The sequence below is a fragment of the Larimichthys crocea genome, chromosome XI (assembly GCF_000972845.2).
Source record: "Larimichthys crocea isolate SSNF chromosome XI, L_crocea_2.0, whole genome shotgun sequence".
Classification (NCBI taxonomy): Eukaryota; Metazoa; Chordata; class Actinopteri; family Sciaenidae; genus Larimichthys; species Larimichthys crocea.
In genome coordinates, this window is record NC_040021.1 from 12,866,395 (window position 1) to 12,927,342 (window position 60,948).

Sequence of the window (60,948 nt, forward strand, 5' to 3'; positions counted from 1 at the left end):
AATGCTGATTAGGGTATTAGAGGGAGGAGAGCTCATCTGTAAAAATAAATCAAATGAGCTGTTAGTTAATGTGGGTGCCCCCCCCTTTATACAAAGTGGTGATGTCTGGAACTGGGAACCAATGGCCAAAGAAAGTGTTAAATAATCACCTTGTTTTGGTAGGATTATTATATAGCAGTGTTGCTTTTAAAGTTGCTGTCTTGCACAAAGATTTGGCCCAAATTTGTGGCGTCCGTAAGAAATTAGAGGATGACTTAGAAACTCTCTATTCACTGAAGTGTGGTTTTGTTCAGATTAACAGCATATTTCTCCCTAAAGAAATGTTGCTATATCAAAAAGTTAATTAAAAAACAATGTTATCTCTAATGGACTTTTGAACTTTTGCTCCTAGAGTCTGTAAATTTTGTCAGAAGGCTGAAGTCAGATAAAAATGGGAATATGAGTTGAATGTACACCTGTTATATTTTAACCTTCATCTGTCACCATTCAACATTCTCCTTATCTGGACATCATTTTGTACATATGGCACAATTTGTTGTAACAAAGTCTCTCTTGACAAACTTTGGAATTCAAATTTAGATTTTTCTAATAGATCAATAGAACACTGTGAATTTTGTTTACTACTTGATGTTATTTATGAGGAAAAAGGGGGAAATAACTCATTTATTTATTATAGTTTGTGTTTTTTTCATAATAAACAACAATGACATCAAGTGATCAAACTGGCATTTAAAGTGTTAAAATCCTCAAAATGTTTGTTAGTTTTGAGCATGGCTGAAGTTGATTTATGCAAATAAATATATATATTCATTTGTAGTTTTTAATAGCAGTGTTTTAGATGTGGACATTCTTGTGCTTAATGATTTAAGAGGGTAGTAAATAAAACGCCTGAGGGTTAAGAAGGATTTCATAATAATTATTTAAAACTCTTTTATCAACATGTTTTAAGACTTAATACATTTTTTAAATCATTTGTCTGATATTGTCCCCCCCCCAAAAAAAAAAAAAATTCTATTAATTTGTTAAACATTTGTAAAGTCAAAAATATTGGTTTTCTCTTACTGACTGAAATGTTTCCAAGATATTTTTTTATGTCTTTCTTATTGAACCACAATTGGCTTGAGGACTACTCATAGTATCACAAATCCTGCGTGTACGAGCACTCAGATTTAAGGTGAGCAGAGAGAGACGTGACAAATGTGAAAACAGTCTTCTAGTGTCAAACACTGCACATCCATCACTCTGCATGGTGGAGGTCGAACATCCAGGTGAAGTCACAAAGAAAAAACAACTCATTTCTGAGTGAAGGCGTTCTTTAATATTAAGCGGGTACATACATCATCTTTAAATATTATTGTCTACGTGGCCCCATTGCCTGGAGCACTGTGCAGAATCATGTTTAATTTAGAAATTCTGAGACGAAGAAGGAGAAAACAAGACCACAAACAGTAAAATACAACCTGGTCCTGATCCAACTTCCTCAAATCATCCCAGGATGCCGTTAACATTTAAAAGTTTTATGCCTTCCTGCGGCACAACCATGAACACCCTGTCAAACTGTTACTAAATCTGCTGTCGTACCTCTTGCCTGTCATCCTCAATCATTCCCTCCACAGGAGATGAACAACATGTACATGTACAGATAGAGGTCACTTGAGAATGACACACAGAAATGTGACTTTCTTTTGAAGCTCATTGTCCTGATCGAGAAGGTTTAGTTGATGTATTTTTGAGTGTGCATGCACCTGTGGACGTGTGCAACTGTTGTCAGTCTTCGCATGACAGTATAGAGCAATAATAGCTGGGACTGAGGATAAGGGCCACTGCAGCTGCACTTGCATATTGAGTTTCTCCTCTGCTGTTGACTCATTATACTGGATGCTGCCTCGCAACAACGCAACCAGCAGCTGCTGCTTAGCGCCATCGTGTGGTCATACAGCACATTGCAAAGAACACTGTATGTTGTATGCATTTTAAGTTAGAGAGAGGGCTTTTAAAAGCAGCACTGATGCTAAAACTCTCATTTGTTGCTCACATTTTTTTCTTTCAAATAAAAGGTCAAATCTCTCATAACTTTTAAACATCCTTTGATGAAACATAAATTACATAAAAACATGATTATACTGCAGTAATATTAGAGGTTTATCTTCAGCCTAAGACACTTAGTTGTTCGCAGCATACATGAAAAGCATAAAAGAGAGAGAAAAGAGAGATTCCCTCCCTTAAATTTACAGTCTCGTTATAAGATGACTGATTTTGCTAATGGGGTAATTAAGATAATTAATGCAATAATAAGATAGTATTTGCAGCCTACTGTCACATAATATAATAAGGGTTCTGATAGATTTAGTCACAGGGACAAATACACTGTAATTCTGCTCGTGGCCTCATTAAATCACATCGTTTTCTCTTTTATGTGCAGACAAAAAGATGTATTATTATTATTATGATATGCTATGAAGACTTAACTTGGAGATCTTTTGGTATCGTAGTTTGTAACAAGGTGATCAAATCGGATCTAGTCACAGGTGTGAAGTTTGCACTGGATGCTGTTCCATTATTGTGCTCGTTAAAGTGTCAACACATAGACAACAAGATGATAAGCTCATCTGTCATGATGACAGGATATAAAAAATAAAAAAAACTCAAATGACATGTCAGGATAAAATATAGCTATGACGTGTGACACATTAAAGTAGAGGACATGTTCACCCGTGCCTTGCTCAAGGACACTTCGACATGCAAAGAGTGAAGTGAAATTGTGAGGTGAAAGATGGCATCACCTCTCTTTGTAACACCATAAAAAAAAAAAGTTTTGTATGCTTTCTGGTGTCTTTTTATGCTGCAACATGCTGTCAGGAAATGTAATATCTGCAGTGTTGCATCAGCTCAGTCAAAGACTGTGAGAAATATCAGAGCGGTTCAAACATAAAGGATGAACATATTTTCACATATTTGAAATATAACATGTGGCTGCATGGAAACAAATAGTGCACCTGAGGATCAGAGGGGTGATATGGCTGCTACCATGCCTCTTCAGGTAAACTGCAACCTGACACCTGGCTGTTACCATGGCACTGCTGAAGAAAAGCAAAGGTTGATGGGAGTTTTGGAGCGTCAGAGGAACACACATAGTTTGTCCGAGGCTCTTTTTTTAGCTCTGATACTAGATACTATGTTTCTTCCAGGGTGCTCTCTAGGAAACATTAGTCTTGGGGCAGGAAAGAAGAAGAAGATATGGAGGATCTAACATTTTCTTTAAGTGTCTCCTTGTACGTGTGCTGTTGAAGAGAGCAAGTAAAAGTATCAGGTGTAAAATATTGATGGGGCAACAGGTGTGATCCTAAACGCCCCAGCAGGTCTTCGCCCTTCTGATCGATGTATAACACAGCGAGGGGCTGCCAGCACCCCTGCCACAGGCCGAACCACGGACCCTAGCACTGGTGAGTCTTACACTTATTTACACAACATCTTGGACACAAATAAGTGGAACATCCTGGAAAGTAGCATGAAATTGTGGCATTATTATAGTCAGTGAACAGCAGGGTCTATCAATATACTGTGTAGTCTACCAATATATAACCAGAGACTTGACATCTTTAAGACTGCAGACGTCTATGGAAATATAAATAAATAAAAAGATAAAAGTGGCATGTTATCGTGCTATCTGCAGGATAGAAACTAGGCCATGAGCTCTAGTGTGTCTCCAGTTACAGTGTTATCTCTTCTACAGTACATGTGTGATCATCTTTCTTTCTCTGAGTGTTAACTCATGGCGTACTATCAAATGTAAACCTGAAGAAATAAAGAAAACCTAAAGATATTCCTACATAAGTTGTCTGACAGAACATCTGTGTGTAAAAAAATAGCAACTGCTATTAAACCTCAGATCAGATCAGTAATAAACTTTGCATGTGTTTAAAATCCTCCAGATTCACCGAGCCCCACTCCTCCCGGAGGAGGTGGAAGGGGTGGTAGTGAGCGGGCAGAGGGAGGTCAGGGAGGCCAGGCGGTCGTCCGGGAGCTGTGGTTCATCGTGGTGATGACAGGCATCGCCCTGCTGCTGCTGGCTATCATCTTATGTGTCATGCTTCATAGGGTAAGAGTGTGTTACAAGGGTGACAGCGAAGGGAAGGAAGTGATCCCAACATCACAGGTCCTCCTTTGAAATTCCCTTTGTTTCATCAGAATGTAGTGTGGTGCAGTGTGACATCACTTTTGGGGCCAACTTTTCATGTAAAGAAACTCTTTTCCTTTCATGATCCTGCATTAGGCCCTGAACAAACCTCCCTTCACCAGAGAGAGACCCCCGCTGGTGGCCATGCCCATGCAGAAGAGGAGTCCTAGGGCTGTTTATCCACCCAGCAACTCTATGTTGGTGAGGAGACACTCACTTACTGATCAGTAATAACATTAACAATGGCTTTGTTCATTAAAGTATGCCAGACTACACAGCACTGAATGGAATGCAGCCATTGTTAATGTTATTTTAAGATTTATTCAGCTGCGGTATAAATATATTTTTATTAAGATGGATTGTGTCATCCATATTTAATGTTTCTTTTTAACTAATTGTGCTAAATGTGGTGTAATACGGTGGCCAGTTTGCCATTAAGTAGATTTTTAATCTCAAGGAACGGCCCAATAAAAAAAAAAAGGAAAAATAAAATATGTAATGCGTGGTAGTTGGCACTTGTTCATGCAGCATCTTGTGGTGAATCGTTTCACACACTGTTCATGTTTTTCTGTTTTTCTGCCAGTGACACAGAGTGTAAATGATCATACATTGCATTTCTTCCGCTCTCCTTTTTCAGTTTGACACTGTGCCTGACACAACAGCCTTCTCCAACAGTGTAACACTCAAGGGCTTCACAATGAAGATAGAGGTAAAAAACACAGCGTCCAAAAAAAGAAAAAACACAAAAATGTAGCCGTACACGTGCACGCCATACTCATCTCTCCTCCCTCCCAACAGGAAGTGCTGGAGGCTAAATGTGAGCCTATCGGCGAAGTTCCACCTCAGGGCGAGCTGGGGATCCTCAGTGTGAACTCCCTGAGGCGCAGCGTCAGCCAGGTGATGGATGGGAAGTCCCTCACAGGAGATGATGAAGCGTGGGACCCAAACATTTCAGGCCATGACAGTGGGATGGTGAGAGACCCCAAAAACGTATGCTGAACCTGCTGACCACTCTGTTACTGCTGTTGAAGTATTTTCTAATTCTTCTGGTCTCAGACAAAAGAATCCTGTAGATTTATTTTTGTGTTTTACTAACATCTAAAACAAGCATTGCACACTTTTTCACAGCTGTGCACCAACATATAGATACATAAGTGTAACAACTAGATGTTAAGCAGAAAGAAGACCTATTTAAATAAGCCAAAACACTTCAAATCAGGAGCCCTGTATTTACCAAGCCCTTCTCCCTTACAGTTCATGGACGATGAAGAATTTGTTGACACCGTCAAAGGTTTCAGCACAGTGAGGAAGGAGCACACCATGTTCACTGACACCAACCTGTGAGTTGACCCTGAATCTGCAAGTTGGATAACGTGCAGCAGCCACTCGCTCACATAAAAATCCACCACGTTTGGTCTGAAGTCCTGACCAGTTAAAAAGTCACTGTGGTTTGGAAAGAGGTCAGACGTAGCCGAGGGGGAAGTTTCTTCTCTCTTATGATGAAAAACGAAGGAAGAGAAGCCAAAACGTGACACATGACAAGATCGCTGGAATTACTGTGGCAAGTCGGAGAAGAAGGGAAGTGGGAATGTTACAGCCGTGACATTAAAACACAACTGGATGAAGAATCTTTTGAGCGGGATGGACAAAGTCGGACAGACATGCTCAACATCACTGAATACAGACATTGAGAAAAGACACTAAAGAAACCAAAGATACTGAATGAACGGTGATGCAGCAGAACATCTATTTGAGCCTTTTTCTACATTTCTCACTCTAGGGTCATTTTATCTGGTAATTTTGTAAGAGGCATACTTTTTTTTTATTTTACATTCATTTTCGATCAGGTCTCCATGACTGGAAACTTTTGGTGGATGCAGCTTGCAAGTGCCATTAAGTTAGTCAGTAGTAACTGAGATACTGAATGCACAAAGCATTTTTCTTGCTTTGCCTCAACATTCACTGTGTTTTAAGACATTTTGCCAGAAACTGAATGGGTTTTACAAATTATAGCTAGCAACAGATAAAAGTGTCCAGCTGGGTAAGATTGAAAGATTTAGTTAGCAAGAACTGTTTGATTGAGTGTTGAATGAAAACATTTTAAAAAATGGGGACTGGATTTGGTTGGTTGCTACTTGCTCAGTTTGAGTAGCAAATGATTCGAACAAGCAGCTTCAGACATCATCGTCCTCAGTCCACAAAGTTTGACGTCAACATTCAAGCAAACAGTCTTGTGAATTATTCAGACGTATTCAAGTTATAAACATGGAGTGAAATTTGACTTTTCGGGCTCTTCTCGACCGGTTTTATTTTATACGTTAACTAATTTTTAATGCACGGTGTCAATGTGACTGTTCAGTGTTTCTTTTAGACAAACTGTGTATTCTTTGACAGATTGAGAGAAGATCATTAAAACATAATAAACATAAAAATGTTAATTTGTTATTCATCTGTCAGTTTATAAAAAACTTTATGTATGGAAGATATGTGAATTTTCTAGCCTGTGGGTACAGAATGGATCTAATAAAACTGTGATAAAACAATGTCACACACCTTACAATGAGCCAAAACCACCATCAGAGTCTTCACATATTAATTTATTTGAAATGAGTTGCAATGCAATGTGGGCACAAAACACTTGTACCATTACAGTCAATAATATGGTTACAAAACGAACATTTACATAATAAATTAATATACTGCAGTACCACGTGAGACAGTACACATAAAACCCCAAAAAGGGGAATTATATTGCATTAAAAACAAAAAAGGAGTTGGTTTAATGTACAAAAGATTTTCAGGCATTTACAAAGGCAGCCTCTTTTACTTGTTTTGTTTTACATATATAAATATAAATCTCTAAATTGTGCTGATATGTCTGCTAACAAGAGACCAGATGAGGGGCTCCGGCCTGAGACGAGATCCTCCAGTAACTTCCATCTGCCGAATGACTGACTGCCATTTGATTATAAAACAAAACATTTACACAGTCGGTGTCATTTTGTAAGATCATGATCTATTGAGGGATGTTTTCATCTCATGTTTCACTTTTTGAGAACATTTCAAATGATTTGCTTTGAGTTTTTCTGCATCTCGCTGCGACATGCACGTGTCCCTTTAGTGTGATATTAATATGTTCGTAAACAAGACAAACGAATCATTAGAAATGTATCTGCAGCAGTAAAGTGCACGTAGCACATGCTAGGTTGTGAATGTTTTCTAAAGCTCATACAGTCACATTTACAAAAGAATAAATGGACCCCTCGAATTTAAGCAACGCTTTGTGCAATCTTCCCCAACGTCCATGAACTTTATCACACCCCTTTTCATCTTCCTATTCTGTTTTCTTCTGGCTACATGCATGAGAGACACGCTTAAAAATGTAACCATTAAAAGTTCATTCTTTATTTAAGAGAGTCTCACTTTCTCATATTAACCATTTTATTTCTAACTAATCAAAATTGCTGCTCGATGTTAAAACTGTATCTACACTATCGTCACTAGACCGCTACGCCAAGCTACTGCAGCCTGTGCCATTTAACTGCTGGCTACACCTACTACTGTTACAAGTAAGCAGCGTCTAGGACATGAAGCATTAAACTGTGTTCAAACAAATCATGACATAATCAATCATCTGTAATGCTAACCTGATTTAGTCGGGAGGCTCCCGTGATTACCTCCACCTCCTCGTCCAGGTATTTAGAGAAATTTGTAAAGAGCTAAAAGTGCAGCAAAGACTCAGGAATGTCAGTACCTTTCAGAACAAGATTTTAAAACTACTAACACTGATAATCGTACCTGAGAGCTAGACTAGACCTGATCTGACAGTGTGTGGCGCACCTGTAGTAGCTGGTGATCTGAATGTTCGTGTACCGACATGCATCGCTAGATCGGTGGTACACATTTTTTTTTAAAGAGGTGCCCCAGAGTGTCGCACTACGATAAAGTTGGGAGACTTGCAAGTTAAAAAAAGAACGGTCAAAATCGACGGGGCACAGGCTGAGAACTTTAGTCCAAAAAACACATGATCCTACAATTCCCATGATGCAACTTGACCCTAAACCCTGCCTGGTAAACACCCACATCTTTCAAACTTCTTTAAAAGTACCTTGAGTTTGTAACAACCCTAGATTTGTAGTCTCAAGTCCGAGCCAAGATGACACTAATATGACATCACCATGACATCATCGGGGTTAATGGACTGTGGAGTGCCCCTTTAAGGTTGTTTTTCATTACGACCAATAAGGTGAATCGATGGAACAGGATGCATGACAACGATTCGTTGTGTTGATGTGCTTTTGGCACCGCTAGCTTAAGCTCCTAAGCTTCATCTAATGCTACTCTAGTGAGACGTACTCGAGTATCTCCACTACGACATGAGCAGATCACTGACAGACTAAACTGCTACCACAAAATGTACACAACATATTAAAGGGTTAACAGAGAGAGAAAACCCACAACGTGTAACGGAATCTTAACTACACATTTATCAAACCTAAGATAATTTTAACTACGCTATTTATCTAATGACGGTTCAGTCATGTTCTACTAATGCAAAACTGTAATAAGAGGTATTTGCAGACTCAAGTAATGACGACTCCTGGGGAAGTGATAAAGTTGTTGGGGATGGCGGTCACTACTCGAGGGCTCAGAGGTCAATGGACAGCATTTACAAAATGATGTTGGCTACTGAAGTCCCTAATCTCACTAAAAACAAATCCCATCTTTAAAAATATGCTTTATATGTTTTGTTCATTCAGCTGTTAATCTATCAAGACTTTTTATTCCCTTTTTCAAAAAGTAAAAAGTTCCCAAAAACTGTGCAACTTCTCCTAAATCGTATACAAAATATTTCATTTTCACATTCAGCTAGGAGCTAATATAGAGCGAAAACCCCAAATCAACATGCAAAGACAAGTGGACCTACGATTTGTGGTTTTAAAATTAAAGGGTTTGCTCTTTGATCATTAGCAAGAGAGGAGTTTTCAACCCCAAGACATTATAATGCAACCAAACAACAATTTATGCCATTATGGCAAAGGAAAAAAACAGGATTTATGTTTGATATCACAACCAGCTGGGCACTTTAAGTCTCTGCCAGAATGTGTATTCACCCCCCTGTCAGGCATGAATGACACGGATGCAAATGCATTCATTTACAAAGCAGGCAGACTGGACTGCTTCTCCCTCACACCAGCCTGATGATGAAACCCATGGACTTAAAAACACACCCGACCCATTTTCTCCTACCAAAGAGCCGCTGGCTAATCAGGGAGTGAGGTGTCCAGACTAATACTGATTTACTGGCATCCATAGACAAGTCATCATGCAGTCAGAATATACAGGGCTGTTGCTCTCAGGCTTAAAAAAAGTTAAAACATAGAAATGAACTATACAGACTGAAGAGTTAAATCTAGGTTAAAATCTTCGGAGTTAAAAAAAAGAAAAAAAGGAAAGAGAGTCTATGTTTTGAAGAAAAAAAAAGAAAAAAAGGAAAGAGAGTCTATGTTTTGAAGAAAAGAAAAATAAAAGTAGGAAAGATTTGGATTTTTAATCCAGTATCTGGATTCTTCCGGATAACCTGAACCGTCTTCTGATGGTCCAATGGGTTCTGGAAACGTGAGGCTTGCCTTTGGCTTTTACGTGGGACAAAGAACTGTGGAGACAAGAGCAGATCGGCTGATGATCAGCGCTGTTTTCATACCCACTGTGGCAGATGAAGGAGAGCTGTAAATTATGGAAGAGCAACTACCACAGGGGAAAAAAATGTGGGGTGAGAAACAAGAATAATAATAAAACAATAAAAACAGGTGAGAAGCAGACACGTGAACAGCTGCTGCTACAAGCTCGCCGTAAAGAGGGAATCATGTGCATGGGTGTGTTTGCGTGTTACAGAGTAGGTAGTGTGGTGCGGCCACAAGCGGCGCACGGCACGATGGGAACTACAGCGAAGAGCGAGCGAGGGGGGAGGCTGCTGCTTTTTTTGAGGGAGGAAGATACAGTGATACTATTGAGAGAGAGAAAGAGGTGTTTGACAGGGCTCAGAAGAGAAGGCTGAAGGTGAAGAAGGATCTGTGTTAATGTGTCAGTGCCTCACAAACCTCAGTTTCCTCTTGCTCTCATACCAGAGCTACCCAAAGGACAATGCAGCACAGACGAAAGACAAGGAAGGTACAGGTCAACAGTCAAGCATTAATTCATGTTTGTGTTGAGTGTTACTGTTTACTTTCCTACCGTCAGCTTCTCTGAAAAAGAAGACACGAACTTTGCACTTCCTCTTTCAAGTAACGGGGAGCGGGTGGGGGCCGGAGCTCTGAGTGTCAGGTGGAACTGACACGAACAAAAGTCACCTGGCTGTGACGCACACCTCTAAATATAGATCGCTTTTGGGACGCTTTGAGGTTTTTCTTTCAACATTACTGCATAAAACCTGATGTGACTAAAGCGGCTCAGCTTTTCATCCTCCTCACTGACATATGAACATGTTTGATGGCTGTGTGTGTGTTTACCTTTGAGAATGTAGTCTGTTAGCAGGGCCGGGACCTTCTCGCTGTCATCCCTCATGGCGTGGAGGACTAGCGGGAAGAGAGAAGCATGTTACATTTTGAAAAAAAAAAAACAGAACAAGTACTGAAAAACACGAAAAACAAACAAGCGTGCGGCGACACACTCACTCTTTGTGAGGATCTGGAGGTCTTCAACTGACGGGGAGCTGGCTTTCTTCTCATAAGGGATTACTGTGGTCAGGTACTGAAAGAGAGACGATCATGTAAGAAACAATGAAAGAAGAGTGTTACAGACTTTAATCTTAAAACAAAAAATGCTTCAGCGTTGTAAAAGGATGATAAAATATGATGGTATGAACATGTGGTAAGCAAGAGCAGGTTCATATGTAACTGGTAGTTGGTTTCAACCTTTCAGAGACTTTAATGCAAGCTAAAGAAAGCCATGATTATCTCTTCTTGTTTATTATAAAGGAATAATAAGATGACAATGATGTAAAGGCTGTGATAACATAAAATAAATAAAAAGACAAGTGAAGAACAGAAATCGGGTTATTAAAAAAATAAGTAAAAGCACAAATCAAAGAGAACAGATGAAATAAATGAACAAAATTTTAGTTTTACAGCAAACGCCAGCGCTCGCTGTTGAGAAAGAAACAAACAAGGCCGGTGATAAAAAGGAAAAAAATAAAAGAGGACAGATACAAATCTGTAAAGAAAAGCTGAAAGTGAGTTGAAAGAAAGAGCGGGGGCACCTGTTTGTCCCCTCCTGTGTTGCCAAAAGTTTGACGAAGGCCATTTTGAATGACATTGGAGAGTCCCTCCAGAGTGAGGAGCTACAAGGAGTGAGAGGAAAGGAGGAAAGAAAAGAGAGCAAAGAGAGATGAGGAAGCTTCTATGTTAAGAGAAAAGAGGGGGAAAAAAAGGTTTGGCACAATCCCTCGGTGCTGGTATAAAGGCTGCTCGTCCATGCAAACTATCTGTCAGGTCATGCATTTCTGCTAATACTTTGAACAAGTGTGTGTGTGTGTGTATAGGTGTGTCTATTCCACTGATCGTCATTGTAATCATGCACACAGAGCAAATGTGTTTGTCTTTGTTTATGCCTCTCACACCGTGTCAGCACATGACTCACCGTGCCCGGTATGTGCGTGCTGGCTGTTCTCTGGCCGTTGGGCCCGGTTGTCGTCGTGCTTCTGATTTTCTTCTTCTTCCGCAGCAGCTCGCGGTGCTCCTTCTGTCTGTTCTGCACGTCGATCAGCAGCGAGATGAAGCTGTTCTTCACCTGGTTTTGCAAATGGAAAACTCCTTGATGTGTATTGTTTTTTTACGATCAAACTGCACTTATTATTACTACTTTTAATTATACGTATAATTACAGAAATCCATTCTTATCTGCTGAGTCATGCCATTGAAGCAAATCACATTACATTGCAGTAAAGCTGCGAGTGATTCACTGATCCTGATCCTGTGTCCAGAATCCTGAACTCTGTGGTCTGTTCTCACTACACAGCAGATGTTCAAAAAGCTGTCTTCGAATCAAGTTTATAATATTTAAACACTTATTTACATCCAAGCGTCACTGTGTGTCTGACTTTAAAATCATCTCATCGCTGTAGCACACACACGAGTGCAGTTTATGATGTCGCCTTGTTGCCGCAAAGCTAAATCAAAGTACCTCCTTTTCGTAGTCCAGTTCGTCTCGCAGGGCCAGAGCCTGGATCAACTCTTCGCTATAACGCCGAATGGCCGTCTCTACTTCCTCCAGAGTCTCGGTGAGCTCAGACACAGACAGCTGACGCAGCCCTGATGGTGAAGATGGTGTGCATGTATATTAGGAAGAAGTCAGGTGATATAGGTCGTATATTTATGCATGTTGTGTATGAAAACAGGGTAGATTCGATGAGTATCTTACATGACAGGATGGTGGTTTGACTCTGGGAGCCAAATTACTCCTGAATTGAACACGCAACATTATAATAATGAATATTCATGCTCACTCTTAGATAGAAACACTTAAAATACATTTGAAGATTATCCATTCACAGCTAAATGTCAGCGCTCCTTCAAACCTTTCAATGTTCATAAATCTGTAAAGCACATTTAAAATGCAAGGTACATAAGATTAAAGTGGTGAAGGCTTTACAGTGAAGTGTATCCTAAGGTCTATCCTGAGGTCGTAAAGGCAAAGATCCAAGGTAGAAGTGTTGTAAATACTGAGACTCATTACATGCTGTCAAATATGTAAAACACGTGACATAATGTAGTTAATATATCCAGATATCTGAAACTAAATCTATAGCCTGGAGGCAAACTGGGTGCAAATGCTCTGTCTTCTGGCATTCGAAACTGTGTGTTCAAGCCAAAAATATACTGTTGATTATATAACGACGTAACTGCTGCCTGTTTGCATTTGTCACGCGTTACGTAAGAAAGTTTCTCCACGCGTGTAGCAGTTTCTTCATGTGTCACAGTGAGCGACCTATTACACTTCACTAAGTCGTTTAGATAACTGTCAAGGCAGAGTGTGAAAAGACACTGCTGTCTTACAACAGCGGTGAGCACAGTAACGTTAAAAGCGCAGCGTGGTGTACTCACGGTCCTCGTAGCTGGTGTTGGAGCCAGAGCGTTTTAGTGCGTGGAGGTCCTGAGAGAGCATGGACAGGTCGGACTGCGAGGGACTCTCATCGTCCTCTGGGTCCGGAGACTCCTGCATCATTTCCTCTATCTCCTCTATCACCTAAACAACAACAGACACAAACATGATCACACTTAAATGGTACTTCATTTTTGGCACTGTGTTTTCTGTATTAGTTTTGTGGATACAGAGGAGTGGGAGGGTTGTCATCCAGCAGCTTGAAACAATGTTTTACTGTAAAATGTTATTTGGCGGCTGCTAAGGTACTGAATCTCCTCGTTGTCTTATCTGACAGTAAATTCATTCTTCCTCGTTGCTATTTTTGTTTTTAGTTCAGTCTGTTTGTAGCTCACCCCTCTGAAAACTATTTTAAATCATCACGAGATTCATGAAAGCTTCCCAGGATATGTGTACCATTTATGCATGAAGCCAAAAATACTGACCCTATCTTGCTCTCGACATTATGTTAAGATGCTAAATGCTAAACTGTGTTACATCCAGAAAACATTACTTGTCTTAGCGTAGGCGAGTAGAAAATATGGCATATGCAGCGCAGATATTTGATTTAGAACTTCCGCCCCTCCTAGCTGTCAAACATCCTCAAACTGTGAGAAATACTGATGTTGACAGAGCTGCATTAACATTATCACTGGGAGCGTGAAAAGCTACCTGTTCGGCCGTGAAGAGCGGCTCATCGTTGATGCAGGAGACGATAATCGAGTGCATATCCATCTGCTCCCTTAGCTCCTCGTCATCCGACAGATCCAGAGATTGGTTGTCTAACTTCTGTCCGTCGGGGAAGGAGGAGAGGGATTTGAGATGGAGAGAAAAAGAGAGAGAGAGAACTTGGATGAGACAACAAACAGGTGGTTAAGCAGATTGAGGACAGTGTTTGTTTGTTTACATTTGGCTCGTCTCCTGCAAGGCGACGTTTAAAAAAAAATAAACAGTGTAGAAATATGGAAATGTAGCCTTCAAATATGACATGAGACAAGTGTGTGTGTTACCTCGTGCTCAGTGAGGTTGAGGGTGGGCAGGTGTAGGGTGCGAGTGTGCGATGTCTTCCAGTCCACCGCCATCACGTTGCCATAATTATCTGTCAGAGCGTTCCAGACCCTGGGGGAAAGCAAGAGGCGTTCATGATTTAATTAGAATATTATAAGAACTAGAATAAAAGTTGTGTTTTCAGCTCGGAGGAGATAAGACAAACCCTGTTTCCTTCTCTTTATAATATGACACAGCATTACTTGGCGGTGTTACAGTATGTTCTGCTGACTGACCACCCCCTCACCACTTCACTGTGTTCCTGCTACTGCATCTCACAGCGGCCGCCTGAAGCCACTGACGAACGCAACAGCACACGTCATTCATCCAGCAAAACGTTCCAACAGAGTGGGAAACATTCAACCTTAGGGCACAGCTCTGACAACACTTCACATGAACTGAAAGACAGCGTCTTTAGATCGTTGGAGGCCCTTTTTTTTTTTTTAAGTTTGCTGATTTAGAAACAGTGTCATCATTATACCAACAGACTGTCGAGTGTTTACAATGCTCGGCAGCGAGCAAGCTGGCAGAGGACATATCAGAGCCGAACAGATGGTGGCACAGAGTCTGTTGGACAAACAAGTTTACAGTGAAATGAGTCGTCTCTTTTTAATAACTTCCAAATGACCAGATTTGAGGGATTGTTGCAAAATATGTGCAAGTGTGTATTCTTCTTTTGGTATCGACTCAGCAACATATGTAAAGCTCTCGTCACTCTTAGCCAAGATTTGCTGAAATCCAGCGCTGTAGTGAAAATGCAAGTTTTTTCCATTAATTTGAGTGGGGATACACTATTTTGGAGGGGTGTCTGCCAAAAAAATCCAGTGACCTGTGGCGGAGAAGTTGAGCTGGATCCGACTTTTGGAAAAACGGCAATCAGACGCTCCGGTCAAACCTCCACGAAAAGTCTCTGAGGCAGAGACTATCCAGGTGGATTCATGGACTAAACTCTATCTGTTGGGCTTTGTTTATTTCACTTACCAACTTCTAAATCTGTTTCTGGCTCATAATTTATGCTGCAAAATAAAGACACCAAGAAGTTAAATTTGATTTGCAACTGAGAGAAAGTGGTCGAGTGACACAGACAGTGAATGAGAGTGAGCGAGCGCCGGCCTTGATTAAGCCGGTTAATCACCGGTTAATTCCTGATTGTTCCACTCAGCACAAACAGACACACACCCAGCCTAACAAACACTGTGGCGATTCGCTGCGCCTGATCCTGTTTGTATGCACCTTAAGGCTGTTTTATAAATACTGAATAAACCTGCCTGTTTATGTGGCCCTCACTGGAAAAAAAAACAGCCCTAACATTTGGAAGCATTATGCATTTTTTCACTGTGACAGAAAATCAAGTCTGTGCCGAATATAAAATTCAAGTGCACGTGCGAAGTCACTGTGTGTTTTTTTTTATCCCTGGTCCCGACTGCTGCAAGCAGAGCGAGGGTGGATGCTGTGAACCCATGTGTCACAGAGACTCTGCATCGTCATACCCTTGCAGTCAAATGTTTATGTAACTTGCATGTTTCTCCCCGAAGTGCTCATGCACAGCTTGGAGGGCTGCTCTAAATAGGGCAAAGGCTGGCAGGAAAGATTTTTTGTGCCTCGAGCAAAGACACTGTCTCTCAGACACGTGAGTGTGTGCCAAAACACGCCATTGGCTTCACTTTCAAAGAGAGCATTTACATAAAAAAAAAACACAAGACTAGTCTAGATTTCAAGGGACAAGCCGTCTTGTTTCTACGCCACACTGTGCCAATTTGTCTGAATTACTTGCTTGAATATATTTATACACATATATAATCCAAAAGCCTGACTATAACACAACACACTTTTCTTTCTCTGTTCTCACTCTCACCAAAAACCTGCACTCATACACACATTTCATCTTTGTCATCCCCGTTGTTCGTCTCGGCCACGGTTTTGCTGGAGAACTTGTTAAGCGCCTGGTCACGTCCTGCAAAGTGCAGTCATCCAGAAAAGACTCTCACTGAGCCTTGGCGCTGCTCTTTGGGCTTCGGCAGGCTGCTGTCCAATTATTCTGTTCCCTCCTCGCTCTGTTTCTTCACTCACATCAAACATAGACGCTTCTCTTCCTGTCTGACCAGCTCTCCTACATTTCCTTTTACACTTTTAGGAGCACCATGAACAGCACGTATTGTTACATTGCTGTTATGTTATGATATACATATATACGTATATATGGTTCACACCATCGCACAGCTGAAACAATCTGTCAATTGATAGAAAATTAAACAATCAGTTGCTAAAAAGCAGAATTACAGATTCACGCACTACTTCCAGATGTGAACATCTGCTGCTTTATTTATCAAACGTCCTAATAAATTAAATATCTTTAGGTTCTGGGGTGGTGGTTGATTAAATTTAAAGAGGTCACCTTGGACATGAAGAACTTTTTTAATTGTCTCAAATCTTGTTTAATCGATTGATCTCGATGACTTCAAGTGTCAAGTTCTGCCCAACAAATCAACCAAAAGCGCCAAATGATTAAATCATATTGATATAAAGCAAGAAAGGGCTATATAAACTGAGAAATCACAGACACGGAGACATCAGAAAATATTTGGCTTTGTGGCTCGATATCTGACATTTTCACCGTCTAGATCCACATACAGTATAGGTCTATGTGGTGATTTAGGGTATGGCTGTCTAAAGTGATCAAGTCCTAAACCCAATGATCAAGTCCTGGTTCAGTCATCGCGTCCAAGATTCAAGTGAAGCAACACTTCTGTGTGGACATGTGCATGACTAATATCCCTTTGGGCAACATTTAATGATCAGATCTAACAATGTCAGTCACTGTGTCGCAATGCTTTATACAGAAGTAGAAGATAGGAAGCAAGCGGAGGGTGATTTATGCGGCTCACACGGCTCTGTAGTCCACGCTCAGTGTGTGGGGATTGCTGTGACTGGCTGCTGGGAAGTAAATAGCATGTTGTCATGTCAGTGTGCAGTTGTGACATTTGAGCGTCCATGAGACACAACAACTGCTGAGGACCTCCGACTGCGATAACAAGGGCTGATGAGGTGGTGGGAACAGATGCTGACAGTGTAACCTTTGAGAAAGTAAGGAGTGCATGTGTGTGAGGTGACATTTTGTGTCTGTTTGCACTAAGAGGAAACAGCAGCAAGTCAAAAATGCTCCCATGTGATCATGTGAGCTTAAATTCAGGATACTACTACAGTTTATAAACCAGCAATAGATTCATCATGAAATAAAGTATTGGTAACGTGGCATGACCCCTCCCCTCACACACAACACAAGCAACTTCACTGATTCATCTCTTCAAGGACCAAACACTCAAAACACATTAACATATCATGAGTAACACTGCGATGCATAGATGCCAACTTAAACTCAAGAGTCTTATTTAGCCAAATGATGACACAGGTGTGACATATGTCGTTATAACACGACACAAAGTGTGCTCTAGTTTCGCTAAACTTTGGACGACACTGATTGCTGCTAAGCTACATCAACGTTAGATTAGCCCGGCGAGGCTAACGTGGCTAGCCGGGCTAGCCACCGAGCTAAAGAGATTAAAAAGTTAATAAAAACGGATAAAATCCACACTCACTCGTCGTCTTTCAAGTAGTTCTCCTCCGTGATGGGTTTGACGGGGGCTATGTTTTCCGTCGTCGTGTTGTAGTTTCGGAAACACACTGTCAGCTTCTCGTCGAAGTCGTGGACGAGGTCCTCCATCGATTTGAAGCTGCAGATCTCGCCGGAGAAACTGTTGTCCAGGTCTGAGAAATCGTCTAGGCCCGACGATGAATCGCCCACATTTGAGTTCAGCTGGTCCAGCTGGTCGGCCGACGCCGAGGAGGACGGCTTGAACTCGTTAAAATCCTGCCAGTCCTCATCGAAGTGGGCTAACGGCGCCGCCATGACTGCCGTGGGAGCTCTGTTGACAGCCACTTAAAGCCCGCAGTGGTGCTCTGTTTTCGGCTTCTGGACACTGGACTAGACGGCGAGACGGAGAGAGAGAGAGTGTGGGAGAGAGGGAGGACGGGGGTGGTACAGTGTGACGTAGATGTGTACGCCCCTCCCCTTTCAGTGGGAGCAAAACAAACCCCTGTCAGCTGAGTTTTACAGCAGATAGGACTGTTGTGTTGCTCATGTTAGTGTTATCACTGTCAGCCAGAAGAAACCGCCACTCTGACTCTATCTTTACAGTCATTTTACAGAGGGGAACAGCTCATATGTCTCTGCAGTAAAGGCAAACCCACTGCCTCCCTTGCACAAGAGTCCATATGTATATTTTTCTTATGTATATTTTTAGAGGTAGAACCATATGTTCTTCCTCCTTAGAGTTTATTCTATTTATACCACATTTTAACCTCATGCCTGTATACAGTGTGTGCCTGTCCTTTGTTGTTTCTTGTAATGCTGCTGCAACAAAAGAATTTCCCATCAGGTATCAGTAAAGTATTTTATCTACCTATCTATCTATGTTTCTATGTATATATGACATATATCACTGAATTTAAATTAAACCTGTGCAAGAATTAAACATGAAAAGAAATTAAACCTGTGCTATTTTTATATATTTTATCTATCTATCTATCTATCTATCTATCTATCTATCTATCTATCTATCTATCTATCTATCTATCTATCTAGACATACATACATACAACATACATAACATACATACACCACACCACAACACACACACACCACACATATATATATATATATATATATTATTATATATATATATATATATATATATAGTATATATATATTATAAACAAACATTGTATAGAAATAAGAAACAGAACTACAAATAGAGATAAAAAGAAAATAAAACTCTACAATTATATAAAAAAACTACAATTAAATTAGAAAATGTATGAAAGTCACAGCATTGAGCAGAGGAAAGCACAGGAGAGTGTCATTGTGGGGGGTTTCCTAAATTCAAAACCGCCTACAGCTCTTAAAATACATTTTAATGTCTTTTTGCTCCACTCAGACGAAATAAACTGCAGAAGGATGTGAAGTTGGATCGCCTGATTATTGTGGCTGATTATATAGTTTTTTAAGTTGATCTCTAAGGTTAGGTCTCATATTGTTGTGATCAAATTGTATTTACTGAATCTTTTCCCTGTTCTCCTCTCTTATTTTTATTTGCACAAGTTTAATATTTGTCCAAATATTTTGTTTTTGTTTTTACTTAGATTTACACATACTGTATAGGCTACCACCAGGTGGTGCAATGAGCTTGATGTTGGAGACTAATGGAGACCCACAGTGGTCTATAAACCATTATTAAATAAAACATATGAAGTAATGTATATAAAATGTTTATTGTAACCATAAAATAGTCAATTAATGAATTTAATTATCTCATTGTTATGAAATATTATTTTGTGTTTCATGAGTTTATTGCAGCTAATTATTATTTCAGTCCAGCAGTTTATAATTCAAAAATGCCAATTTTATAGCATTTTCCCCAATAGCCCTTTTATTTTATTTCATAATACCACTTTTCTTTTTATTTTAGTACAAATCCATTACCTGTTAGTCAAGCCAACCAGGCCAGAGCCAAGTTGAATGTAATAGATTATTTCACAGTTTCATGATTTTATTATGTATCAGTTCATATACCTCACAATCTGTGATTTACATTTTCAAGTATTGTATAGAAATGTATGGCCAACAACAAGACTTACTCAAAATAACATCACTTTATTGGCAATTGTTCTTATTATTCCTAATGGCATTGAAGAGTCTCTTACCAGATGGCCTGGCTCCAGACATTGCTTTCAAGAATGAATACAAAGTAGAATTTTGACACAAGTTCAACCCCGTGTTGTCCACTACAGACCCCTTGACACGTGCTTTGCCAAAAGCAGTGATTCGGGGCCAACCTGGATCCCCTTTCTCTGTTTAAAACGTGACTTTTCTGGGTATCTGAAACTTTGTTCTTGGGGCCTTCACAGTCTTTTGCCCCATCAAACTTCCATGGGCCTTTTTTTTTTTTTTTCAAAACCCTGAATGCTTTATTGAAAATATGCATACATAACACTTTTCCTACACAACAATACAAAACAGTACAATCACTTTTGTAAATAACACATTGAACGCAAAGCCACACATCACCCCTTCCCGCCCTAGCCCAAGGAACTTAGAGATGCTACAGTAAGCCCTTAGTATTCCCCACCCAACCCCTACCCACCACCACCACCACCACAATCATCTCTGAGAGAGAAATAAGACATAGTTAAATCAGAAACAACTCCCTTGGTAAACTCAAGACAAAAGAAGAGTAGACACCAGGATGCATACACACATAGCATTTGCCACCAGCAGGTAAATGATGGGCTTTACTAAAAACTCTTTTTTGGGTTCTTAGTGTGTACGATTTGCCTCAAGTCTTCTGAAATAATGTCGGCTGTGGGAGAGAAGTCCATTCTGCAGTCCGGGAGTTGTGATTTCCAGAGTGTTCATATCAGACCGTGACACACGTAACCTACGCCAGCGTGCCTCAAGCGATTTGGCTTTGATAAGGGTCAGATCAATCAACAATGGCACACCAAGAGAGATTTCGGTCAATTATACAGACATGCGATAAAGAAGGAAACTCTTTAAAGGCGAGGGGTGGATAGTTCAGAACCTGATTTGATTGTAGGTAACACACTTCCTAAAAACTCTTCCCACTCCAATTGGCATGGGTGTTACTGTGCATATTCATTTGTAATAGTAAGTGGTAGATAAAATGCAACTGAAAACAAAGAAAACCAAAAAATATATATATATATAAAAGAAAGATAACAGGGGTTATTAAAGATTTAAAAAAAAAAAAAGAGGACTCCAAATGTCTGGTTATATTTTAATATGATCATACAGGGATAGAGGTCAACCAAAAATGATATAATGTGAACAAAAAATTTAAGTAACAAAAAAGTTCAATAAAAACAGACAGAAAAGCACTGATTTTAAACATGTTTTACTGTATATCAGTCTGTAGCAAATAGTCATTACATACCCTGAAAAAGGGAGGAAGAAAGCTTTGAATGGTGCACTGACCACTGAATAACTTGGCTGGAGAGCAAAGGGGGGGGTTGTTTAATGCTGAACTCTCTCTAAGCTCCAAGAGTGGTACCCTCGAAGTGAGGCTGCTGTGCCTCATATGCGCAAGGTTCAGTTTTTAATAACGTCTACAAGATAATCAGTCACTGCTTTTGGGTGCATAGAGGCATAGTGAGGGAGAATCAATTCCTTTAGCAATCGTCCGGTTCGGGTTTCGAGTCTTTGCCAATGCAAACTTTTTGAGCCATCGGGGCGGCGAGTGTGGTGACCGTAAGCCTGTGAGATCCTTGTGGATTTTATTACAGTAAAGACCACTCAAAGTGCAGTGAGGAGGGAGGGGTGTGTGTGCGTGTGTGTCATACATACTGAAGGAGTTGTGTGCAACTGTATGAACAGGAAGGCAGTTTGTGTGCGCGTGTTTTTAGGACTGCAACAACACTCCCCAACACTGTGGGCTCAGAGGGTGGTTCTGGTTATTGGTGCCTCTTCTCTCTAACTACTCGTCCAATAATTACAATTATTAACCTCTCATATGAAATGACCCTTTGCTAATAACACAACACTTTTACAGCTTTTTGAAACATGCCTCTTAACTTTTCTTTTCCCCGCAAAGATGATACGTTGCCAATAACTCAGTGCCGTTTGAATGCCACGTGGTAAGGAGAAACAAATTCAAATGTAAAAATTAAAGCCCCAGATTAAAGAAAAGTTTTTCTTTTACAAAATGGCTCTCAAGTATTCTTTGTTCCACAGATAGAGGTCCCTATGGGGCTTTGTATAACTTAGAATTGGTTTAAAATCTTTTTTACAATTTTACTAGGAGCATAAAGGAGGGAGGGAGGGTGAATCTTCTGCTGGTGTGAATTGAGCACACATACAAACAAAACAAAAACAACAACACGCCAATTAAACCTGCACCCACAAATGTCAACTCTCACTAATGCGTGCATGCATAATCGCTCTCACTCACACACACTCACACACACTCACACACTCTCTCTCTCACTCTCACTCACACTCTCACACACACAGAGGAGGGGACAGCAGTCACCGGTGTGCAATTCCAAGTTGCACTTGAACTCTTTCCCGTCATCTTTTTGAGAAACGTCCCGACAGAGGGGAAACCCCGCCTCACCGACAACGTCTGATCCCCCCCTCCCCCCACCGCTGACATGTGACCTGCGAATCCCTACTCCTCTTTAGGCAGATGTAACGGAGTTGTGCGGTAGCTAGCTCGACAGAGGGGGGGTTTGGGGGCTGTCAGTTGGAAATTACAGCGACTGTCCTTGTTAGAAGTTAAATTAAGGAATAAAAAGTTTGTTTTCCTAATGTTGAGAAACAGAAAGTGGAATCTTCACGCTAAAGCTTTCCACGGGCACTACTTGAGCTAAGATTCACCTCTTAAATGAGAATTACGCTATGACTATCATAAAAAAATTCCAACATTTAGCATAGCCTTTTTTGAGTTCTTTGTCAGCTGGTCGGTCAGTGTTTTTCGTGATGGATTTTTCAGCCTTTGTCCAACAGATCGAATGCGAAGAATATAGCAAGAGAGTGGGGAAGAGGAAAACATACATACAGAAGAGTTGCTATATCCCTCTATGCACCATCCTCCCCAACAACACCCCACCCATGTCCATGGAGACATTATACAGGTAATGTGAGAGACAAACAGGCAGACAGATGTAGTCCAATGAGTAGGTGGCTGGTCTGCACGGTGTCTGTCCCGAGGCATCACTGGGATGCTCCGAGCTCAAAGGTGGAGGTGGGTTTCCTGGGAAACTCTGGGAGGACCTGGCATGGCTGGTGACCATGTAGCAAGATTGGGGGAAGAAGGGTCAGTTGGAGGAGGAGAACAGCTGTTACAGCTCACCAGTGGATGGCCGTCGTATCCCGCTGGGCATTGACTGGTTTTCCTCTGGGTCAGGATCAGGATTTGGATGAGGGCCTGAATTTTCAGTGTCCGTCATCAACTCCACCAATTTGTCTAGGCCAGCCAGGAGACAAATTATTTCTCACTTTTGTTTTCTCTTTTGTCTTGGTGGTTGTCTTGTGTTTTATTCTTGACTTGTTTTAGGTCGGTGTTAAGATTTTATTCGCCTGTTTGGATTTTGTTTTACTGTAAGATTCTTGGATTGTTGTTAAAGAGAGATGTCATCCGGTCCATGAGTGACCATCAACTGTCCATGTTACTGCAATTCTCTGAAGAGAGAGAAAGAGGGAGAACCTTGTAACACCTTGTAATTCAAGAACATTCAACAGATAGTAAAGTTTCACTATAAAGCTCGCAAGTATATACAATCCATGACCACTTCTGAGCTAACTATGCTTACTTGTACTATGATTAAAACAGATCTGGCTATTACCGTTGAGTCCGTCTGCCTCTTGCGAGTCAAGAAAGGGTGCAGGACCCCAGACACGCACTGTGCCATCATCTGAGGCGGAAGCCATGAGTCCTGGGATGGCCGGGTTCCAGCTCACACAGTTAACGGTGCGTGTGTGGCCTGTTAGCTCAGCAATGGGAAGTTCACCACGGCGGTGCCAGATGTACACTTTGTGGTCTGTGTAGAAGGGACGATGAAGACAACAAAACAGGGGGAAAGATAAAGATATTCAGTACACAGTAGGAAGTACAATGGCGTTATTCCTGTTCATATTTGGCTCTCTGAATGTACCTTCACTGCCACTAGCAATAAAGTCTTCGTTGTGTCCTCCAAAGCAGGAGTGGATGGTGTAGAAGCCTTGGGTCACACCTTGGTACTTCCTCACCAGCACCCGGTCTTGAAGGTCCCACAGGTGCACTCCCTAGAGAAGGTGGTAAAGGAGCAGCCTGTAACTACTGAAATGTACTGCACAGAGTTTCTCGAAACAGACCTTGTTAATGCTGGAGTTTGTCAAAAAGCTTACCTGAGTTGCTACATTTAACAAAGCTAATCTTCCGTTCTTTGAAACAGTAAAAGACATGATAGGGTGGTCCTCCTGTACTCTGTAAAGGACATGTAAACAAAGCACCGGCAGTCAGGTAGAATCATGATAATCATATTTACAATTCAACAGTATGCAAATGTTTGGACAGACCTTGGCTTGCTGGACATTTTTTTGTTGCTGCAGTATCTATTTAAGTATCTAGGAAATTGTAGTTTCCTGGAACTTATTAGTAAACATGACTGAAGTCTGCCTTGTTTTTAGCAGAGAATATGATCAAATTTAAGACGAGAGTGTCCCCAAATCTGTGTAGCACTGTATGTTTTGAAGGCCATGTCAGGTGTCACCTGAGTAGGCATCTGTTTAGGTTGATGTTGGGCAGAGTTATGAGGAAATTACATAAAGTCAACTCTAATTATTAAGCTACAAGTTGTTTCATGTGAACAGATGCAACAACACTATGAGAAGAGTCGGGGAGGTGTCAATCAAGCAGTCTATTCATGTCCTCATCCAAAAAAAATTAATATTTTTCATCTCACCAACTTTTCCACCTCAGCCAATCATAACTTTATGGAGATATTTTGGGTTTCTTTATGTGCATAAAACAGGTGGCATTCATAAGCAAAATGTGCTGTAATTACATACATGTTTCTGTCCGTAAGGTCCTCGAAGTTGTACCCCCGGATACGTTGGTGGGTGTCCGAGGCCAGTACTGCTCTGCCATCACTCAGGCACCACAGGCACTGCACTCTTACGCCCTCCCAGGAGTCCAACAAGTTGCCATCCAGGTCCTGACAACACAGACAGAGCCCTCATCTCTCATTCTTGACAGGCAACATCTTTTTTTAGGAGGATTTATTAGACGCTCTCTCTTTTTTCCTGCTGGGACACTATCACAGTTGCAACAATAAGACAAATAAAAGATAGTAAGGTCAAACTGCACACACTTTATCAAATAAAATAATGAAATAAATAATGACATTTGAAATTAAAATGTTCCTTTCCAGAACATCAACTTTTCCAACAAAATGTGATTATAAAAACACATCCTCACGGGTTTATCGGGTTCATAGCTAGAAAAATCAATATGGGCAAAGTTCCAATTATCTTGAAGCTGCCAGTTTAAGGTCAGCACAACAAATAACAGCTGCTATATATAATATCTATATTATATATATATATATTATATATATATATATATATACACACTGTATATATACTACTCATATAACGGTCTTTCCTTTATTTTAAACCACCTCCGCTGCAAGCACCTCGCTTCACAACAAACCAGGCATTTAGCATGGGTTGACTTTGGATACAGAGCTGATAACAATAGTATAATAATAATAATAATAATAATAATAAGAATAATAATAATAATAATTTCTGAAGATTCTAAAGATGGACATTAAATATTTGAGGAATTTAGTGATACCTGAAAACAATTGAAAATAAAAGAAATAATCTGTCCACTTACACATTGATAAAACTGTCCCCTCTGTCCTCCAGTGACAAAGCGTTTGCCATCGGGATTCCAGGCCACACTGGTCAGACTGTCTTCATGGGACTGCGACATTTTGGTCCGCAGCTCCCCCGTCTGGTCATAAAGCGGATTGGCAGAGAGTGGAAAAAACAGAGGAGGAGAGAAAAATAAGGGGGAAGGGAGACAGCAAGAAGAAACATTAAGTAAGAGAGGGGGAGGGGAGCAAATAAAAAGGCAAAGAAAGAAGAGGGGGAGGGATGGGAGAAGAGGAGGTCATTGAGTACACTCAGCCTACACGGTATCTATGGGAGGCTTAAAGCATGTTTGCCTTTTCCACACGTTCCACTCGTCATCTTAAAGCTTTGATATCACGGATCTATGCTCTCATACACATTTTTTCCCTATCATGCTCACATGGCAAACAGGGCTGGCAGGTGGTTAAGAGGTATCACAAGTATGGGATTATAATTTAAATGTTACCTGAACATTCCAGAGCCACAGCTCAGAGCAGTCGTCAGGTCCACAGGCGATCAGGTAGGTGTCATCGGGACTCCAGGCTAAGTAGGAGACACCGTATGCATGACCCTCCAGGGTTCGCAGCAGCTTTAACTGGTGGCTCTCCTACAAAGAAGATGAAGATGTTTGTGATAAAATAAATTCAGACATATAAAGTCTATGTTGGCAATGGTACTAGGATTACAAGTTTTCAAACTGAAGTCAAACAAAGTGGTTGGAAAAAAGTTCAATAACATTCAAGACAGTGCCACAGGTGTAAGTCCAGTCTGTGTGACATGTGATTTTTTTCCCTATTTCATGTCAACACTAAATCAAAACAACTCTTCATACAAATATTTTCACGAAAGACCCTCAAGGCCAAGCCATCTCTGTGAACAGATGCTATTTGTTCCAGGGTTGTTTTTCAATAGATGTGAGGTGAACGACCACTAGTGCTGATAATAAATCTGAGACATAATCTAAGGCAGACAATGAAAGTATTTCAAAGAGCAGCACATGCTTATATGCATAAAATATGCCCATAAGGGTTTAGAGCACGACCAATAAAAAATAAAAAAGCCAAAACAAATCTGCCTGTAAAAGCCTCGACCACTGCATTCCTGCCGGATAATTTTAGCTGTGGGCTAAAATCATAAAAAAAAAAGAAAGAAAAAAAAGAAAGAGGTAGCCTGGGTTTATTCAGGCATTTTTCACACTCACCGGGTCCACTTGCCAAATTATGACAGTAGTGTCTTTGGAGCCAGTGGCTAGTTTGGTGCCGTCATTTGAGAATTTGCAGAACCACACTTCGTTACAGTGCTCTGTTAGAATCTGTTGGGTGTAACAGGGGAACTGCTTCCTGTAACACGGAGAAAGACCAAAGGTTAAAATCTTCATTGTAACAGTCATCTCCTACTGTATATCATCTATGTCAACATGCAATCACAGTCAAATCAAAAAACAATATAGAAGGGAGGAAACTCGACATGAAACAGAGGGTAATGGGTTGAATTCTGAACATTTAGAAACACGAAGCAAGACTTTGACTCTGCATGTGCAGTCCTGATATTTTTACAGATGCTGCAGTATAATCTACCACAGAGGTCTTGTTGGGCCTGAGCAGCATGCTGGCTGTGCAGCACTAACCTGCTGCAGACATGATCGAGGAGAAGAGACACCGAGTCCAGGTTACTGTCCAGCTTGGTGTTGTGATAGAGGCAGCGGTCCCTCTGCAGCTCCACTGCTTGCCGCAGCAGGGTCTGCAGCCGTCGAGGGGGCAGCATCACAGAAGGGGGCAGATACGCTACAAGGACAGATAAAAGCAGACGAATTAAATTACACTATATGGGTTAATGCATGTTGTAGCGGTGTGGTCATGAAATATGTGTGGCCGTATGGACACGCCTGCTCACTCTGTAATTTGTCCAGCAGTCTGCAGCGTGAGGTGGTGCCCTTGCCCTCCCACTCTGCTTTTGCCCTCAGATCCTCAGCATGGCTACACATCAAGTACCTGCAGGAAGACACAAGCACACAGTTCAAGTAATACAACACACAGTAAATGATATCACAGGGTGAAATTATCACAATAAAAAAAAAAGAAGCAATAATCAACAACATCCGGAACAGATTTAATGTAAAAGAAAACAAACATTGAATAAAACTTGCAGGTATTGTTTCAGGAGTGAGCCAACAGAAACACAATGACAGAGCCAAGGATACATTTGGATACAACCAGCTGATTGACCCGAGACAAGCGGGCAGATCGATAAATGATTTTGTCAATTGAGTGACAGACTGTTAAGACAAACAGACTTGCAAGCAGTGCTGAGTGATCAATGCACACTAATTGATTAGATAATGGATCAGACGAACATGTTTGTTGAGAGCACGGGCACTGTGCATCGATCTGATCATGGATTAGATGATCCTACGGCTACTGATGCTCTCATACTGTGTCAGAAGGACACATATAGTGCAGTACAGTCTGTATATATCAGAAAACTGAATGATTGACAGACTAGAGATCACTGAGAAATAGTGATCCAAACCATTGATTTTTAACATGCTGTGAAAACAATATACACCAGCTCAGTTTAAGATTAAAAACAAACTCATCTTCCCTAAAGATAATGCGTCTCTACTACAAACAAGGAATCCTGTCTTACAATTTACTGTGAAACTTGATAAACAGTGGCTCTGAGACAACATTGAACAATAAAAATACTTGAATTATTTAGCATATTATTTTGGAGTTGACCTGACAGTTAAAAACTGTTCTGCTACTTGAGAGATATGGGCCGTTCCAAAGACTAATCAGCCTTCATTAACAAGTCTGTCTCTACTGTATATAGTTGGCTCACCACCAGCTGTGGTGGGAGCTGTATGATTAGTGATTACAGAGCTATCTAAGAGCTACATGGGTGAGTATCAGTTTGTTGGTGTGTATTTGTGTAGACAGGGTGACCCCGTCTGATGACTGCTGTGAGACAGATGAAATATTAAACTTGTAACAGTACCCGCTAAGTACGTGGATGCGATCTGTGTTGTACTTGAGTGGCGTCAGCTCGCCCCGGAGCACCTGCAGAGCCTCCAGGACTTTGCCGTCCTCCAGATACTCTAGGTACTTCTGCTGCAGTAGCAGGAACTTCATACGCTGCGAAGAAGAAGAAGAGACACACAGAGATGCCAAATAAGTTTAACCTAATACTTAAAAGCTTTTCTATTTCCAGGGGTCATGTCAAAAACTATATAAAAACGCTGTTATCTGCCATCAAAATTTGAAATGGTGTGAGCGTAGTTGTCATTAACATATTTATAGATGTGCCAAAGACATATGGTCGACATCAATAGCCTACCTCCTTTAAAACAGGAGACCACTGGCCAAGTGTTTTTTAGTCTCTGCATTAAGTGATCAACATTTGTGTTACTAAGAGTCTCTGTCTTATCTCAGGTATGCAGTAGGAGCCACAGCCCTGAGTATAGCTGCACATAAATTCAAGAGAACATCCACCCACAACAGTCTAGAAATAAAAAGACTAAAAAAAAGAAAACACACACACACACACTGGCATTTCCTAACTCCCCAACTAGGCCTGTGATATAAGTAAACTGCCTACAAGAGCTGCAACAGAAGTCATGTTGATAGTGACAACGCTACCCTGTTACAACTCAAGACTTAAAATGGCTACCCTCATTGTACATACAGCTGTAAAAATCAACAGCCACTATCTCAATAACCCAACTGGTGATGGCGGTTAGACAGACTTCTGACACAGAGCAGCAGGCACTTGAGTGAGACACATGGGACCATTTTTGAAGCTCATCCTGTCTGCTAATTAGTACACTAGCTGGGGCTAATTAGCCAGAACTGACTCCCATTTCCAAACTAATACTGGAAAGTATGTACTATCGTACAAATTGTCCCTATATACCATTTGGGGGGTGAGCATACAACATTATATACTTTTTTTCATTATGTATTAACAAGAAATAATACAATAAGATCAAGGTGCAAATTTAAAAGTGTTCCTGAAGGTATCTTTCCACCATCTGATTATTTTTTCCCCACTAAATTTACTTACATTGTGCAACGCATGCTAAAATAATGCAGATCAACACCACAGTCCAAAATCAAGCAAATGGCATGCACACCAAAATCTCGAGTAGTCAGTACACTTTTTCGGTTTGGATGCAGCACATACCTAACACCATGACAGAAATACTATTCAGTGTGGAAGGGTTAAAGGTGAGGTCAATATTTAAGCTTTCAGAAATTCTGCTGATATACTGTATTGGTCCTTTGTTTTTTTGTTTGTTACATTTTCAATAAGTATCTCTTCATTTGTTATTCAAATTAAATGTGACAATGATATGTGTTAAACAAAATATTTTAAATGTGAAACTCTCCAGTGGACAATAAAAATAAAAACTGGTTCTAAATATTCCGAACATTTCTTTGACATGTCCGTACTGTAATTTCTTCTTATGTATCTGCTGATATTACACACCAATATGATATATCTGTAACAGCCAGCCAATCAGTAGAGCTCTATTTGCATGAAATACATCAATCAAATCTACAAATCAAAATCTATTTGGAGCTTAATGTTTTAATGAAATGTGAAACTAAAAATACTCAACAACGTGCTTGAACCACTGTTTGCTTAAAAACAACAGAATCATGCACTCATACCCTAAAAACATAATGTGTTGTCCGAGATGCCATCCAGAACATTTTAGCTTTCAGTGTTCCACAACAAGAACCTGTGGCCCTGCATTATAATGGTACCCATTCTAGAAACTCCAGTTGAGCCTCCTAAATGACCAGCTGTCAATTCAGCCCAGTTCAGGTTTGGGCAAGGGGAGCTTACCACAATAGCATTGGGAGAATGCATCAGTGCTCTCAGCTCATTGAGATCATTCTCAGCCTGGACCAAAACAAAAAAGGGGAGGGTGGCAGAGGGGAGAGACAGAGAGAGAAATGGTTAGCTCAGCAGTTTTCATGCATGCACAGAAAAACAAAAACTGATCACATTCGCATTAGTAATATAGATCTTATGGTCACGATCTTGTTTAAGATGAGGATTTAACAATGGAGCTGATGCCCAGTGGCTGTGATCATAATTGGAAAAGACACTACAACGCCTCCATGTCTCATATAAAACTGCCGTCTTTTACTTAAAAAGATTTCTGGAATCAAAACATATGAGCACCTTGTTTACAGTTGGTTTATAGACAACACAAAACTACCCAACGCTTCCAGAAATGTACCACTTTTTGGCTCAAGGCCAGTGTTCATTTTCCCACCCTGCAGTTCTGACACAGGTTAATTATTCCAGAATATTCACAAGGCTGTTTTTAATAGGATGTGTGCTTTTATAAGCTTGGAAATGTTGCAATGAGAGTTATTGCGCAGCGAGAACGGGGTAATACTGCTGAGAGTGTTGATTAAAAAGCCAATTACATAAAAACTCCTTAAAATGTGCTAATATAAACCTAATGTTTTCAAATGCCACATTATTGGGCCTGATGGAGCCCTCAGCACTCTGCAATAATGCTCTGCTGTGCTTTGGGTGTTCTGACAAACATTAATTTTCATCTTTTAATATAATAATGGGCCTTGTTATTTTACAAAAATGACAGACCTTGGTATTCCAGACTTTTGCGTTGACATAATTTTAATGAGTCGTTTTATTTAAACCATTAAAAATGCAAGGCCAGTTGACCAACCAAACATTCTTCTCAAACCACCAGAAGTCAGATTTTCCCCCCGGAGCTCTCAATATTAATAATTATAAGCAGATGAAATATTGCTCTGACAAAGACAATCCATGACATCAAATACATGAATCCTGTGCTTCACCATTAAAGAATCACAGTAAAGCTATGTGCCCAAAAACAAACAGTCTGAGGGCCAAATAGTACTTCAAAAGTAAGAACTGATGGTCAAGAAAACCGTTCTGTTGGTACTGAGTGGTAATTGGTTGAGCTTGTGCAGCTGTGGTCATATGTAGAGCACTTTAAGAACATTGTTTATGCCTCCTTCAGCAAATCCTAACAGGAATCATATTTGCTTTTGTCAGGATATGAGATGATCGTCTGCTGGTTTTCTTTACCACACAGGATTTTTCATTGTACCAATTCCCTGGTATCAAAGTGCTTGCTATTATGTAACCATGGAAACTCAAGACCAACCTTGTCCCACTCCCCCTCCATGACATGGTTGCGGAACTTGGTGGCTGAGGGGTGTTCCAGTCTGCAGCCTGATTCCTGCATCAGCAGGTCCACTGTCTGACTACGGAGACACAAAGAGGGGAAGAAAGAAGTTAGTCTGACATATAGACACAAGACAGCTGGAATAAAAGAAAGGTGAGGGTAACTTTTCAAACGACAAATTAAAACTTGAGTATCAAACATAGATCATATTTACACCCCAGTCAGCACTAAGAAATGTGATCCCATCAGTATGGTGTTGAAAATTTAGGATATGATTATAAGAAGTAGCACCTTTTCTTGATTATCTAATCGCTTGTGGCTCGTCAATAATGTGACTGCCCTGCATTTACAAAAGGGGGGAGATCTGCAGCAATAATTTTAGCACAGGGACAATATTAACGTCATTGGCTGACAATAGGATGAGGGCAATTTCATGGCCAACAATGTCTGGGGGAAGCAGTTGTGTCACGAGAGCATTATTTGTGGAGAGTGGGAGGTTTGCTAACGTGAACAGAGCTCCCACTGCAGTTGACATCATCCTCACAGCCTGTCAACCATGAACCATGACCATCTGTCCAAACACCACCTCTCTACTGAAAACACTCCTCCACCAGCACAAACAGGTCTGCTGCGATGCGTTAGTGTATGTGATAATGAAAGTGGGTTGGGGATGGGGGTGGCTGACACCTTCAGCATGATGACATCATTCTCAGGTATCAATGGAGTGGCGCAGCAGCTCTCTCTGTGTGCGTTGAGCCTCTCATCCAGCTGGCTGCTACACTGATTTCTCTTGCATTTCTCCAGCTGAAATGTAGGGGCTCTGTTTCATACCATACCATGTATGCCCCCCCCCCCAAACCTTCCATGACCCACCCTCTTTGTAAACATTGCATGTTGTGCTGCCTTTTATAATGCCTTGCAATACTTCCACAGCTGGATACCAGAGATCTGCGGATGTCTTGCTATCCAACACAGTGGCTGCCACAGACACTTTGAAGAAGAAGAAGAGCTAGACGTGCATTTCTTGAAAACCACCACTATGCTATTATTAGATTCAAATACAGGCATCCATCTAAAAAAAAAAAAAAAAAAAAACAGCTGGTAGAAAGCGCATTCTTCAGCCGCCATAAAAAACGATCCTGTTGAATCCAGGAGCAGAAGTGTCACCCACGGTATTGACTGCTGTCTTTAAATAAATACACGGCCCTATGTTTGTGACTGACAAGAGAATGAACATCCACGGAGAAAAGTTCATAACTGTGCAATAGTGTGATAAATAATATGACAGCTCAAGACGGGTGCACTCTGAATACTAAAATAACCAGAGCAGTTATCATAACCATGTTAGTTATTACACTGTGGCCGACCTATTAATGTTCCCACAGAGGTCTTGTAAAAAAAAAAAAAAAAAAATCCCGATGCAGCTAAGCTGGAAAACGAAGAAAAACCAACAGGCATGCTGGTGAAAACCCGCACATTAAACATTTCATCCGCATTTTTTCCTCTCTCTCTCTCTCTCTCTCCTCGCAATAGAGACGCAAAAATATCCACTCGATAATCGTGTTTGTGCTTCATTAGGAGGCTAAATCAAGCTCCTCCATTCGCATGACATTGATTTCATTTGCTGGGTTTTACAAACCATAACAAAAACAGCCTGTGAATAAACGTTACTAACGTTTAGATGATGTAATGCCTTTTTCTTTTTTCTTTTTTTTTTTTTTTAACTCAGTGCGAAATCTATAACGTTTAATAACGCATCATGGCGCTGCCGCCGTATAAAGCACGCTTCGCAACCTACAAAAGATGAGTAAAAAAAAAATGTTAGTGAGTGTTTAGTGTTTGTGTGAAGGTTTTACAGCACCACAGCGCAGGCTAGTGCTGTTAGCCGTCCAGCTAACTGTTATTGTGCAAGATGGACCCCTTCTTTCTACCAACTGCCGAGCTCGGAGGCTAACTACCCCATCCCCCCATGTTTGTGTCTGTCAAGCGCACTAATAGCGCTTTAAACCAGCTGCTATTTCGCAGTCTTCCCCCGCATGCGAAACACCAGTAACGGAGATCACAACTCGTATGTCCAATGCTAACGGTTAGACGCATTTGTAGTTTGTTTTTTTGACTTTGAATAAACTTACTTCAGCCCAAGTCCGTGGAGATGTTGCCCTATTAATCGTATGACATCTTCCTCCGCCTGCGATAGTCGTTTTTTCTTTTTCAACGAGCCGACCTCCGAGCTCGAAGCCGTAGCCGAAGTCCCCGAACCGGGACCGGTTGAAGACCCGTTACTGGTGCCGACGCTATTCCCGTTGTCTGTGCTGGAGAGAAGCCCGTTGGAGTGGGTTCCACCGGCCGAGGATGACTCCCCGTTTTGTGCGCTGTTAAGGCAGGAGAGCTCCGAGGATTCTTGTCCCTGTCCTGCCCCGTTTGCCTGCATGCTGCTGCTGAGGTTGTTGACTACACTTCGGTTAAAGAGGATGGCAGAGGTGGCTTGAGAGTGTGGAGAGTGTGTAGCAAGTCCTAAGACAACTCCGGACAGGCCTGTTACAACTGCTGAAGCCCCGGGCTCTCCTGCTCCCTCCGCCGCCGAGGCTCGGTGCTTCTTCCGCGGGGGCGGCGACGCTCCGCCGGTGTCCGAGTCGGAGGAGGAGGAAGCGGAGGCCAGAGTTTCCTCACCGAGAGCGGCCGTGGTTAGAAGCCGGCGGAGCTCCGGGTGGGAAATGAAGGTTAAGCTTCCAGATTTGAGGCCTCGTTGTCGGGCTCAGAGCGGACTGTCACTGTCAGTTAGCCCGTTTTTGTTGTTGTTTCTCTCAAAACAGCTGCAGCTCTAATGGAGTCCTGACGCCCTGACGTAACCGGAAATTCCTACACTACCAGGCTTCCGGGTAGAATTATAATCCATGGGTGGCGCATGAGAATTTAGTTAGCATAATAATTAACTGATAACAATAACACACCACATTAAAATTCATGCATGTCTCCAGAGACTTCACTTTAATATATCCGGATTTCCAAAATTAACATAATGCGTGACCAGCTTTTACATTTCTAACTAAACTACTCTCATATCAATAAATCATGTAGCCCCAAATTAATTATCTCCAAGGATAATAGAGACTGTATCTCCATAGACATCTTTAAAAAAAACAAAAACTTAAGACATTTTAGCGTGGCTTTTATTTAAGGTGGCTCGCGATTTACTGCTGAGGTTTCAACCTAACTCACTTATTTGCTTTTTATGGGCTTTTATTTATTATAAGTTTTATAATTGTATGGTGTCATTTTATTTATGTATGATATATTCTGCTGGATTCTATTCATTGTTGTCTATTTCTGTTTTTATTTGCTCTATGAAGCACTTTGGGCTGCATGTATGCATGAAAGGTGCTATATAAATAAATAAAGTTGGGAGTTGGAGTAGGACGTAGGTGGGGTTTTCATTTTGGATACTTGACGTGACTACTAAAATGAAAATATTAGACACATGATTACAGAAAAATAAAAGCAGCAACAGCTAGTCCTGACTGAAAAGTTGTGGTAAACATAAAACTCACATAAAAAGGAGTCACACATCTATCACCTTCATCTGTATATTCATTCCAGTCACCTTAAAAAAACCTTAAAAATCATCATCGTCATCACCATCATTATTATTATTAATATTATTCAATTATTGTATGAGTGTCCTTATTAACCTCATTATTATTTGCATTACCATTTTAATTTGGCTAATTATTTGTATAGAAATACATCATTTCTATTTTAGTGTATAGTCTAAGTGCAGCCTGCACAATAAGATTTTTTCAACTAAAGCTTGCAGGAGAAGCTGCAGACAAAGGATGATCACGGTTTTGTTGCTACCATATGTTTAAATGATTTCATAATTAATTAAAGAGTAACAGGTAACAAGTAGCCAGAGAAACACTCACTGTATTCATAATTAGATCACCGATCAGTTCCAGTTACCAATCAGACTAAATGAATGAATGAATGAATGAATGAATGAACAGTTTATATCTTTAGCATGTAAACATAGTAATACAAACATGCAACATATTTTATGCATAAGGCTAGCATTTAAAATATAAATTGAAATTTAATGATGTTTTTAAACTGCCATGCTCCACCTCAACAGATATTTCTAATCATTTTGCCCGATTAGGGTGTGGACAGGCTATACTGTTGTTATTACTAAGGTGGGGCAACTTCCCATTCCTACTGATTCCTTAAATGTGTTGGCCATATAGAGCTTCGCCCACCTTCAACATGGCGTCCAGAGCATAAATTTAATCTGTCAGAATAATTGATAACACCTGTGTGCTGGGCTTTTAAATCCACTATTTGGTCATTTAACAATAAAAGCTATATGCAGATGACTTCTGTAGAATCCATTTTAAGCACAACGTGTTAACCAACCAAAATAATCTCAAAAATGTAGTGCAAACATGATTTATTAACACAGTATAAATACAGTGTGATTAAGATACGTTATTTTACAAAACTTGAGCTCAAGGTAAAACAACAAATGAAAAGTAATTTATACGTCTGTTCAAAGCTTGTAATTCTCATAGCACTCTGTGAATCAAGTGCAAAGTGATACAATCTGTAATGCAAGAACTCTGTGAGATTGTCAACTGTATTCCTGAATTTTGTACTATTTTGTTGTGTTGGTCTACTTCCATATGCTTTACATTGCTACAGAGCTTATGAAAAAGATCTAGGTAAACATCCTGTGTATATGAGAGAAAGTGGCCTTGTTTTAGTGATGTTTCACCAAGTGAAAATAGTCAAGAAAGGTCTGCAACTTGGTGTGGAAGGGCAGTGGTCACTGGACCGTCGTTGCTACTGGGTTTGTCTTTTCCTTTCATGAAAAAGGTTAGCAGCTCCCCTTTCCCTTTGACAAATATAGGCCCTCTCCGGATGAAGCGGAAGCCATAGTCCTTCAGGATGTCATAGCAGTCTTCCACCACCTGAGGGCAAAGCAGGACAAAAGAGATACATTCAGAAGTGAGCATGAAATAAGAAAAGAGAGTAATAACTGGAAATATTAGAGTGTGGTGTTTTTGCGTTTGTGCAACCTGGATGTTTCCCATCACTCCGGTTGACTCCATTCTGCTGGCTACATTGACTGTGTTGCCCCAGATGTCATAGTGAGGTTTACGAGCTCCAATTACTCCAGCCAAAACTCCCCCCTTATTCAGACCTGAAGCGGATCAACGTGGAAACATGAACATACACACACGTTTGCAAATGTGCACACAGACTGGCCTACACACACTTAGATATACTAACCAATTCGGAGCATGAAGTTGTTGAAAGACTGTTTGTTGAGGTTGTTGAGGGTGACTTTCATAGCCAAGGCAAAGTCTGCCAGGTCAGAGAGGTGCTGCCAGCGCTCAATCAGGGACTGATCCTCTGGCTGTGGAACAACAGTACAACTAGTTACCAACACCATCATATGAAGCACCAGCTAAGACAAAACAGAATGTAATGAGGTATTTGTAAGATATAAGCTGTCACCTTGAGGTTGCTGTATCCGTTTGTGTTGCTCTCTGGAGTGAGTCCTGAAGCGGCCATGTAGGTGCTTCCTATTGTCTTAATCTTAGTGATGCAGCGGAACTCATCTCTGTCTAGTAACTGGTGGAGAAAGCCGACATTGTTTAGTCGAGCGGGGCTGTATGCTTGTAAAGTTCTCAATATGTACAACCAGCCTGGACAAAACAATGCTGGGACTCACGCTGTCAAAGTCTGAGATTATCTCATTGAGAATCCTGAGACACTCAAGGCCACCGTTGTTGATGCTCTCTTCAGTGTAGAAATCAGAAAAGTTGGGGATGGAAGCAAACATCACGCCTATTTCACTGTAAGACTGGCTGTATAGCTCCTACAAATGACACATGGCAAGACGTTAGTTTGCCAATTGCTTTTCTTTGATAAAAAAAACCTTTGATGATTGAGAATTCACCAGAAGAAAATCTCTAATATGTAATTATGGAACCAACCACAAGATGGCACTGATATACAATGAACTGCAGATGGTGCCAGCTAACAAAGGTATATTAGATTACTTAATCATGCTGCCTGACATTTCTCCTCCTCCTGCCTGTTATCCCTCGCTCATGTCGTTTTGTTCTTCCTGTTCTCACTGCCCCCAAAACTCCCATACATACTATAAATCATACTGCAACTTGGCACATACTCATGTGTACCTCATCTCTCTTCTTAGAGCCCAGGAAGTGTTTGGCCACATGCTCCGGCAGCATGTTGGTGACCAGTGCTTCGTTCCAGCGTCTCATCTCAAACACCCTCTCCTTCTGGTCGTGCACACCGATCTTCCACAGGAACAGCTTCCTGGACTGACGCTCCAACTACACACACACGCACACCAGAAGGAAATTAAAGTTTTAAAATATTAAGTGAGTTATTTGGAGAGAAAAAAAAAACACCCAATGTGATAATTGCTTTGGCCTGTCACAGGAAGCTTTCCTCTGTAGGTGCTGCCTCTCAAGGCTGTCGCGGACAGACTGTGGGTCAGTAAAGTGTGATACAGTGTGGGTGTGAAGCAGAGAAAGTGACTCACGTGGCGGGCAAAGAAGTAGAAGCCAATCATCATAACGATGATCATCATGGTCATGAGGTATTTGGATGGCACTATGGATGTTCTGGAAAAACAAAGATAGAGGCAGGGTAATGATGATACAACCATCACTTTCTGTTGTTCATGAATGAAACTTTTTGTTTTGGTCTGTTTCTCACCTGTATGAGGCAAACTGTATATAGTCATACACATCATATATGTCCCGCCAACTATAGATATTAACAGCTCCAGTTGCTGTGACTACCAGCACCATGAGGCCCAGTTTGATCAGGTGGCTGACCTGTACCAACATGGCGGCAGCGATGAGCGACATCACAGCCATGAAGCTGTAGTGTTTTGGATTCTCTGCGCAGCCTCGGTCACCGAATGACTCCAACACGGGGCCTGAGGTGCTGTTAAAGACTCGAAGGGACGGCGGGACACAGCTCAACTGCGACATCAGAGATTAAATACATAAGTCACTTCCAGTAAACATCTGTTATGTACAGAGTCAGTTAGTTTATCTAAACAAACTATACATATAAAAATGAAATATATAAATTAAACAATTTTTTTTTTTCAAGTATTTTTGTCCAAGTGTGACTGTCACCTCCACATGACAGCTGAGACAGAAAAGCTAGAGACATCCTCTATTCCTGTCAGACCTTGTAGGCAGCAGTGTGTGTAACATTCAGCCCCTGTGGGGCCGGGACAAATGAGCCGACAGGCAACGAGACAGACAACTAATGGACCCCACAGGGAACATGTAGTCAGACACATAAAAGGCGGTGATAGTTTGATGAGGACAAAGTGGAAACACAAATGGAAACATGCATGCACACACACATAAACACACACACACACACACACACACACACACACACAAACACACACACATGAAAATATGCTATATCTACATATATCGCAATCTATTTTGATTTTAAGTTAGAAATGATAAAATATAAGAAATATAAATTAATCATATTGTGTGAGAAGACATTCTCACACACACACACACAATGTAGTGGATTTGTATCAAAGTGTCTCGAAGTCGTACCATGTCAGCGATCACAGCCATGGTGAGAACAAATATTGCCGCCATGGCCCATGTGTTTCTGGCCCATCGTGTATGATCAATCCACATTGAGAAAGACACCAACCTCTTAGAGAACATCTGTGACAAACAAACAATGTCATTATCCAAATAAAAAAGACACCAAAGGTGTTTTTTAATTTCTAAGATTAAATCGGCCTCATGTCACAAATGTAATGTTGTCTTTCTCATCAGAAGTAGCTGTAAATTGTGTTGTTAAAGATCTTGAGCCAAAAACATTGCAAAGCGCTGATTAAAGACGTTGTTCAACGGATACTAATTTTGTTTTCTCACCCTGGGGTAGATGGCAGCCAGGGAGCACAGTGTGAGGATAAGCAACAATACCTCTCCGATTGCGAGAGTCACATAGTTCACATACAACCTGGAACAAGAACACACATCTTCAGTCAGTCTTGATTTTCATACAAGTGTGTCTTAAATACTTTTTATAAGATGAAGCCTGACAAAGTAATATATGTGAACTCACAGTGGGTCTATGAACACCTCCATTGCTGTAATGAAGAGGAGCACTATGATGCAGCAGCAGAAGGCCGCTCCGCTTCGTTTCTCCTTCTCTGAGGAGTAGTGCTCCTCCAAATTCCAGTCTACAAACCGCAATGACAGCGGGTTGATCTTGTGATCCTTCATTCTGTGGAGAACACAGATTGATATAACAATAGAGAAAAAGCCTTTAAGGTGATTAATGAAATGACTGAGGACAGATTTACTTGCAATGCCTATATTTTACTTCACAACTGAACATATTTCTATCCAGTTTTTGCTTATCTCTCCTGCTTTAAAATTGCAAAATCAACTTTCACGTTCTCTCTTTCAACTCTCGTGATCCTTGTCTTTATTTTCTTTTTTATTTATCTCATCTTCTTACATTTGCTGTGTTTCTCTCTCTAGTAGCTCCTGCTGCAGTCGTCTGTTGATCACTTGTCCCTCCACTATCTTATTCCTCTGCAAGCAAGACAGGAAAGATGAGAAAAGCTTATGATTGTGTGTCTGTTTCTATGCATGGACATCAATACACTCTTTCCACACCGATTACTTTAGATCCACGTTTATGGTTGACAGCAAATAAAGACATTCATCATAATTCACCTCCTGTTTAGACTCAGTGGGTGTGGATTGGGGTGAGGCTGCGTTCCCATTGGTTGTTGTAGTGTTGATCAACTGGTTTGAATTTCTGTTGGACAATGTACCTGGTTTCTGATGGAGGAGCAGCATGAAAAACATCTGTTAATGTGATTTGAATAAAAATGTAAACAACAACAACAAATGCTTTTTATTTCATGTAAATATGACGATGGTTGTGGTACTCACATTTCCGCTGAATACATTTGCCATCTGTTTACTAGACACAAGAACCAAGTAAGTGTTGATGCCTTTCTCCAGCAGGTACTCGCACCTCTCTCCACCATCCCCCGGCTCCAGTTCAAACTCTCCGTGCAGACTGTCCTTAGTGGTCTGGGAAATATGCACCCTCCTGTGTCGTACACAAACCTCTTAAAAATAAAATGCATAAAAGATTTTGATTTCTCACCATGAAAATAAAATATTGTTCTCCTACCCAGGAATCCCTCCAGACTCCATCTTATTGGCCACAGTAACATCTGTGGACCAAACATCAAACTGCCACCTCTTCTGTCCGAGCACTCCTCCCAGCACGGTGCCCGTGTGAACGCCCACACGCATGTCCACTTCGGTTTTTGTCTTCTCTCGCACGTACCTGGAGCAAGAGGGGAAGCCTAAAGTTGCATCTTTGATGATTTTTTTCTCTTTACGTTCTTACATATTCATAATATACCCCTTTTAAATTGTGAAAGTGACAGTTGTGAAGGTAAAACCACTACTTACGAGATGGCTTCCACCATAGCTAGACCCATCATTATGGAGCAGGCTGCATGGTCGTCTCTGAAGTCAGGGAGACCACAGATGCAATAGTAGCAGTCTCCTAGGATCTTGATTCTCAGTTGGTGATATTTCTGCAAGATGTGCATATTTTAAAAAGTGTAGCAAAGCAAAACATTGGTGATTTCTAGAAAGAACTAATTATAAATAAAAAGCATGCAATCATCAGGAATAGAAAACATCAACATCCTCCTACTAATAATATACCATAAAGTACATCGTTTTGTTCGAATGCAAGTCATGGCTTTGAGCGATTTGGTAGAAAAACACACACTCACTGCAGCCAGTTTATCGAAGCGGGCAAACAGTTCATTAAGTAGCTTTACGAGCTCCTGGGCACTACAGGATGAGGACAGCTGGGTGAAGCCCACTATGTCAGCAAACAGGATACTGGAACAGAAGTGAAGAGGTTGCAGTGTAACTGTACTGTACAAGCTGTAAAATTCTTTCCCATAACAATGATCATTAAGAGCTTTGGAAACTAAAAAAAAAAAGAGAGAGAGATAGGAGCTGATTTTGTGATCCTGACCTGACGTTTTCATGACGATACATGTACATGGTGTTGAACTGCTGCTGCTGCTGAACATCTTGCTGATTGGCCTGGTTCTTCATGCCCTGCAACATCTCATCAGCGATGTGTTTGGGCAGGATGGACAGTAAGAGTTCCTCCTACATGGAGACACAGATTTGTCAGATCATTTTATTTGTTTATAAAGCTCTAAATGGTCTTGGTCCCAACTATTTTATCAGATTTGCTTTTAACTCGTGAACTCTCAGGTCTTGTGGTAGTGGCCGTTTATATATAATTTCTTTTTCTTTTTTTTTAACCTGCCTCGGGTGTTTCCTCACTGCTCACTCACCAAGATAACTTCTCAGCTTGTGTTTTTGCTTATAAAGGAGGGTGTGTGGCGGCAATTTTATTATGTGATGTCTGTGTGTGTGTGTGTGTGTGTGTGTGTGTGTGTGTGTGTGTGTGTGTGTGTGTGTTCATAGCATGACTGAAGCAGTAAATAGATCATAGCAGGCCTCTAGAGATCGTGTCAACTGATCAGATGTGTTCTGGTTGGCTGGTTCTCCTTGTCTTTAAGCAAAACCCCAATTAAAAAGGCACTTTGGGAATTCTATATCCACTTTGCTCTGTTTTTTAAAATCTCTTATGTGTCTTCACCTTCATCTACACACCACCATCTATTAACCATCATTACCAGCCTTGTCAAAGTCAGAATTGTGAAAAGAATGTGAGGAGTGTATCAGCTAGAAGAATTAAAGGAATAAAATAAAGTCTGGAGACAGTTAGATTGGATTATTTTTGACTTGAATAAATTAAAGGTATGCATTAGTATCAGCTTTCAAATAATGGCACCCTTATGGCATGAGAATAAAATGGCTTTCATTGCCAGTTTATTCACAGTTTATTGCACTGAAAATGAATAACATTTATCCACCACTGGAGCGCAAAATGGTTTGTTTAATCTTTCATTTATGTGTCACTCCTTCACCTTCCAGCCTTGATATTTAATAGCCTACTTACTACTCAGTTAGGTCAATTAACCATAAACAACATTCTCATTGTGGAGAAAGAGCACAGTAAAAACAAAACATAATAAAACAGTAAAAACTCATTTCCTCCCATCATTTTGCTTTAAGGTTCTGTTGGTTGTCACAGAGCTTAATCTGGCTGTATTATGTCAGGTCCCTGACGGTGGCTCTGCTCGTGTAAACAACAGTCCCTCTAATCAACCTGCCCTGAGCCGAGCAAAACATGCTGTAATTAGGCCGCACAGAGTGTTCTACCTCACAGGTGTATTTGTGTGTTTGTGCATGTCTGTGTGTGTTTGCCCCAAATAAGAAAATGTATTATCTCATTAAGCAAAGTGTACGTGTGTGTACGTGTGTGTGTGTGTGTTTGCTCCACTTACCTGCTGGGTGCTCTGCTCCTCCAAGGTGAGTTTGACCTCTAGAGACTGACGAGCCTCCAAAAAAGCTGTCCTGTACTTCCTGTCCTCCATGTAGTATGACATGACACCCACCATGGCTGCACACAGGTACAGCATCACGTTGGCTAGGAGCTGAAGAGAGAAGATGCATGTTTGTGTAGATACAGTATATGTGTGGTGGTTAGTTTCCTCATATCACAACCGCCATCTATATTTCTGAGTTCAGTGCACAGGGATCAGTCAACAAGAGGGTGGCCCTGTGGAAAACCCTGAAACTCTCAGGTTTTGCACATGAGCTTTAAATTTAGGTGAATCAGCTGGATTCATATTTTGTATGGTGTATTTTTAGCAACATTAAAATGTATACTTATAATAAACTTTTATACTTTAAAACTCAGTTCTGATTGGCTGCCTATAAAAATAAAAGTAGTATACATACATATAATGGGAAAATTGAAAAATAAGTGACTCAATTGACTAGTGCGAGTAAAACTGCTCTAATTTTTGTCTCCATTTCACAATTTACTTTACATTTGACATTTACTCTGGGGTGTCATGTGTCACATGCCACAAAACATACAGTTGATGGCACAAAATGCCTTATGTGCCGTGTATAAAGTCAGTTATCGTGCCACTGAATGTATGTGGTGCCACAAAATGATGTCAATTACTTTAAAACAAGTATAATTGTGACTAATTTACTTTCACAATACCATAGTGGCCATATAACCTGTTAAAGTGTGACAAAATTGTGCACAAAACGTATTTAGAGCATTGTTTTTCGTGCAAAGTTACAGGTCTTCTTCAATCTGACACAAAGCCAACACATCTCCACCTGTCTTTAACACCTGCTGGTAGTCCTATTATTCCCTGAAACAGTGGTTCCTAACATCTTTGGCCTCAAATAAAGTGTGCATGACTCTCCACACCTGTGTGACCACCTGTGACACTTTCAGCCTCTTTCATTCTTTGAGTTGGCATTCATCACTTTATTTACCTGTCTCACCAGCATGGGCCCCTGCAGGTTATCATCAAACCTTTGAGCCACAGTCACCCCCAGTACGAGGGTGTGTATCCCACATGAGAGGGCCGTGAGCAGGAGCAGGGCCACCAGGTTCAGTGGAAGAGTTAAAAAGCTGGAGAAACTGAAAAAAGCCTGCCAGCCCACAGAGTCACTGGCATGGGGGAAACGCTCGTAGTTCAGTCCCATGTAACATAAAACGTGCACGGCGACCATGAACCACAGGACGTACGGCACTGCTCCCCGTGAGACCGGTGATGTGGGGAGCTTCTGCAGCCAGCACAGCACGTACAGCACAATGTCCGCAGCCAGCCCCACAGCTGCAACCACCACCATGGCCAGTTTGTCTTCTGTGTACACCACCGCGCACATGATGATGATGAAGCTGTTGAAAAGAGCAGCGAACATCACCAACACCAACAGGTTCTCCTGTCTCTGTCGTCGGAAGTAGCTCTGGTAAAGTCTCTCCAGTGATTCGGGTGTGAAAGTGAGGCGCACTGCGCGCGGCAGGCAACGGCAGCAGGTCGACTTGAGCACGGTCACTTCACGCGTCCGAGCCGCTCCATGGCTGGAGTCACTGGGTACCTGCACTGAGTACTCCACTGAGTACTCCGCAGACTGCTCCGTGTCTGTTGCGTGGACCCGGTTCAGGGACATGTTTGGTGGTTTAATAAAGGTAATCCTCTTTGTTTAGGAAGTAATACTGCTGTGCAAGAAAATTCCTGAAGTGCACAGAATGTGTCCCATCTTTGTGATACTTTTGGAAATAATTATCAAGCTTTTAATTTTGTGCAAACCCACCCATCATTTAAAAAACAAAAAACAAAAAAACAAAAAAAACATTGCAGTGCAGAATAATTCCGTCCTCAGGTGTGGAGCACCATTTCAAAGACCAGTCTCACCATAGGTATCCATATCCACAGTGAACCGTTGCTTACCTTTTTAAATTGTTATCATGTTTTTCATTGTATGCCATGATTTCTTAAAAGTGTATCAGAATCTCAGAGCAGACCTGGAGCTGCTGCTCTGTCTCCAGGCTGTTTCAGTGGAAAAACTTCTTGCAACCTCTTCTTTCTTGCTGCTGAGATCCTGTGTGCTGCCATGGTAGACCAACAAATCCCTGAGCTACAGGTGGATATCCATTTGCATGCAACATATATTTACAGGCAGGATAATGTGAGTACATAAATATGCAAAAGATGCACAAATATTGATGTATAGATCCATATTCCTCTTAATCACGCACAGCTAACTCTTTTCTCAGATGATTCTCCGTCTTCTGATGTTATTCTTTTCGTTCATCCTCCCACCCTCCCTCCCTCCCCCTTTTCTCTAAACACCAAGTCCTCTGTTACTGTTGCTAAGATGAAACCAAAGTAACAGCCTGCTTGCAATCATGTCTTGGGAAATGTGACAATGATGGTGTGAAGTGGTGAGGAAAAGAGATCCTAAGAGATCGTCTGTTTAACAGTAATCAGTGCTGAAATGTTAAAAACACAAAAAAACTCAAACACAAACTTAGTTCAAATCATTGTCATTGATTTTATTCAACACTTTATGTAAAAATAATACATGTTTATAACACGATTGTCACGTTTGTTCAAGAAGCAAATGCACTTTAAAAATAAAAATAAAAATCGTATAATGATTAAGATTTTTGCTCAAATTATAATTGTATTATTACATTTATATTTGCAGTAATGCAAAATATCTCTCTACCCACATGCACAAACATGTAAAAAGCGCACAAATTGTCTCTTTTTAGTGTTTGGCCTTGTGTCCAGACACAACAGACAACAGCAGGGGTCAATCAGTCTCTGTGTGGCCTTGCTGTCGGTGGTGATTTTCCTATCATACCGCTAAGAGTACTTCCCAAAGCCAACACTATTGCCACCAGAACTCCCACAGTCCCCAGTCTCCCCAGAGCTGCAGTACCCAACGCTGCAGCCCCAAGTGCCCCGGCTCCAATAGGTGCTGCTGCTGCGGTGACCGTCTCCATGCCGATGCCTATAATTAGCTGTGGCCCCGTGAGGAGGCCCCTTTGTAGATTCACCGGAGTGTGGAACGGGCTCTTTGGTGCACCCAGAACAAATGCCCCTACTGCAACAAGGGTGATCGTTATAAGTTCTGATGTTGTCGGCAGAGTTGCTTTCAGCACTACAGTTCGCATTGCCAGAATGCCACCACCAATAACTGAACCCAAAACTGCTAAAGTTGAATTTCTAGAGCTGAACGCCTGTTTTGCTGCAACACTTGCGGCTCCGAGTGACACCCCCGCAGCTGTAGCTGCTCCTAACATTCCCCCCATGCTGCTTCGGGCCCCTAGAGAAGAACTTGATTGCAGAATGGCTCTCAGGGCAACTGATGATATTATAGCAGCTCCCATTGCGACCTTTCCAGCCACCTCTGGCCCCAGACCAACCATGGACACTGTTCCAAGGCCAGCTCCTAGCAGCCCTGCAGACAGAAATGCCACCCAGAGGACTGACTGCAGCATCAAATACACCTCTGCCTCAGACCCTTCATCTGCTTCACCTGCCCCTAAACCTACTGAAAATCCCATTATCCCCACAAAAACAGAGTAGAAGAATATCCTCTCCAGAAGTCGGCACCCGGTTTTAGATTTTGGTCTTTGTGTCATCCTCTCCGTTAGAGCCTTTCGAAGGGCACAAAGCACAGAGATGGTTAACCCCATGACAAAGAGTCCAACCAAGGCGCCCATTCTTCCATATACGACACTGACATAGAGAGTGGTGAAGATGATTAACAGAGCTGTGGTCATGTCGTTGATATTGGAGTATGAGTATGCTATAAGGACGAGAATGCCTTGCGCTGCGAGGTAGATCCACGGTGGAAGAATGCCCGCTAACACTCCAGTAGTCACAGCACCCACCGCAACAGAGGCTCCTGTTGTGGCCTCCACTAACCACGGCAGCCTCACTCCAACATTGGTACACAGCTTCATCACCATGGCAGCGAGGAGGAATCCACTTCCCAGAGAAATGAGAACCGACGTGAACACGAGGCATGCCGTCACTACACCGACACCCGTGGAACCGGCTCGTCCAGCAGCCAGAGTCGCAGCAGTCAGCAGGACGCCATCTTGAGTCAGTGTGGGTTCAACTGCAAATAATGCAGCTTCTCCAAAAGCAAAACCTGCCACTGCACTTTGTAGGATTGTCCTCACCGCACCTAAACCACCTGGCAGGGGGGGTAAAGACACAATGGTTTAAAAATATTTTCCACTGCTTGAAAGTAACAAAGTCCATTTACTCAAATACTGCACTGTAAGGTAAAAGTTCTAACCTTCAAACATTCCTTTAAAGGTGTGTCTCATTAGGAGTCAGGAGAAAACAACCCTGATGATTTCATCATAGACACAACAGTCTTTTCAATGCATTTTTGAGGTATTAAAATAAAGAGATTACAGGAAATAGCTGATAATGCAGATGACTGCGCCTGGGACGTTGCAGTTCATGGTCTGTATTCTAACAACCAAAGTGTGGGGATGCCAATCCTGTGTTATACACTGTGGCATGGAGTGTGAAAGATCTGGCAAAGTGTTACAAAAGTTAGTACTGGGTTAGATTAGCGGAAATGTAGGATGCAATGTCTTTGGAGCTTGATCTACATTTTAAAATGTTTTTTTTAATTTGTCCTTTGCTCTGAATATTTAATTCAAAACGTTCACTGTTCAATATTTCACTTAAATGATCTCATTTCATTATGCACTTTGTGATCACTGATTTTCATATAATTAAATGTTATTATTAAGTGTCTACCCGTCTATATTTTAGATGGAAATATTGTAATTTATAGACTTGTCCAGGGTGTTCCCTGCCTCTCGACCAAATTCAGCTGGGATAGGCCCCACAGTATCCCCGATGAGGATAAGCGGTTGCAGATAATGGATGGATGGATAGATATTGTACTTTATACTTTTCAAACAAAATACATTGTAGTGGATTGTTTTTTTATATTGTGGTATTTCTACTTTTACTCGAGTAAAGGATCTGAATACTTCTTCCACCAGAGACTGTTTTGCACCTGCTCTGAACTGCTCCTGCCACTTTAAGAGGAAAGTGAAAGCATGTTGTTGAGTCCATGCTGAAACTTAAAACCAGGAAGTGTCTGAACTACGAAAGAACAACAAACATTTCAACAGACTGTCTCACTACCTACAGACCCCCCTGTGCAGCTGATTCTCTAAAAAAAAACTTATTCATGCTCTGTCTGTTAAAATAATCACAACAGCAACACTGTGTCCTGGCTGCAGTTTTTATTTCCTGTTCAGATATAAACTCTGAGTCCTCTGTCCGTCACATGATAGCACCTGCACAGATATATGATTAAGTGTTAAAAAAATCTCAAGTGTAGCTTTTCCTATGGTCATTTTTTGCTCTGCATTTGAGTCATCTTACCCAGACTTGTTTCTGCCATGGCTCCTTGTGCAGTGTGCACTGACTGAACTCACAGACTCCTCCTTTTCTTCTTCTTCTGGGGTTTTATGGCAGTTGGCATCCTTGTAGTTGCATTACTGCCTCCCTCTGGTCTTTACTCATCCACTGTTAGAATCTATCATTTGTAACCGTGGATGAGTGAATTATAATTAGTCCGACTGTTTTCCAAAACCTCAATATAAAGACCTAAATATAAGATCTTTGATCCTAGCTTCCTAACCTGAAATCATTGCCCTTCTCTCTGTGACATATTTCCTGCATTACATGAGGACATGCTCCACTGTCTCTCATGGCTGCAGGATGGATGGATGTTTCCCTATAGTAAAAAGTGTGCTGTTCAAGTTGCTGTGACTTATTCTTAATCTGCTCATAATTCCTTTCTGTTAATCACATTATTTCTTACCCTTCCTACTTTATTTTGTAATTCCTCCACGCTACTATCATTTCTACATCTTATCTCCTAACTGCCTCATAGCCACTTTTTAATTTCCTTGAATTCCTGAATGTGCTGGTACCCATATGAATACTATTTCTATACCCTGATGGGCTAACTTTGAATTATTGAGCAGTATTTCATACATTATTTTGTAATGTGTTCTGGCTGACCCTGTTTTGATACTCGACAGTCCTGACACTGATTCACTACAGATGAGTATTTTCCCTCCCTATTATCTCTTCCACCCACTCCAATGCTAACAAAACTGCACATAATTCAACACCATGCCCACTTAAATAATTTGATCGTCTTCTAGAAACCATCCCCAAGGCTGCCACTGATACCTCTGTTAGTGGATCTTTTGACTCGTCTGTATACATTTGAATATGTTCCCTATAATTCCTGTCCCTTTAACTGTAATACTCATGAACTAGATCTGCTGTATTATTTTTATCCCTAATATTCATTATCTCTATATAGACACAAACATCCATTCTGGTTTCACAGGCCACTCCACACAGGTTTTGTAGACACTGCAGTTTTTTAAATTCTATGTTAAAGAGATAAAAAAAAAAGAAGATTTTAGGTTGTAGTGTGAAAAGATTATACCATTTGTAATGGCCGAAATAGCTTTTTCTAGTCTTGGTACACCCCCTGCTGGATCCTGTTGTACCCTGCACATTGTTAAAATCAATCCAGTGGTTCCCGAACTGGTGACTTGTCCAGGGTGTACCCTGCCTCTCACCCAATGTCAGCTTGAACCGGCTCCGGCTACCTGTGACCCTAATAACTAATGGAAAATGTATAAGTGGCTCTTGACCTTTTTGACTTCTGACCTCTTAAAAGCCATGTCTATTTGGATCTTCTTGTAATATTTCAGATGTCTATAAGTTGTCTATGAGTTGAGTCATTTTCTCTAAATACTTCTCACATGATTTCACTGTTTGAGGCCCAAATAGATAAAAGCATCCAATACTTCACACAAAAAAGCACACACAAAAGATTAGACAAAAACTGTGTGGCAAAGATTTTCCCCCTAATCTCATCCTCATTTATCATCTCACACCCCCTCATATTTACCATGTGGACCTTTAGAAAGGCCTGACCCAGATGTTGGGAACCACTCTACTAGACTGTATATAAAGTAATTAAAACCAGCTCCCTTTCACAGCAAAATGCTCCTTACACATCGGTGTATCACCATTAAGAATCTAATAATGTATCTATAATGTGCCACAAACAGAATTGTATTGTTGGTTACTTCATACTTGCTATTTATGCTATCATAAAGTTTATTGAAAAAGAAAAAGGTTGTTTCATTCCAATGAAAACATCATCAAAATATTATCATAAAAGTTTCTTGAGGCATTACTAAAGTAAAAAGAACCTTTATAAATGGTGCCTTATCAGAAACAATTTTGGTTTTAAAGACCACGATAAATGCTAATGCCATCGCTCTATGCCGTCTGTTTACATATTTCATTGTTGATTGTACATGTATACTGTAAATCCTGTCCATACTGCCATATTACCATACTTATATTTATATTTATACTAATAACTCAGTTTACACTGTGCCATGTTGCCTCACAGATGTCTTTTGCTTGTATATATTTTTAGATTTGTATATTTCTATTTTATATATTTTAGATATTTTTTACACCTTTTACTTATATTTTATACTTCATGTCTATGCTGTTTGGGATACGAGGGAAAAGTTAATTGCGATGCTCTATATGTCCTGTACATATAGCGCATGGCAATAAAGTTGACTTTGACTAACAATTGTTGTGATAGGATAGAAAGTTACTCACAGGACATATACAGAAAGCACAGATCCCAGAAGTCCTAGAAGGTGCTATATATTTTTGAATCTTGTGCAAGTTATTACCGAGAATATATATATACATACATACATACACATATTATATATATATATATATATATATTATATATATATTATATATATATATACTATATAATATATATATATATATATATATATATATATAGCACCTTCCTTTTGGGACTGTAGGTTACTCCCTAGAAAGGACTGATCGTAGGAAATTAACAGAGGTGACTAAAAAACAGAAGGGTACGCAGCCCCGGCCTAGATTCCGACTTTGGTCAGCTGACTGAACCGCTATGTCACATGATGTTTATGCTCATGGTCCTATTGGAGCAGCTCGCTTTATTTCTTTACAGCCGCTCAGTGAGCATTACAGAGGTTTTTTAAAAGGTCCGTGCAGAGATTCAGGGTTGCAGAGACTTCAAGTTGGACTGAATTACAGTAAGTGAGTTGATATTTACTTTACGATGTGAAGTGTTTGAATGTATGAGTGCGCCAAACGCTTAGAAACGTATTTTTGGAGTCAGTTTTAGGATCCATTTAAATTATTTACTATAGGAGATTATTCCAGTTTTTCAACACATACATCTTAAAGGAAAAGGAGGTGACATCTAATGCCATGCTTTTTGGTGCATGCATGTTTATTTCCACATGTATGACATCTGTAGTATGACTGGGATTTGCTTCAGTCAGCTGACATTTAAAGACTGTGTGATGAGACAAGTCACCTGGCAGGTTGTTGCTGCTCACAGTCACACCCAGTCAGGTGAGTCTCAGGGGGTGTACGCGTGTCAGAGTTTATTTGTCCCTCATATAGAAATATATGACATGTATGCATACCCAGAGTCCCTTAAACCTGTTGTCTTCCAGTACTGACGTCTGATTTAACTTAAGGCTTTTCTTCTGCAGGGATGCATTTAGCGGTGCTTCTTTTTACCTCTGCCGTCTCTGTGGGCACCTTCGCCCTGGACAATGGGCTGATGAGGACCCCTCCTATGGGCTGGTTGGCATGGGAACGTTTTCGCTGTGACATTGACTGTGAGCACGACCCCAAGAACTGCATCAGGCAAGCCACCATAATACACTCACACTTACACACGGTGAAGCTGTTATTTGAAAGAAGACTTGTCTGGTATTGGAGTGGACGTTGCTAGTATAGATATTAAATATTGAGATCAAGAATTATTAAGATTCAATTCTGCTAAAGATGTAGGCTGGTACAACTCAGTGTGTCACCTTTTGACATTTGAACGAGCCACTCTGGACTAGCTGTGTCAGGTTTTACATGTCTTTTAGATGTGTAGAGGAATGGTTCATGAGTACTGCTACGGGTGCTATCTGCAAACATCCTGTTGTAGTATAGGAGTGCTGAGCTCCGGAAACAACCACAAGTTTTGTGACAACCAAAGAAACCTTTGTAGACAAAAATGAGAATGGGAGTGAGTATAAAGCTCTTAAAAGAACACTGTACACTGTCTGCTCTGCACCAAACAGCAAAGAGACACAGTTAGAGACTTGCTGGTGAACACAGTGGAGCATTTAGCAGCTAAAGAGACAGATACCTGTCAACGGTATCCCAAACAGAGTTTAATGAGAGTAAATATTGGACATTATCAGGTTTTGCTCTGTGAATGCTGGATGTTCATCTTAGCAGCCTGAAAAAAAGTAAGAGAGTTTACTGACCCCAAGAGGCAAATATTTGGTAATCAGATGTGCTGACTCTTCCTTTCACCATCTAACAAGACATTTTTGTCCTCCTTCCAGTGAGAATCTGTTCATTGACATGGCAGACAGGCTCTCAGAGGATGGCTGGAGGGAACTTGGATACGTCTATGTGAACATAGATGACTGCTGGGCCTCCATGGATAGAGACGAGAAAGGAAGGCTGCAGCCTGACCCTAAAAGGTATCAGTACAGTACATACTGAACACACACACATAGTGCAAACACTAATCTTTAACTTTGAGCCTCTGAGTCAATAAAACTGCAGAACAAGGTGATTACAATGTGACAGTCACGCAATCATATGTCGTATGCAGCATCAGCATAAGTGTGATCTCCCTGCAAGGTTGAAAACCGTGGTGAGCATTTACAGTCCAAAATCAAACATATTGTTTAGTAGGGGTGTTACTATTCACATAGCTCTGAGTAACATTTTAAACATTGTAGTAGCATCATTTGAATTCAGTGCACTTGGGTATAACATTGCTTGCTCTACCTCAGGTTCCCAGGAGGCATCCCTAAACTGGCACGCTACATGCATGACCGAGGTCTCAAGCTGGGGATCTACGGGGACATGGGCACACACACCTGTGGAGGTTACCCTGGCACCCCACTGGACAAGATCAAGATAGACGCTCAGACCTTCGCAGACTGGGAGGTGGATATGTTGAAATTTGACGGCTGTTATTCCAATGCCACGGAGCAAGAGCAAGGTGAGCAAGGAAGTGACTGTTTTGTGATTTTTTTTTTGTTGATTATGTTTGTTTGACTCTTGTTCCTCTCTTGGACAGGTTATCCTCTCATGTCAAACGCTTTGAATGCAACCGGACGTCCCATCGGCTACTCTTGCAGTTGGCCCGCCTACCAGGGTGGCCTGCCACCAAAGGTATAATCAGGATATAATCAGGTCTTAAAGTTTATATTATCCACATGAAGATTTAGTTATTTTTTAGATTTTTTTATTTTTAGATTTTTACTTTGTCACCATGTGAATCTGATTTATGGTTTCAGGTAAACTACACTCAGCTGGGCAAGATCTGCAACCTGTGGCGTAACTATGGTGATATTGAGGACTCTTGGGACAGTGTCCTTAACATTATTGATTGGTTCTTTGAGAACCAGGATACCCTGATACCTGCAGCCGGACCTGGAAGGTGGAATGACCCTGATATGGTCAGTTTAACATAACAAGACAATTTGCTAGAAACTTAATTGAGCTAGACTTAGAAGTCCTTTTGAGGATGTTCACTAGAACCCTGAAAATACATATCTGCATTTCTTTTTTTGTTTGTCTTCTCATATCATCTTCCTTGGTTACGTGATTTTTAATCTCCACAGCTGATTATTGGAGACTTTGGCCTCAGCATGGACCAGTCTCGAGCTCAGATGGCTATTTGGGCGATTATGGCTGCTCCTCTTTTCATGTCCAACGACCTGCGCACCATCAGCAGCGGGGCCCGCAGCATCCTGCAGAACAAAATGGCCATTAGCATCAACCAGGACCCCCTGGGCATCCAGGGAAGACGCATTATAAAGGTGACACGGCTCAAGTCGAACTTTTGTTTGTTTTTTTATACTGTGCTGTTAACATTGTCCATATTTCTCTGCTAGGAAAAGAGTGGCATTGATGTGTACTGGCGCCCCCTGTCAAAAGATGACAGTGCCCTGGTATTCTTCAGTCGCCGTAATGATATGCCATACCGCTACCAGACTTCCCTCAAGAAACTCAACTACACCACTGGCAGCTACAAGGTACGTTTTTTAAAAGTCTGCAAACTCAAGCAAGGATGTAAAATCTCTGGTTCACACCCTCTCCTTGATTGGGAGACATTCATTTTAGCAATTTGTACATCTGGCTAAAATGGTACTGCACTGTGCTTGACAATCCATTTGTTGATTTTCCTGGCTTTTTTTTAGAAATGCAAGATCACTTTTTAAACATGAGGGAATACTCTGGAACATTATTGGTTCAAATGGATCGAAGAATTTCCCTGTTGACCTCTTATGAGCTGTTGATACTAGCAATCATAAAATGGCATTTAACAAACTACAGGTCGTCTACATTGCTCTCAATTGGTGTGATTCTTACATTATAAGTGACACTCTGACTGTTGTTGATGGTGCAGAGTGTTACGACCATATCTCAGGGTATGACAGAAGTAACATAAAAAACAGATTGTAAGGTTGATAAACAAAAGTATTTTATTAAATGAAAGTTTGTTTTTTAACAAAAGGAGGTGAGGCAAAAAGGGGAACGAAGGGCGAGCGGGTTCTGTAAAAAGAACAATCAAATATAACAAAAGGAGAACTCTAACAGAGCCTATTATATTCTAACTAGAAACCAAAATGAAAAAGAAAAGCCTCACTATCTCAAGCTAATACCAAATAACAAAACACACATCCAAACAGCACCCCTGAACTAATGGGTCTAACAGAAAAAATACTATTGGGTGTGATCAGTAACTACCTCTAAACTAATCCCTGCCCAGTCCCAAACCAAAAATACAAAATCACCACTTCACAAATACAAAATCACTTTCACCACTGTCTCTGATTATGCTACCATTTCATCTTTAAATGGTACCCATATCACTCTCGCTGAGTCATACAAATGTTTTAAGAGTTTGGCTTGACAGCAGATTCATATTCAACATGAAAACATTGTAAATCAAACTGATTTCTGTAAAGGCCATCTATCTGCTCTAAGAGTATTGTTCAGTCAATTGACTTTTTTTATGACTGCACATATTACAAGATATTTCCCACCATTATTTCAGCAGCTGAATACTGTTTATCATGGTGCATTACGCTTTATTGCTAATGACAAAATTTCATCCTTCTTCTATAGAGCTCTGTAACTACAGTACTCGATATGTTACCACGTCACCTGCATGCTGGTTGTCTGGTCGACTGATTCCCAATGTTTCTTGTTCTCAAAATAGATCTCAGTCTCAGTGTGAATACCTGATTAAATAAATGTATATCTTAATTATCTGTGTGCAGAATTACTTTGTTGCACAGTGTTGGGCCACTGGTTAAGACAAGATAAATAATATCTGTTTTATTTGTGGGTTTGTGCATGAATATTACAGGAGAATAACTAAATTTTTCTCCTTTACTCTCCCTTAGATCTTTGATGTCTTTACTGAAAAGACCATGACACTGAAAGACTCCACTGACTTTGTGGTGTCAGTGAACCCCACAGGTGTGGTCATGTGGTATGTCTCTGCACCCGCAAAACTGAGCCTCCGTCAACTCTACAAAGGTGGGAAACTTCAGGGATTTGCCTACGATGATGATGAAAACAACATACCTCCTGTCTTCCTCTGATTGAATCTCTAATGATCACATCACTGTTTCAAGCTCAGTACAGTGGCTCTTCATGAATGATGAATGATCATTATAATGATGCACACATTCATCATTGAGTGCTTTAAGGATTTTATTCTTCACTTAACCACAAAGTGCCAATAAATAGTTCTAAATTGTGAAATCTTAAAGGCATAGTACGATCTATCCCAAGTAATGAAATCACTGGAAGCTTTTTATACTCCACAGCACATGAGAGCTGATGATTGATTTTAATATTTCAGTTGCAAACCTGATCATATATCCGCACTACAGCTCAGAAGTCTCCACTTCTCTTATTGTAACATTTCTTTTAAGGAAGCAAGTCCAAGCTGTTCTAAATAAACACAAGGAAGGGTGATGTCACCCCTGTCAGCTAGATTCCTTTTGAATTATGCGAGTCTTGCCAGATCCAGATGTTTTGCTCAGGATAAATGTAGAGAAGAAATGAAGGTTTTTATGTGAAATGATTCAGTGAATCATGTGTTTTTTCCTTACTGAAATAAATCATTTTTGTTTCACCTTTTTTCTAAAAGCAAATATTTGTGTTTAATTTTGTGTGGTATAAATAGTAAATTCAATTTCTTTGTTTCAACCACTAGAGACGCACAACCTCCCCCCTTCTTAACATAAGATACCAGGTCCTTTTGTCTTTGTAAATTGTGATGCCTAGACTCAACTTTGCACCTAAATACAAGATCCTGCAGGATACCTCAGATGTAAAACACACCAACGGGGGGTCGGCGCCAATACCTGCAACAGACAAAAGGGTGTGAAAACACCTCCTGGAGGGGCCGACTCCTGCAGCAGGCAAAGGGATGTGACAGGTATCATTTATGTGCAGCAGTGCTGCTGATGATGTATGATGATGAATGTGAGATCACTTTTTGTTCTACATAGAGCAACACTGTGCTGTGAAAGGACTCTCCCAAGAAGGTGATGATTTTGTGTGTGTGCATACGGCCAAATGCTTCATTTACCGGAGTGGCCTAAACTCAAAAACCCTGGCGATACAGGCACAGGAACACTAAAGGGTTTGTTGAGGTGCAGACAGTTCACACAAACATGCACCTATCGCTGTTTCAGTAGTCTGACGTACTTTTAGTTCATCTTTTTCCAAAAACTGTAGGAAAACTTTTGACTCTCACTTCCCAATTTCTAAGTAAGTTTCAACTTCAACTTCAGCTGTTGTGTTTTCCTGTGGAAATTACCATACTAATATCCTTCTCTTTATTTTGTTATGTTTAGTGCTCTAAAACCAAGAGCACTGTACATTTTTTGGCTTTTGTTCATGAAAAACTTTACAGTGCTTAACAATGTAAAGTGTATGCCACAGCTGCCCTAAAACAGCATTGGTAATTACAAAATCATTTTTTGATGTTTCTGTAATGGTTAACACACCAGTATGTAGAAGCTCTTTAACCAAACTGATATTTTTAATGCTAAAATATAATGAATTATCAAATGTACTGTTTCACAGAAAAACTGAAAAATAGTAAAGACACATTATTATTTCTTGATTAAAATGTCAAATTATAGTTATTTACTTGCATTGCTGAACAGAAGAATTAGTTTTAGTGGTTGAATGTTATGCTTGATTCATTTCTGACCTCTCAGAGAAGCCCAGTGAGCCGACTCAAACTTGGATATTAAAAGATGAATTCAGTTTGAAATTCCTTATTTCTGTTCAAAATGGTAAAACGCTGAAAGCGCACTGAAAAAAAGAGCCTCTATTAAAGCACTTCATGATGTTCGATGGTCTCTGACAGGTGGTCTGATAAATTTGTTGAGCATTGTAAATAAAAACTGTTTTCATTAGCAGCCATACAGCAGATATCAATACCAACCTAACAAGCTTGATTTAAAGGGGAGTGTGATTATGAATTTTTTCAGGCAAAAATGATTTCATGCACTGTGGAAAAAAAAAACCCAAGTCATAGATGTGCTTATATGATGGACAGAAAATAAAGACAGAGAGCAAAAACTAATCATTTAACCAACATGATCACATAGACAAACATCCATATTGAGCCAGTAGAGGTCAGTGCTGCGCTTCAGGCTGTATGGACCTGATGCCATCGGCCTTTCAGCCCCATCCATTGCTAAAAAAAAAAAAAGCACCTGCTGAAGAGCACGAGGACAGTCAGCCCATTCTGCTTTATCTCTTTGTTATGATTCACTGTCCTCTGACATCACCTTCCCCCATTTTTACACATGCATAACAATGTATAAACTCTTTGTACTTGTATGTTGCTCTCTTTTATCCGTCATTTGTTAATTCTTCATTGTATTCATTTTGCCTCCTTATCTTCATTTCTCCCTTCTTTCTACCTCCTCCTCCTCCTCCTCTGACATGTCTCATTGTGCTAAATCTTGTGCATAGTATCACCTCTGGCCTTGGCCTTTAATCTTTGTGTTTGCACACAGTCTTAAGATACTGTAGTAGTCACATGAGTGTGTGCATTGGCATCCATGCTACTGCATGTGCGTACGTATGACATGAGTACAATTCGCTTTTCTTGACACACACAGACATGTCCCTTCTAGGTCATTTCAGGCCAGATTGACTGTGTGCATGTCTGTGTGTGTGTGTATGTGTGTCTATGTGGGAAAGAGTATCATTGCCTTCCTTTCTTTCTCTTTCACTCGTCTCAGATATCCGTTGGCAGGCTGAACACCACACATCTCTTCGCTGTCAAGGTCCCTGCAGCTTGGGAACATGACGTGGGAGAAAACACGAGGCAGTTATGATAGAGGAAAAGAGAGAGCAAAGGAGAAGGAGGAGGAGGGAAAGGGGGGGTCGGTACCAAAAGTCTATTAGAACCAGCAAATGGGCAAAGGAAGGAGACTGGGAGATGAGATGAAAGAGAGAGCAAATGAGTATGGGAGGGGGTGTGAGATGAGTGAGAGCGTTCCTGCCGATGCTCACGTAGGCCCACAGCTGCAGAGAGGCGCAGTTGCCACTCTACCCCCCCCAACACCAATGCTGGCATCCCCTAATTCAAATCAGGAGTTGACCCCCTCCCTCCTTCCGACAACACACGGGTTTGTTGTCACGCTGGTAGTCACACTTTTAGTCTCACACCCAGATATAGCGGGGACAGAACAGTCATGACCGGACTAGGATAGATAGGATGCACACTTTGCATATAGGTCAGAATACATGCATTGTCTCAAAGGAGGACACACATGCTCATACAGTCAAAACCCCCATTGTGCTGCCACAGAAAAAGAAAAGTAAATAAGCTTTGTCTTTTTTGGTGTTTAATGTTTACATTTCTGTTCATGCATTACCACAAAAGCTGCAGTTATGTCCAAAAATTACACATTAGACTCTCAATGTGAGCATGTCAGAATGATTTCTTGCACGTCCGCACTCACTCACACACACACACAGTTCATCCTTGAGGTGACATCACTTTCTCCAGTGCTGACTGTCTGTGTGGCTACTTGCTGACTCATGATATCACCATACTAAGATCTGATCCCAAGCATAAAAGGTATTATTCACAGTTATCACATCCCACTGTAATTTTATCTTCCTCTTTGACTACCACTGCCATTCAATCCCTTCAATACCATTATTAATTCTTCCTTGATTCACCAGATATATGAAAGCAGAAGACAGGGGAGGTTGAAGGCCAAACTGTGTAACAGATACTGTGAAGTGTAAAACCTTTTTTATTTTGGCTGAGCCATGTGCTCACGCGCAGGCTACGTGACTCACCACTACCAATCCTTGGCTGTTCCTATTCTTTACCAAAGTAACTGGAAAGCTAATGTGTTTGGTGTGTTCACTGCACCACTTTGCAAAGACAACTGAGAACAGAGAAGATAAATGAATTGTTGGCCTGTTTAATGAAGCAGCAGTCTGTAGCTGATAGTTCTGTGGTGCAGCTGTAAAGTAACTACCCTAATGCTAACAAAAAGCAAACCATACACTGAGGATGAGTTTGTGAAGACATGCACGATAAAGGCCGATCGTATGCCCCTACAGGCTTCCGCCAACATCAGCTTTACGAGAAACTCTGTGACAGATAAGATTTCGGATCTTGCTGGAGCCAAGTTGAGCACCAAGTAAAGTCATTTTTTGCATTTCCTGTTGCGGTTGATACGAGCACATTTTATATAGTTGTTGCTCAATTGGCCATATCCATTTGTTGTGTTGATGAGACTCTGACTCACTGAGGAGTTCCTCAAGTTGGCGCCGATGACAGACGTCACAACAGCAAATGACATTTTCAACTCTTGTTGGAGCGCTACGTGGTGCCATATTTCAGGAACAAATTAAGCAAAGGGCCTGTAAAATGCTCCTTCAGTGGCGTTTCCACCCCGACCAGAATACAGGAAAAACAATGATTGTGCTCATATTTAAAGATGCTGAACATTGTGCATGGATGGTTGATTAATTGTGAACATTTTCAGAATGTACTACACTAGAGAGATCAAATTATCGCTGTATCCTTGAACTATAATGACATCACTGTCATGTGAATGAGTCCTTTATATCTACAGTGGTACCGGATCCTCTTCTCTAACATGATGAACTGTAGTATTTCT

General features: G+C 40.9%; 5 protein-coding genes across 9 annotated transcripts; 1 reads left to right on the forward strand and 4 right to left on the reverse strand.

Annotated features, from left to right (window-relative positions):
- Window positions 1-6,759: 6,759 nt before the first annotated feature.
- On the reverse strand, window positions 6,760-18,384 carry fez2b (fasciculation and elongation protein zeta 2b). 4 transcript variants are annotated; one of them, XM_019261450.2, is made up of 11 exons: window positions 17,959-18,383; window positions 14,326-14,434; window positions 13,988-14,104; window positions 13,279-13,420; window positions 12,359-12,486; window positions 11,816-11,965; window positions 11,436-11,516; window positions 10,852-10,927; window positions 10,687-10,752; window positions 10,279-10,307; window positions 6,760-9,833 (listed from the first exon to the last, which is right to left on the reverse strand). In XM_019261450.2, exons 1-10 carry the CDS (start codon window positions 18,267-18,269, stop codon window positions 10,297-10,299), a joined length of 1,191 nt encoding a protein of 396 aa, XP_019116995.1. In that variant the 5' UTR covers window positions 18,270-18,383; the 3' UTR covers window positions 6,760-9,833; window positions 10,279-10,296. The 4 variants fall into 4 exon arrangements, with proteins under 4 accessions (XP_019116995.1, XP_019116993.1, XP_019116991.1 ...); XM_019261448.2 differs by lacking the exon at window positions 10,279-10,307 and having other exon boundaries at window positions 17,959-18,382; XM_019261446.2 differs by lacking the exons at window positions 6,760-9,833; window positions 10,279-10,307 and having other exon boundaries at window positions 10,315-10,752; window positions 17,959-18,384.
- Window positions 18,385-21,204: 2,820 nt separating this feature from the next.
- On the reverse strand, window positions 21,205-35,005 carry LOC104925620 (WD repeat-containing protein 26). The gene is made up of 14 exons (XM_010739283.3): window positions 34,167-35,005; window positions 32,014-32,113; window positions 30,690-30,746; window positions 28,836-28,972; window positions 27,732-27,829; window positions 27,466-27,622; window positions 27,040-27,178; window positions 26,305-26,445; window positions 25,819-25,938; window positions 24,987-25,132; window positions 24,324-24,402; window positions 24,092-24,221; window positions 23,783-23,977; window positions 21,205-23,618 (listed from the first exon to the last, which is right to left on the reverse strand). The coding sequence occupies exons 1-14, from the start codon at window positions 34,463-34,465 to the stop codon at window positions 23,593-23,595; spliced, it is 1,824 nt and encodes a 607-aa protein (XP_010737585.1). The 5' UTR covers window positions 34,466-35,005; the 3' UTR covers window positions 21,205-23,592.
- Window positions 35,006-36,471: 1,466 nt separating this feature from the next.
- On the reverse strand, window positions 36,472-45,418 carry adcy3b (adenylate cyclase 3b). Its single transcript, XM_027283874.1, has 20 exons — window positions 44,550-45,418; window positions 43,535-43,684; window positions 42,145-42,284; window positions 41,894-42,005; window positions 41,562-41,689; window positions 41,275-41,433; window positions 41,028-41,190; window positions 40,806-40,913; window positions 40,585-40,661; window positions 40,186-40,347; window positions 39,993-40,080; window positions 39,663-39,779; window positions 38,785-39,056; window positions 38,609-38,690; window positions 38,238-38,396; window positions 37,766-37,912; window positions 37,549-37,665; window positions 37,321-37,447; window positions 37,107-37,231; window positions 36,472-36,998 (listed from the first exon to the last, which is right to left on the reverse strand). The coding sequence occupies exons 1-20, from the start codon at window positions 45,228-45,230 to the stop codon at window positions 36,816-36,818; spliced, it is 3,297 nt and encodes a 1,098-aa protein (XP_027139675.1). The 5' UTR covers window positions 45,231-45,418; the 3' UTR covers window positions 36,472-36,815.
- A 677-nt stretch (window positions 45,419-46,095) lies between these two features.
- On the reverse strand, window positions 46,096-49,080 carry LOC104925621 (hypothetical protein). Its single transcript, XM_027283815.1, has 2 exons — window positions 48,995-49,080; window positions 46,096-47,774 (listed from the first exon to the last, which is right to left on the reverse strand). Exons 1-2 carry the CDS (start codon window positions 49,011-49,013, stop codon window positions 46,384-46,386), a joined length of 1,410 nt encoding a protein of 469 aa, XP_027139616.1. The 5' UTR covers window positions 49,014-49,080; the 3' UTR covers window positions 46,096-46,383.
- A 2,516-nt stretch (window positions 49,081-51,596) lies between these two features.
- Window positions 51,597-56,928, forward strand: LOC104925622 (alpha-N-acetylgalactosaminidase). 2 transcript variants are annotated; one of them, XM_019261418.2, is made up of 9 exons: window positions 51,597-51,759; window positions 52,228-52,384; window positions 53,083-53,223; window positions 53,542-53,753; window positions 53,832-53,926; window positions 54,052-54,213; window positions 54,379-54,576; window positions 54,652-54,792; window positions 56,170-56,928. In XM_019261418.2, the coding sequence occupies exons 1-9, from the start codon at window positions 51,615-51,617 to the stop codon at window positions 56,368-56,370; spliced, it is 1,452 nt and encodes a 483-aa protein (XP_019116963.2). In that variant the 5' UTR covers window positions 51,597-51,614; the 3' UTR covers window positions 56,371-56,928. The 2 variants fall into 2 exon arrangements, with proteins under 2 accessions (XP_019116963.2, XP_019116964.1); XM_019261419.2 differs by having other exon boundaries at window positions 51,638-51,763.
- Window positions 56,929-60,948: the final 4,020 nt, after the last annotated feature.

Bases quoted from the DNA above. Each gene is read 5' to 3' on its own strand.
- fez2b (XM_019261446.2), bottom strand. From the start codon at position 18,269: ATGGCGGCGCCGTTAGCCCACTTCGATGAGGACTGGCAGGATTTTAAC. The intron at 13,421-13,987 runs GTAGCTTTTCAC...GTTGTTGTTTAG, and splicing joins CGCTCTTCACGGCCGAACAG to GTGATAGAGGAGATAGAGGA. The intron at 12,487-13,278 runs GTGAGTACACCA...CTTCACCATCAG, and splicing joins CAACACCAGCTACGAGGACC to GGCTGCGTCAGCTGTCTGTG.
- LOC104925620 (XM_010739283.3), bottom strand. From the start codon at position 34,465: ATGCAGGCAAACGGGGCAGGACAGGGACAAGAATCCTCGGAGCTCTCC. The intron at 27,830-28,835 runs GTACTGTTACAA...GTCTTCCTGCAG, and splicing joins CGCATCCACGTACTTAGCGG to GTACTTGATGTGTAGCCATG. The intron at 25,939-26,304 runs GTAACATTTAAA...CTTTATGACCAG, and splicing joins TGTGGCTCTGGAATGTTCAG to ACGGGGGAGCTGCGGACCAA.
- adcy3b (XM_027283874.1), bottom strand. From the start codon at position 45,230: ATGTCCCTGAACCGGGTCCACGCAACAGACACGGAGCAGTCTGCGGAG. The intron at 37,666-37,765 runs GTGAGTCCCAGC...TTTCTCCACCAG, and splicing joins TAATCTCAGACTTTGACAGC to TTACTAGACAGAGATGAGTT. The intron at 36,999-37,106 runs GTTGCACAAACG...CTTTGCCCTCAG, and splicing joins GAGTGATGGGAAACATCCAG to GTGGTGGAAGACTGCTATGA.
- LOC104925622 (XM_019261418.2), top strand. From the start codon at position 51,615: ATGTCACATGATGTTTATGCTCATGGTCCTATTGGAGCAGCTCGCTTT. The intron at 51,760-52,227 runs GTAAGTGAGTTG...TTTCTTCTGCAG, and splicing joins TCAAGTTGGACTGAATTACA to GGATGCATTTAGCGGTGCTT. The intron at 54,577-54,651 runs GTGACACGGCTC...TTTCTCTGCTAG, and splicing joins AGGGAAGACGCATTATAAAG to GAAAAGAGTGGCATTGATGT.